This window comes from Medicago sativa, chromosome 2 (genome assembly GCF_051527215.1).
Source record: "Medicago sativa cultivar Bolivia chromosome 2, Bolivia_mono, whole genome shotgun sequence".
Classification (NCBI taxonomy): domain Eukaryota; kingdom Viridiplantae; phylum Streptophyta; class Magnoliopsida; order Fabales; family Fabaceae; genus Medicago; species Medicago sativa.
Window position 1 is genome coordinate 22,551,558 of NC_140750.1, and position 62,224 is coordinate 22,613,781.

General features: G+C 35.1%; 2 protein-coding genes and 1 long non-coding RNA gene across 3 annotated transcripts; 2 read left to right on the plus strand and 1 right to left on the minus strand.

Annotated features, from left to right (window-relative positions):
• Positions 1–423: 423 nt before the first annotated feature.
• Positions 424–1,122, plus strand: LOC146945575 (uncharacterized). The gene has a single exon (XM_085743910.1). It carries the CDS (start codon positions 445–447, stop codon positions 1,120–1,122), a length of 678 nt encoding a protein of 225 aa, XP_085600036.1. The 5' UTR covers positions 424–444.
• Positions 1,123–15,149: 14,027 nt separating this feature from the next.
• Positions 15,150–17,454, minus strand: LOC146945576 (uncharacterized). The gene is made up of 2 exons (XR_015026427.1): positions 16,433–17,454; positions 15,150–15,415 (listed from the first exon to the last, which is right to left on the minus strand). It is a non-coding gene; the product is annotated as an uncharacterized LOC146945576 (long non-coding RNA).
• Positions 17,455–27,239: 9,785 nt separating this feature from the next.
• LOC146945577 (uncharacterized) lies at positions 27,240–28,046 on the plus strand. Its single transcript, XM_085748077.1, has one exon. It carries the CDS (start codon positions 27,240–27,242, stop codon positions 28,044–28,046), a length of 807 nt encoding a protein of 268 aa, XP_085604203.1.
• The last annotated feature ends 34,178 nt before the right edge of the window (positions 28,047–62,224 follow it).

The window sequence follows — 62,224 nt, forward strand, 5'->3', positions numbered from 1 at the left end:
TTTTGTACTCTGAAACTGACATGGGCTCATTTCATTTTTTTTTTTTTTTAATCTTTGATACTTGTGAGTTAATCTATCTACAACACTTTCTACAAGAAAGTGAGCCGTGAACAATCAAGAGGTCTCACTTCATTTCAACAGAGGTGATCTTATTTTCCTTTCATGTGTCAACATATCCAACTAGAAATATGCCACGCACTCCAACTGAAAAATATGTCAACTTCACTTCCCTTATATTTGAGCATCTTAATTTCCTCTACAACATCTCTAGACCATTAATGAACCATTAAGAGTTTTCACTTAAACTAAACCAGAAGCGTATGAGGTTTAAACTTAATGAATTTTGCAAAAGTAATCCCAACCCCTCTATTAACAGTAGTCGCTTGATACGAAATAGTGTTAGGCCTCGACAGCCAACGTAAAACTTTGTCGAATCTCTATGACATGGACCAAATACGAAATAGTGTGAATGCTAGGTCGTTGCCTGGAAGCAACACGCTGTATGGCTCGAGTACAATGTCAAATGAGCAAGGGCCGCTGCATCGCCGCCTGGATGTAGTGAAAAATAAGCAAGGGTTCCCACATCTTCGTGAACGGGTGCGGGTAAAGAAGCTAGTTCATGAGAGTAGGATTCGTTTTGGAACTTGGAATATAGGTACTCTTACGGGTAAATCTATGGAAGTAGTAGACACTATGACTAGGAGGAGGATTAACTTTATGTGCCTACAAGAAACTAAGTGGGTGGGGAAAAAGGCGAGAGAATTAGATAGTTCAGGATTTAAGCTTTGGTACACGGGCGAAGTTAGATCGAGAAATGGGGTAGGCATCATTGTGGATAAGGAGTGGAAGAAAGATATTGTGGATGTTAAAAGGATAGGAGATCGGATTATAGCCTTAAAGTGTGTAGTGGAACAAGACACCTTTAACGTAATTAGCGCTTATGCACCTCAGGTAGGACTAGAAGAACACCTTAAAGTAAAGTTTTGGGAGGAGCTAGAAGGATTAATTCAGGATATTCCATTAGGAGAAAAGATTTTTCTAGGAGGGGATTTGAATGGGCATGTAGGGAGGGTTTTGAGAGGTTTCGAGGGCGTGCATGGGGGTATGGTCTCGGGGAGGTAAATGCGGAGGGAAATTCCATCTTAGATTTTTCATCGGCTTTTGATCTTACAATAGCAAATACGTGTTTTAGGAAAAGAGAGGAGCATCTCATCACTTACAAGAGTGGGGCCTCTTGTTCTCAGATCGATTTCTTTCTCATTAGGAAAACAGACAGGAAGACCTGTTTAGACTGTAAAGTTATACCGGGAGAGGGCTTAACTACCCAACATAGAGTAATGGTGATGGATGTAAGGGTTAAGAGGAGGGCAAAGAGAAGAGACCGTAGCGGGGTTCCGCGAATCAAGTGGTGGCATTTAAAGGGTGACAAACAAAGGATATTCCAACACAAGATATTAGAGGGAGGTTTCAGGCAACCACATGGAAGCGCTAATGATATGTGGGAGAGGATGGCTCATGAGATTAAGATGGTGGCAAAAGAGACATTGGGAGAATCTAGAGGTTTTGGACCTAGGGGTAAAGAATCTTGGTGGTGGAATGACAGTGTTCAGAGTAAAGTTCGGATCAAGAGAGATTGTTTTAGAGATTGGTCTAAGTGTAAAAATGCCGAAACTTGGGATAAATATAAGATAGCTAGGAAAGAGGCTAAGAAGGCGGTAAGCGAAGCGAGAACTCAAGCATTTGAAGGATTATACCAATCTTTAGGTACCAAGGAGGGGGAGAAATCTATATACAAGCTTGCGAAGGGACGAGAACGAAAGACAAGAGACCTGGACCAAGTGAAGTGTATTAAGGATGAAGAGGGTATAGTTTTGGTGCAAGAGAGAGATATTAAGGATAGATGGAAGAAGTATTTCCACAACTTATTTAATGAAGGATATGAGATCTTACCAGACTCTAACAGGTTAGACATCGGAGAGGAGGACCGAAACTATAACTATTATCGTCGGATTCAGGAGCACGAGGTGAAAGAAGCGTTGAAAAGGATGAGTAATGGCAAGGCAGTTGGGCCGGACAACATACCTATCGAAGTGTGGAAAAGTCTTGGCGATAGAGGAATTGGGTGGCTCACAAAACTTTTCAATGAGATTATGAGGACGAAGAAAATGCCGGACGAGTGGAGAAGAAGCACCTTAATTCCAATCTATAAGAACAAGGGGGATATACAAGATTGCGCGAATTATAGGGGAATTAAGCTAATGAGTCATACCATGAAGTTATGGGAAAGGGTAATTGAGCGAAGACTAAGAAAAGAGACTCACGTTACGGATAACCAATTTGGTTTTATGCCTGGGAGGTCGACTATGGAAGCGATCTACTTACTTCGACGCGTGATGGAGCGATATCGGACGGATAAAAAAGACTTGCACTTAGTTTTCATTGATTTGGAGAAGGCGTATGATAGAGTACCTAGAGAGATTTTGTGGAAAGCCCTGGAGAAGAAAGGGGTGAGGATTGCCTATATTAGAGCTATCCAAGATATGTATGAGGGGGCTTCGACTAGTGTCAGGACGCAGGATGGGGATACTGGAGATTTTCCCATAACAATAGGACTACACCAAGGGTCAACCCTAAGTCCTTATCTTTTTACTTTAGTTTTGGATGTACTGACGGAACACATCCAAGAGTTAGCACCGAGATGTATGCTTTTTGCAGATGATGTAGTCTTGCTTGGTGAGTCGAGGGAGGAGTTAAACGGGAGGCTAGAGACTTGGAGGCAAGCCTTAGAAGCGTACGGTTTCCGCCTGAGTAGAAACAAGACGGAATATATGGAATGTAACTTCAGTAAAAGGAGAAGTGGGTCTACCTTAGAGGTGAAAGTTGGAGATCATATCATACCCCAAGTTACACGGTTTAGATATCTTGGGTCCATAGTACAAAATGACGGAGAAATAGAAGCTGATGTACATCATCGTATTCAAGCTGGGTGGTTGAAATGGAGAAGAGCCTCATGTGTTTTGTGCGATAAGAAAGTACCACTTAAGCTGAAAGGAAAGTTCTATCGGACAGCAGTCAGACCGGCAATGTTGTATGGTACGGAGTGTTGGGCGGTTAAGAGCCAACACGAGAGTAAAGTAAGCGTAGCGGAGATGAGGATGTTGCGTCGGATGAGTGGTAAGACTAGACATGATAGGATTAGGAATGACATCATTTGAGAGAGAGTGGGGGTAGCACCTATAGTAGAAAAGTTGGTAGAAAATAGACTTAGATGGTTTGGACATGTAGAGAGAAGACCCGTAGATGCCGTGGTAAGAAGAGTAGATCAAATGGAGGAGAGTCAGGTTAAAAGAGGTAGAGGAAGACCTAAGAAAACTATTAGAGAAACCATTAGAAAAGATTTAGAGGTCAATGAGTTGGATCCAAATATGGTCTTTGATAGAACATTATGGCGGCATTTGATCCATGTAGCCGACCCCACTTAGTGGGATAAGGCGGTGTTGTTGTTGTTGTTGTTGCTTGATGCTCACCCAATCTAACTTCTTGATGGACAACGAGATTTCTCTATCATTCATTACCCTGATACTATCAAACAACGACCCAAGCAAATTGTTGCACTAACAAGGCTATCCTTGCTTTCCTATAATGACCTCAATATTTTCTACTTCTATATCCAAGAAAAGTCATAACATTAATTATTCGTTCTTTGACATTCACTCCACGTCGATCTTGAATACAACCTCGACCTCTTTGACGAGAGTCTTAAAGTTAGCCAGTAGACCCAGAACGAACTAATTTCCCTTCTAGTGTTGTGTGGCATCAACACAAAATGTAAGAAAATTGACCAAAAATGGGACGAGACGACAAACAAAGTGAGACAACAAAAGAAATCAGAAGATTAGACAACCAGTGACACTACCATAGAGTGCTAATAGCTTTTTGCAAATAAATTGTGCCGCGGTTCACAATTCATTAGCAAAAATCTATTACTACTCTGTCTGCAGCTATTAGGACCTACAACCGGAGCTCTGATACCAACTTTGTCACGACCCAAAAACACTTATCGTGACCGGCGCACGAACTAGAACAACCTAGTCCGGCAAGCCTATTGACAACACTTGACAAACTATAGTTTAAACAATTCTCAAATTGACTTTCACTTCAAAATTATAGTCACTGAAATTTCGACAGAGTATCCTCTGTAATTTTAACATTTCCAAGATTTTAATCCTGTTTAAGAACATGTATTCTCATTCAGAGTTTCAAATGACATATTTACATCTTTATACATCTCAGAATAAAACATTCCTAAACTCCATATAGCTGCAGATACTCTGATTCAACATATACATAAACAAAAGAGACATTCATCAAGGAAACCTACCACCAAGAGAGACACAGATGAACTTCAAGTCTACTAGCATCTTTCTACTTAGCTGCTTGGAAATCTGAAAAAAAATAAAAAATGAAAGAGTAAGCCACAAGGACTTAGTGAGAGACAACAACCACCACCAACTAGAAGGGAAACACACAGGGCACGATTATTTACTTTATCAAATCTATTGTCAATTACAAAAATAGTAACCGTCTAAAATTCTAATAATCTGCAAACATTTATACGCATGAAAATCCACACATTGTATATACTTCCAATCAAATAGGTATACTTCAACGAAAAGTCCAACATCGTAAAGACATGAAGATAACATTATAAGCCTTTAAAATAAATTGCCGAAAATTAAAATAAAAGCCTTTAAAAATATATTGCCGAAAATCATAATAAAAACCTTTAAAAATATATTGTCGAAAATCTTGATAAAAGTATTTAAAGAAAATATATAAAACTATTTAGTAAAAATAATCAAAATAGGTGAATCGAGAACTAGCTCCATCTCGTTGATAGCCCTCTCCTCCTAATGGTGGCCTTTCCATAGGGGCGGCTCCATCTAACGGATAGCTCTTTTCTCTCGACTCAAAACAAAATGTAAAACATTTTCAATTAGGGAGTTTACCTCTCATTGATAGCCCTCTCCTCCTAATGGTGGCCTTTCCATAGGGGCGGCTCCATCTAATGGAGTAACTCTCCCTAACGGAAATCAATACTAGGTGCACCTAGATCGTCATTATAACTGCAATTTTCAAAAACATACATCGAAAACCATCTTTCACAACATAGCTAAATTTTGTACCAAAAACTTCACACAATCAAATTCTCCATTTCAATTCCCCTACTTTATAAATCACAAGTAGACACAAGCCGAGTATAATTAAATTTGGTGACCTTGAACTTATATAACGATGATGAGGAAGATATTAAAAGGTTGTGTTTCCCCATTTTAGTAAATACTGACATAGAAAATAATCAAAATACCAATAATAATAATAATAATAATAATAATAATAATAATAATAATAATAATAATAATAATAATAATAATAATAATTAAAATAAGCGATAATGATCGTTATCAACTCACAGTTACGACGAATCAACAAAGTTTGCTCTCTAACCACTCCTGAAGAAGCATGTGAAGCATCCGGCGTCATATCTCTAATGATCATTTTTGGAATCTTTAATCCTCATTGATGCTTCAGCTTAATCCCCGTAATCACTTCTGCATTCGTCTTCGCAAAACAACTCATTCTTCAAAAACTTGCCAAAACCCGTAACCTGTTTTTCAGCAGGATTATCCAACTTCAAACGCACTTTCCGAGTTCATTACTAATCAGAATCACATGAAATCTATATCCGATTTGAAGGGAATTGAATGAGGAATCCAATTCTGCAATAATAATTCAATTCCAAACTACACAGCAAAAGATACGAATCAAAATAGCAGAACCTGTGCCTACCACCATTTCATGGAATTCAACCATGATTCCCACAATTCCAAACATACACTTCAGTTATAGCTCCATTCATGAACAACTTATTAACACACAGAGAGTCCATTATTATGTACTCATAGATCAGTTTGTGCTTAACCTCTCTACTTCTTGCTTCTAGCATCCATAACTTCACACAAACTTCTTAATTTCTACACACAACCCTCTTGAAACTTGCTTGATTCAACATCCAAGGGTGATGGTGTGGGTTCGGTTAAAGAGAAGAGGAAGGGAGGAATAGTTATTTCAAGCTGTAGTAAGATACTTGAGGTTACATGGAACCTAATTCTTGAATTGCATGTTGATTTGGCAAGGTTTAGGGATGATTGATGAGGATGGAGGGAGGCCGTGAGAGAAGAAGAAAGAATGGAGGGGAAAATTCTGGATAGATCAGGAATGAAAAGAATGAGAGAAAAAGGAGAATTTAACTTTAAAAAAAAATCTCAAGTCCCAAATGACCAAAATGCCCTTCAAGGGAAAAGACGTGATTGTCCTCCGTTAATTCGTAACCTTTTAATTCCTCAAGTTCGTACGATTAATATGCAAGATATTTACCGAATATCTTTGATTTTCTCAATAAATAATTAACCCTTTATAAATAATTTCGTTTTGACATGTCCAACTGATACGACAATTTATTTAAAATTCAGAGAAATATTACACCCAGGGCCGTCTTAACAAATTCATAGGCCCAATTTTAATTTTATAAGGGATGCAAAAAAAATTAAATTCTGGGCCCCCCAAAAAAAAAGTCATTTTAAAAAAATTTATTAAAAACACACTTTGGTGGGACTTGAACAAAAAAAAAGTCATTTTAAAAAAATTTATTAAAAACACACTTTGGTGGGACTTGAACAAATGACTTGCACTCAACAAAAACAAGCCATGCCACTTAAGCGCGCTAAACAAATTGTATATAAATTGCTTTTAATAGATATATAACAGTTATTTTAGTGTCTTACACATAAAAAAATATATTTTAGCCCCAAAAAAATTGAGGCCCGGTGACATAGCCCAGCCTCGACGGACTATGGGCCGGCCCTGATTACACCCATGACATCTCCCAAAAGAGTGTTGAGCAAAGCTCAACTGGAGGGTTCTCGAGCAACACCATATAACTAGATGCTCTAGCCCCAAGTTTAGCGAGGACATTTGCATTCATGTTTCCTTCACAAAATGTATGACGAGTTTGGACCATACTCCTTTGCTAAGATATGCTGAATAGTAGCAATGTCATTTCCATAAAGATGAAAATCAACATCAAGTCAAAGTCGAACCCCACAACAATGGGGAAGTATACATAATTAATTTGTGTAATTAATCTACCTAGATAATTCTATATCATTGTGTCTTATGTCATGTAATTTAAAATATATTAAATCATCACTTTTAATCTCAAAAAATACGAGGTCCAAAATTGAGTGATTTTAGAATAGGAAGGACGAATTTCATGAATATGTAAAAATAGAGGGGCCAAAGCTGCAATTAAACATTAATTTTATAAATATATTTTATTTTTCCTTTACTTTAGTTCCCTCGTAAAATAAAAGTTGATAGCTTCGAAGAGAATCAAAGTAGAAAATAATAATTTTGAAGCTTGCTCCTAATAAATCTGAAGACCATATAACAAAACAATTGCCCCTTATGAAATTTCTATTATGATTCCTTATTAATCCTCCAAACACGGAAACACCTGGGTTACTTAACGCCCTCCTATCTACATTAAGAATAATAAAACTAAGTTGGCATCTAGACAAAGATATGGCTTGCGAAGGGTTATTTAATAAACCAATGAGGAGATTGTTGCAATCTTATAAAATCTTGTTGATATACCAAATAACCCACATAGTGATGGGGTTGAGGATGCTAAATTCTGGAATCATATCATGAATCTAGTCAAAGAGAGAATCATTTTCTGCAAGACTGAATTAGGGCAAACTGTAAGTTGTCAAACTGCTCTCTACCGGTTGCAAGAGAGAAGATAATGCACCAAGTATTCAAGACACTCTCACAAGTCACGAATAGAACAAGATAGATGAAGCTGAATATCTATTTCGTTTTAGACTACCTTGGTGGGGACAAAGTGATGTGAAACATCCATAGAAAAAGTTGGGCATTAGGAATAGAGGTGGAAATAGGCTAGACAGGACCGGGTTTTTGTAAGACATAAGCCTGACCTACTTAAAAAATTATAGGCCTGACTTTGGCTTATAACCCATCATAGACTCATTTTTAAGGTTTAAAGGTAAGTTGAAGTCCATTTAAAAACCTACTTTACACTAAGGTCTAACAACACCTATAAACCTACTACTAATAGCCTAAATCTTTTGAAGCCCTAAAGCACACAAAGAGGTTACGAATGTCTAATCACACCAATATACCTGCTACTAAATAACCAAATAATATGAAGGCTTGAATTTATATATAAAAAAAAAACTTCAACAATATCAATAATGAAGGATATATTATATATAATAGGCTTAATAGGTCGGCCTGATGAGCTTAATAGGCTTTATAAAAAACTTGAGTCTAGCCTTCTTATTAAATGAGCTGGGTCGGGATGAGCTTTAAATAGGCTAGGTCATAGGCCCTTGTCGAGCAACCTAACCTATTCCGATCCCTAATTAGGAATATGCACCTTTCAAATCCAATTTTAAGAAATTTGATGGTTCTCCTCTTCATTATCCTCACAGTCTAATCGTTTGTACGAAGATTAAATGTGTTTTTATCCCAAGAAAACTTGTAATATTTTAACTTTAGTTCTTCTAAACATATTTTTTAAGTCATCAATTTGACCGAAAAAAGGGTGTTTTTATTTCTTCTCGAAGATTACAACCAAACAATATCTATATATTTTCAATAGCTACAAATACAAAAAGGGTTTGTCTAACATGTGCAAAAAAATACTATAAAAACTAAACTAAATTTTATATTTTTTTGTAAGTAACAAACATATATTCAAACAATGTCCATATGAATTTGGTTGATGTGAGTCGTGGCTGGTGGTTGTTGGACTAAGTAAGAGGGCCAAATCTATCCAGACTCCATAGTAAGAAAATCGTTATATATACTAAAAGATTTGCCATCAGACACCGAGAGAAATGATCAAAATACCTCCAATAGTAGTTAGTTAACTACCATTCACTCTAAGGAGAAAAATTAAGGCTTAATAGCAGTTTTTGCCCCCTAACTTTAACGAATTTGCAATTTTGGCCCCCTAAGAAAAGAACTACAAAACCGCCCCTAAGTTTTACAACTGTAGCAGTTTTTTCCCCCCAAGGCAAAAAAAATAAAAACAAATAACACGTGGCTAGGGCAGGAAATGAGTCGAGTCGAATCGAACTTATTTGAGCTCGACTCGGCTCGTTAATAATTGACTCGATTCGAACCTCGATTCGAGTTTGACACGAACTTTTTTTTCAGCTCAAGTTCGACTCGTTTAAAGTTCACGAACAGTTTGGTTCGGCTCATTAGGTTCAATTCGATTGTTCAAAACACATAACATTAGGAATGAAAATGAGTAAAGTCACTTGAACCACGTAACTCAAAAGTCAAAGAATTTAGCTATTATTACACATAGTAATTAACACTCTCATGCAACCACCAAATTCAGTTTTGCCTTCTTATGTCATTTGTTTATCTTATTATAGATAGATAATCATATCCTTCATTTTTCATGCATGTTCCGATGCAGGACTATTTTAGTTTTGAAATCCTTAAAAACTACACACTGTGCACTACGTTGTCTATCAATTTTAAAGTAACTCATTCCTATCCTATTATTATTTCTTATTAGTTTTTAAAGTATTATATATATATATATATATAGGGTTTTGCTAGAAGACACCTTTTATGAAGGTGTCTTTTAGCAAGTAATTCTATGAGCATTTGTTAAAAGACACCAACTAATTTTTATGAAGGTGTCTTTTAGCAAAGTTATAACTAAAAAGTGGAAATCACACCTTAAGGTGTGGATTGCTAAAAGACACATTCATGGGTGGCTTCTAGCAAAACCCATATATATATATATATATATATATATATATAATCGAGTTATCTCGTGAACCAAACGAGTGGAACTATTTATAGCTCAAGTTCAGCTCAATTAGTTGACGAACTTAATTTTCAGCTCAAGTTCGGCTCATTAGGTTCATGAACCAAGTTCGACGAATCAATTGTCGAATCGAATTACGAACTCTAATCAAGTTGGTTCGGTTCATTGCCAGCCCTACACGTGGCACCTCACTTAGGGTGCCACGTCAGCGTAGATCGAGTCAAAATTGGTCTTGGGGGCCAAAACTGCCACATGTGCAAAACTTAGGGGGCGATTTTGTAGTTTTTTTTCTTATGGGGCCAAAATCGCAACTTTAAGAAAGTTCGGGGGTTAAAACTACTATTAACCCAAAAATTAAACAACAAACTGCATTTGAGGGGTCATTTCCAGATGTGTGATAGACAGTCTTTAAAATCTAAAGAGCAATGTTCCTTGTCCCCAAAGTAATGCATTGATCTCTGGACCCTCCAAAGCAACAGCAGCAGAATGGGTCCTAAAAGGTTCATCATCAATTATATCGTCAGTCATCACTATATCATTGTTATCAATGAGATGAACTCAAGGGTTTCAATGATAAATATCAATTGTATATGGTTCAGTTTCACCATGCCACGATATGTGAATGCCAAATTCCATTTTTTATTTTTGAAAATATGTGTCAATTTGGTATTACTATCATAAAAATCTTTTTTTTTTTTTTTTAAGATTTGAAACTCTTGCACTTGAGTTCCTTATGTTTAGGAAAAAAAATATATTTTAGAAAAGTTACTTGAAATAGCTTTTCATTTTGAGGCTAAAAATGACTTTTTAAACAAAATGAATTTTTAAAAAATCTAAAACAAATACTACAAAAATAAAAAAAGTGATTTTTTTAGATCAAAAAATATTTTTTTTTTTTTTTCAAAAAAATCCAAAACAAACAGGCCCTATGTGGTAAGTACGCTTATGATATCATTTATAAAAAAAAAATGATACGTAGTGTTTATTAGAAGAAACATAGAAGGCAACCAAAAAAATGAATTAGTGAATTGGGAATAGTAACAATTTGAAAAAACTTCGTATGTCGAGTATACGACATGACTGACATGTTGGTCTCAAGGTCCATTCAATAGTCGCGATGAGGAAGAAAATAAGATAAATTAGGGGAATACAAGGATATTCATGGAGATTGGTTGAGTATATACCTCTCATTTAGAGATTGATTGAGTATTTTTTTTTTTTGAAGAGAAAAAACTTAAAGCATTTCATTAATCGATATGTGTCCGATACAATCAGGTATTACATATAATAGCCAGAAACTAGATGACAATGAGGTCGCCTTAGTTGAAGCGTGAGTTGCCTCATTTGTTTGTCTCCGTACAAACTCTACCTTAGAGTTTTCATAATAATTCCTAAAAAGAGATTGACAATTTTGAATGATATTTCCGAACTCAGTAGCATCATGTTTTGTCGATAAGAAATTATCAACAACCTTTTTCGCATCCATCTCAAAATCCATAGGACCATCATAAAATCATTGAATGTTATATCATATATTTATATTAATTTATTAAAACAAATTTATATGTTATACAAACTATGTCTTTCTAAATGGTCTTCAGATTTTAGTATTTACAATTCTAAACAAACTCATGTGCAACTCTGTATTAAATTAATAGATCTCCCACAAATGTAATTGAGACTTACAACTTTGTTTGAAATTGCTAATGGAGTGGAAACCCTTTTATCTTTAGATGATGCGACCAAGAATCACATTTTTGGCCATTTTGCAAGGATCTTGGTTGATCTTGACCTATCCAAAAGAATTTTTGATGAAATTATGATTGAACATGAAGGATTTTTCCTTTTACGTAGAAATTCATTATGAATGATTTCCTGATTATTGTCACAATTGTAATATGATGGTCATGTCATTGGTCAATGTAAGTAGTTGTATAACAATCATAATGCTTTCAAGGAGGTTGCTAAGAAACAAAAAGTTGAAAACAAAAACTTTAAGTAGTTGCATTCCAACTTGGATAAAGGGGAGGAAGGGAGGTTCACAAGGGTAAGACATTACCTCATGATGATACTATGCAACACCTTATCCCTCAGCAGACTAGACAACACGAGGTTGCAAAAATTAAATCTTAGTCAGTTTTGTAACATTTGACTAATGATATTGTGCAAAGCAAAATTGATGTTGATGAGGACCCACTTATTATTAATATAATAAGATCCAAAGATATGACACCTACTAGGCATGTTGGAGATGCTATTAAGTTTGTGGAAGAGGTGTCTTCTATTGCTATTGAAACTCAGTCTGTGTAGGTGCAAGACAGACACCTCAGTTCATGATTCTGATATTGCTGAGAAATATAACGGGGACCAACGTAAAAATCTTCTTCCTGACATGTGTATCGCTGGCCCATGGTGTGATGTGGTGACAAATATGGATTACTATCAAGATCACACTCTTAGTGAATATGAGCAGGAATTGAGAATACATGGTTTCATAGTTGTGACAAACTCTAACATGTCAAACTTTAGTGCAAATGTTACTTACGACATGCAAGTTTCAAGGCTTATTCCTACCGTGACCCAACAAACTATGGATTTTCTGAGTGATTCTTGAGCTAACACGTGTGAGAAAGAAGAGATTGTTGATATGACAAGAAACACAAATCAACCATTTCAACCGGTGGTCTCAAAAAAGAAGAACAACATGAAGTGAGCATATGGTTCATCTTGCTAGTTTATTGGCGTGACTTGTATCCCTTGCTTTTTATGCATCATCGTTGTTTTACTTTTTTTTTTTTCTTTCTATATTTGTTTTTTCTTAAGGGTTTTTTTGGTTCCCCCTCTCTCTTTATGCTTTTTCGTTTCTTTTAATATTTGATCAAGGTTCTGCAACAAGAAACCCATTTGCATCCCTTCTTTTGCTAAAAAAATGTTAAACAAATTTTTCTTACAATGAGTATCGGTATCATATCTTAGAATTTACAGATAAATTATTATATCTAATTTTCTCGATTGTTATGTATATCAGCATGATTGAATTATCTTATTCTGTAGTTTGAGATTTAATCTGTTGTGCTACTAGCATGTAGGATAAAAGGAGAAATTTTTTCATCACTCAGCTCTAAAAATTAGTTATGTGTTTAATAAAATATAAATAATTTAAAAATAGAAAAAAATAATAGTGTAAACTATAAATATAAAAATTCAATTAGTAAGACATAAAAAGATATTATTTTTATAAAATTATATGTAGTTTTGTTACTTTTTTCCGTTGTCTTTTTAAAACTTTTAATATACTATGATATATTCATCAAAAAAAAGACTATATAAACATATTTAAATAAAACAGAAAATTAAATTGATTACAAAATTATTTTAATTTATAATCCATTAAAATATTTTAAAAACTATATGTATTTTTTATTTAATTTTAATTTCTAAATAAAGAAATTAATTTTAAAATGTATATATAAAATTTAGAGAAAAATATATTAAAATATACACTTCTCTCCCCTATATAAAATATACATTAGAAAAAATTACGTTCTCTTTATTTACCAAAAAATAAATAAAAATAAGTAATTTTTATTTATTATGAGTCTAGCGACAAAACTTAAATAAAAAAGAATTTACACTCCTCTATTGAGAAACAATTTTTATTTTTTAAGTTTTTAGTGACAAAAGTGTAACACAAAATATGCAGAGAAGAAGAGTATTATAGATCCATTTTAATATACTAAATTCTCTATTTTTAATCATAATGTCATTAACATATAGTTTTAGACCTATTATAAATATGAAACAATGAAAAAAATGATTGAACAAATTACTTAAGCTTGTTAAAATGGATTTTTTTTTGAAGAAGCTAAAAAACAATAAGTCACAAACAAGCATAAGGTGAATACCTCTAGAGTAACTGAGAGAGAAAGTTAGAGAGAGAGGCTGTGGGGGGTGTGGGCCCATGGGGACAATAATGAGATATGTTTCAAAAGGAAAAGGACCGGCAGGGAGTGGTCCGTTGGAGACAGGGCGGAGGATTGCTTTCCACCACCTTGACAGCACTACTATTCCTTTCTTTTTCACAAATTTTCCAGAGGAAGCCAAGACCTCTGATCTTAGGAAGCTATTCGCAGGTTTTGGTCTTGTGGAGGAAGTCTTTGTGCCAAAGAAATTAGACAAATGGGGGAAGAAGTTTAGGTTCGTTAAGTTCAAGGGAGTGGAAGATGAGGAGGAGCTGGCGGAGTGTTTGCAAGAGGTTTGGCTTTGGAATTCAAGATTGAAGGTTAACAGAGCTAGGTTCCAAAGGGAGGAGCAGAAGAAGAAGGTGGAGGTATTGAGGCCAGTTAAGGTGGTCAAGGGAGGAGGAGCTCCTTTAGCCCCAGGTGTAACTTAGAAGGATGCTGCAGTCATTCCTTGTGTGGAAGTACAACCATCTGTGGAGCTGCTGGATTCTCTGAAGTGGGGATTTGTGGGAGAGCTTCATAATTTTATGGATGCCACGGAGGTGAGACAGAGATTGGTGATGGAAGGCGTACATAGAGTCAAGGTCACAGGAATGGGAGATAGAATGATGCTTCTACACATTCATGGGGCTGTTGACATTGAATCAGTGATCATTAACCATAAACAGTGGTGGAACTTAATGTTTAAGAAGGTGGTGAAGTGGTCTCCTCAACTTGTAGTGGATTCAAGGACTGTGTGGGTGAAGGTGTTTGGTATTCCACTCCATGTGTGGGAAGAAACTTTATTCAAGAAGCTTGGGTCTTTGTTTGGGGTGTTTGTTGATTTTGATGAAGACACCATTAGTAGAAAGAGGTTGAACTAATTTCCCTTCTAGTGTTGTGTGGCATCAACACAAAATGTAAGAAAATTGACCAAAAATGGGACGAGACGACAAACAAAGTGAGACAACAAAAGAAATCAGAAGATTAGACAACCAGTGACACTACCATAGAGTGCTAATAGCTTTTTGCAAATAAATTGTGCCGCGGTTCACAATTCATTAGCAAAAATCTATTACTACTCTGTCTGCAGCTATTAGGACCTACAACCGGAGCTCTGATACCAACTTTGTCACGACCCAAAAACACTTATCGTGACCGGCGCACGAACTAGAACAACCTAGTCCGGCAAGCCTATTGACAACACTTGACAAACTATAGTTTAAACAATTCTCAAATTGACTTTCACTTCAAAATTATAGTCACTGAAATTTCGACAGAGTATCCTCTGTAATTTTAACATTTCCAAGATTTTAATCCTGTTTAAGAACATGTATTCTCATTCAGAGTTTCAAATGACATATTTACATCTTTATACATCTCAGAATAAAACATTCCTAAACTCCATATAGCTGCAGATACTCTGATTCAACATATACATAAACAAAAGAGACATTCATCAAGGAAACCTACCACCAAGAGAGACACAGATGAACTTCAAGTCTACTAGCATCTTTCTACTTAGCTGCTTGGAAATCTGAAAAAAAATAAAAAATGAAAGAGTAAGCCACAAGGACTTAGTGAGAGACAACAACCACCACCAACTAGAAGGGAAACACACAGGGCACGATTATTTACTTTATCAAATCTATTGTCAATTACAAAAATAGTAACCGTCTAAAATTCTAATAATCTGCAAACATTTATACGCATGAAAATCCACACATTGTATATACTTCCAATCAAATAGGTATACTTCAACGAAAAGTCCAACATCGTAAAGACATGAAGATAACATTATAAGCCTTTAAAATAAATTGCCGAAAATTAAAATAAAAGCCTTTAAAAATATATTGCCGAAAATCATAATAAAAACCTTTAAAAATATATTGTCGAAAATCTTGATAAAAGTATTTAAAGAAAATATATAAAACTATTTAGTAAAAATAATCAAAATAGGTGAATCGAGAACTAGCTCCATCTCGTTGATAGCCCTCTCCTCCTAATGGTGGCCTTTCCATAGGGGCGGCTCCATCTAACGGATAGCTCTTTTCTCTCGACTCAAAACAAAATGTAAAACATTTTCAATTAGGGAGTTTACCTCTCATTGATAGCCCTCTCCTCCTAATGGTGGCCTTTCCATAGGGGCGGCTCCATCTAATGGAGTAACTCTCCCTAACGGAAATCAATACTAGGTGCACCTAGATCGTCATTATAACTGCAATTTTCAAAAACATACATCGAAAACCATCTTTCACAACATAGCTAAATTTTGTACCAAAAACTTCACACAATCAAATTCTCCATTTCAATTCCCCTACTTTATAAATCACAAGTAGACACAAGCCGAGTATAATTAAATTTGGTGACCTTGAACTTATATAACGATGATGAGGAAGATATTAAAAGGTTGTGTTTCCCCATTTTAGTAAATACTGACATAGAAAATAATCAAAATACCAATAATAATAATAATAATAATAATAATAATAATAATAATAATAATAATAATAATAATAATTAAAATAAGCGATAATGATCGTTATCAACTCACAGTTACGACGAATCAACAAAGTTTGCTCTCTAACCACTCCTGAAGAAGCATGTGAAGCATCCGGCGTCATATCTCTAATGATCATTTTTGGAATCTTTAATCCTCATTGATGCTTCAGCTTAATCCCCGTAATCACTTCTGCATTCGTCTTCGCAAAACAACTCATTCTTCAAAAACTTGCCAAAACCCGTAACCTGTTTTTCAGCAGGATTATCCAACTTCAAACGCACTTTCCGAGTTCATTACTAATCAGAATCACATGAAATCTATATCCGATTTGAAGGGAATTGAATGAGGAATCCAATTCTGCAATAATAATTCAATTCCAAACTACACAGCAAAAGATACGAATCAAAATAGCAGAACCTGTGCCTACCACCATTTCATGGAATTCAACCATGATTCCCACAATTCCAAACATACACTTCAGTTATAGCTCCATTCATGAACAACTTATTAACACACAGAGAGTCCATTATTATGTACTCATAGATCAGTTTGTGCTTAACCTCTCTACTTCTTGCTTCTAGCATCCATAACTTCACACAAACTTCTTAATTTCTACACACAACCCTCTTGAAACTTGCTTGATTCAACATCCAAGGGTGATGGTGTGGGTTCGGTTAAAGAGAAGAGGAAGGGAGGAATAGTTATTTCAAGCTGTAGTAAGATACTTGAGGTTACATGGAACCTAATTCTTGAATTGCATGTTGATTTGGCAAGGTTTAGGGATGATTGATGAGGATGGAGGGAGGCCGTGAGAGAAGAAGAAAGAATGGAGGGGAAAATTCTGGATAGATCAGGAATGAAAAGAATGAGAGAAAAAGGAGAATTTAACTTTAAAAAAAAATCTCAAGTCCCAAATGACCAAAATGCCCTTCAAGGGAAAAGACGTGATTGTCCTCCGTTAATTCGTAACCTTTTAATTCCTCAAGTTCGTACGATTAATATGCAAGATATTTACCGAATATCTTTGATTTTCTCAATAAATAATTAACCCTTTATAAATAATTTCGTTTTGACATGTCCAACTGATACGACAATTTATTTAAAATTCAGAGAAATATTACACCCAGGGCCGTCTTAACAAATTCATAGGCCCAATTTTAATTTTATAAGGGATGCAAAAAAAATTAAATTCTGGGCCCCCCAAAAAAAAAGTCATTTTAAAAAAATTTATTAAAAACACACTTTGGTGGGACTTGAACAAAAAAAAAGTCATTTTAAAAAAATTTATTAAAAACACACTTTGGTGACACTTTGGTGGGACTTGAACAAATGACTTGCACTCAACAAAAACAAGCCATGCCACTTAAGCGCGCTAAACAAATTGTATATAAATTGCTTTTAATAGATATATAACAGTTATTTTAGTGTCTTACACATAAAAAAATATATTTTAGCCCCAAAAAAATTGAGGCCCGGTGACATAGCCCAGCCTCGACGGACTATGGGCCGGCCCTGATTACACCCATGACATCTCCCAAAAGAGTGTTGAGCAAAGCTCAACTGGAGGGTTCTCGAGCAACACCATATAACTAGATGCTCTAGCCCCAAGTTTAGCGAGGACATTTGCATTCATGTTTCCTTCACAAAATGTATGACGAGTTTGGACCATACTCCTTTGCTAAGATATGCTGAATAGTAGCAATGTCATTTCCATAAAGATGAAAATCAACATCAAGTCAAAGTCGAACCCCACAACAATGGGGAAGTATACATAATTAATTTGTGTAATTAATCTACCTAGATAATTCTATATCATTGTGTCTTATGTCATGTAATTTAAAATATATTAAATCATCACTTTTAATCTCAAAAAATACGAGGTCCAAAATTGAGTGATTTTAGAATAGGAAGGACGAATTTCATGAATATGTAAAAATAGAGGGGCCAAAGCTGCAATTAAACATTAATTTTATAAATATATTTTATTTTTCCTTTACTTTAGTTCCCTCGTAAAATAAAAGTTGATAGCTTCGAAGAGAATCAAAGTAGAAAATAATAATTTTGAAGCTTGCTCCTAATAAATCTGAAGACCATATAACAAAACAATTGCCCCTTATGAAATTTCTATTATGATTCCTTATTAATCCTCCAAACACGGAAACACCTGGGTTACTTAACGCCCTCCTATCTACATTAAGAATAATAAAACTAAGTTGGCATCTAGACAAAGATATGGCTTGCGAAGGGTTATTTAATAAACCAATGAGGAGATTGTTGCAATCTTATAAAATCTTGTTGATATACCAAATAACCCACATAGTGATGGGGTTGAGGATGCTAAATTCTGGAATCATATCATGAATCTAGTCAAAGAGAGAATCATTTTCTGCAAGACTGAATTAGGGCAAACTGTAAGTTGTCAAACTGCTCTCTACCGGTTGCAAGAGAGAAGATAATGCACCAAGTATTCAAGACACTCTCACAAGTCACGAATAGAACAAGATAGATGAAGCTGAATATCTATTTCGTTTTAGACTACCTTGGTGGGGACAAAGTGATGTGAAACATCCATAGAAAAAGTTGGGCATTAGGAATAGAGGTGGAAATAGGCTAGACAGGACCGGGTTTTTGTAAGACATAAGCCTGACCTACTTAAAAAATTATAGGCCTGACTTTGGCTTATAACCCATCATAGACTCATTTTTAAGGTTTAAAGGTAAGTTGAAGTCCATTTAAAAACCTACTTTACACTAAGGTCTAACAACACCTATAAACCTACTACTAATAGCCTAAATCTTTTGAAGCCCTAAAGCACACAAAGAGGTTACGAATGTCTAATCACACCAATATACCTGCTACTAAATAACCAAATAATATGAAGGCTTGAATTTATATATAAAAAAAAAACTTCAACAATATCAATAATGAAGGATATATTATATATAATAGGCTTAATAGGTCGGCCTGATGAGCTTAATAGGCTTTATAAAAAACTTGAGTCTAGCCTTCTTATTAAATGAGCTGGGTCGGGATGAGCTTTAAATAGGCTAGGTCATAGGCCCTTGTCGAGCAACCTAACCTATTCCGATCCCTAATTAGGAATATGCACCTTTCAAATCCAATTTTAAGAAATTTGATGGTTCTCCTCTTCATTATCCTCACAGTCTAATCGTTTGTACGAAGATTAAATGTGTTTTTATCCCAAGAAAACTTGTAATATTTTAACTTTAGTTCTTCTAAACATATTTTTTAAGTCATCAATTTGACCGAAAAAAGGGTGTTTTTATTTCTTCTCGAAGATTACAACCAAACAATATCTATATATTTTCAATAGCTACAAATACAAAAAGGGTTTGTCTAACATGTGCAAAAAAATACTATAAAAACTAAACTAAATTTTATATTTTTTTGTAAGTAACAAACATATATTCAAACAATGTCCATATGAATTTGGTTGATGTGAGTCGTGGCTGGTGGTTGTTGGACTAAGTAAGAGGGCCAAATCTATCCAGACTCCATAGTAAGAAAATCGTTATATATACTAAAAGATTTGCCATCAGACACCGAGAGAAATGATCAAAATACCTCCAATAGTAGTTAGTTAACTACCATTCACTCTAAGGAGAAAAATTAAGGCTTAATAGCAGTTTTTGCCCCCTAACTTTAACGAATTTGCAATTTTGGCCCCCTAAGAAAAGAACTACAAAACCGCCCCTAAGTTTTACAACTGTAGCAGTTTTTTCCCCCCAAGGCAAAAAAAAATAAAAACAAATAACACGTGGCTAGGGCAGGAAATGAGTCGAGTCGAATCGAACTTATTTGAGCTCGACTCGGCTCGTTAATAATTGACTCGATTCGAACCTCGATTCGAGTTTGACACGAACTTTTTTTTCAGCTCAAGTTCGACTCGTTTAAAGTTCACGAACAGTTTGGTTCGGCTCATTAGGTTCAATTCGATTGTTCAAAACACATAACATTAGGAATGAAAATGAGTAAAGTCACTTGAACCACGTAACTCAAAAGTCAAAGAATTTAGCTATTATTACACATAGTAATTAACACTCTCATGCAACCACCAAATTCAGTTTTGCCTTCTTATGTCATTTGTTTATCTTATTATAGATAGATAATCATATCCTTCATTTTTCATGCATGTTCCGATGCAGGACTATTTTAGTTTTGAAATCCTTAAAAACTACACACTGTGCACTACGTTGTCTATCAATTTTAAAGTAACTCATTCCTATCCTATTATTATTTCTTATTAGTTTTTAAAGTATTATATATATATATATATATATATATATATATATATATATATATATATATATATATATAGGGTTTTGCTAGAAGACACCTTTTATGAAGGTGTCTTTTAGCAAGTAATTCTATGAGCATTTGTTAAAAGACACCAACTAATTTTTATGAAGGTGTCTTTTAGCAAAGTTATAACTAAAAAGTGGAAATCACACCTTAAGGTGTGGATTGCTAAAAGACACATTCATGGGTGGCTTCTAGCAAAACCCATATATATATATATATATATATATATAATCGAGTTATCTCGTGAACCAAACGAGTGGAACTATTTATAGCTCAAGTTCAGCTCAATTAGTTGACGAACTTAATTTTCAGCTCAAGTTCGGCTCATTAGGTTCATGAACCAAGTTCGACGAATCAATTGTCGAATCGAATTACGAACTCTAATCAAGTTGGTTCGGTTCATTGCCAGCCCTACACGTGGCACCTCACTTAGGGTGCCACGTCAGCGTAGATCGAGTCAAAATTGGTCTTGGGGGCCAAAACTGCCACATGTGCAAAACTTAGGGGGCGATTTTGTAGTTTTTTTTCTTATGGGGCCAAAATCGCAACTTTAAGAAAGTTCGGGGGTTAAAACTACTATTAACCCAAAAATTAAACAACAAACTGCATTTGAGGGGTCATTTCCAGATGTGTGATAGACAGTCTTTAAAATCTAAAGAGCAATGTTCCTTGTCCCCAAAGTAATGCATTGATCTCTGGACCCTCCAAAGCAACAGCAGCAGAATGGGTCCTAAAAGGTTCATCATCAATTATATCGTCAGTCATCACTATATCATTGTTATCAATGAGATGAACTCAAGGGTTTCAATGATAAATATCAATTGTATATGGTTCAGTTTCACCATGCCACGATATGTGAATGCCAAATTCCATTTTTTATTTTTGAAAATATGTGTCAATTTGGTATTACTATCATAAAAATCTTTTTTTTTTTTTTTTTTTAAGATTTGAAACTCTTGCACTTGAGTTCCTTATGTTTAGGAAAAAAAATATATTTTAGAAAAGTTACTTGAAATAGCTTTTCATTTTGAGGCTAAAAATGACTTTTTAAACAAAATGAATTTTTAAAAAATCTAAAACAAATACTACAAAAATAAAAAAAGTGATTTTTTTAGATCAAAAAATATTTTTTTTTTTTTTCAAAAAAATCCAAAACAAACAGGCCCTATGTGGTAAGTACGCTTATGATATCATTTATAAAAAAAAAATGATACGTAGTGTTTATTAGAAGAAACATAGAAGGCAACCAAAAAAATGAATTAGTGAATTGGGAATAGTAACAATTTGAAAAAACTTCGTATGTCGAGTATACGACATGACTGACATGTTGGTCTCAAGGTCCATTCAATAGTCGCGATGAGGAAGAAAATAAGATAAATTAGGGGAATACAAGGATATTCATGGAGATTGGTTGAGTATATACCTCTCATTTAGAGATTGATTGAGTATTTTTTTTTTTTGAAGAGAAAAAACTTAAAGCATTTCATTAATCGATATGTGTCCGATACAATCAGGTATTACATATAATAGCCAGAAACTAGATGACAATGAGGTCGCCTTAGTTGAAGCGTGAGTTGCCTCATTTGTTTGTCTCCGTACAAACTCTACCTTAGAGTTTTCATAATAATTCCTAAAAAGAGATTGACAATTTTGAATGATATTTCCGAACTCAGTAGCATCATGTTTTGTCGATAAGAAATTATCAACAACCTTTTTCGCATCCATCTCAAAATCCATAGGACCATCATAAAATCATTGAATGTTATATCATATATTTATATTAATTTATTAAAACAAATTTATATGTTATACAAACTATGTCTTTCTAAATGGTCTTCAGATTTTAGTATTTACAATTCTAAACAAACTCATGTGCAACTCTGTATTAAATTAATAGATCTCCCACAAATGTAATTGAGACTTACAACTTTGTTTGAAATTGCTAATGGAGTGGAAACCCTTTTATCTTTAGATGATGCGACCAAGAATCACATTTTTGGCCATTTTGCAAGGATCTTGGTTGATCTTGACCTATCCAAAAGAATTTTTGATGAAATTATGATTGAACATGAAGGATTTTTCCTTTTACGTAGAAATTCATTATGAATGATTTCCTGATTATTGTCACAATTGTAATATGATGGTCATGTCATTGGTCAATGTAAGTAGTTGTATAACAATCATAATGCTTTCAAGGAGGTTGCTAAGAAACAAAAAGTTGAAAACAAAAACTTTAAGTAGTTGCATTCCAACTTGGATAAAGGGGAGGAAGGGAGGTTCACAAGGGTAAGACATTACCTCATGATGATACTATGCAACACCTTATCCCTCAGCAGACTAGACAACACGAGGTTGCAAAAATTAAATCTTAGTCAGTTTTGTAACATTTGACTAATGATATTGTGCAAAGCAAAATTGATGTTGATGAGGACCCACTTATTATTAATATAATAAGATCCAAAGATATGACACCTACTAGGCATGTTGGAGATGCTATTAAGTTTGTGGAAGAGGTGTCTTCTATTGCTATTGAAACTCAGTCTGTGTAGGTGCAAGACAGACACCTCAGTTCATGATTCTGATATTGCTGAGAAATATAACGGGGACCAACGTAAAAATCTTCTTCCTGACATGTGTATCGCTGGCCCATGGTGTGATGTGGTGACAAATATGGATTACTATCAAGATCACACTCTTAGTGAATATGAGCAGGAATTGAGAATACATGGTTTCATAGTTGTGACAAACTCTAACATGTCAAACTTTAGTGCAAATGTTACTTACGACATGCAAGTTTCAAGGCTTATTCCTACCGTGACCCAACAAACTATGGATTTTCTGAGTGATTCTTGAGCTAACACGTGTGAGAAAGAAGAGATTGTTGATATGACAAGAAACACAAATCAACCATTTCAACCGGTGGTCTCAAAAAAGAAGAACAACATGAAGTGAGCATATGGTTCATCTTGCTAGTTTATTGGCGTGACTTGTATCCCTTGCTTTTTATGCATCATCGTTGTTTTACTTTTTTTTTTTCTTTCTATATTTGTTTTTTCTTAAGGGTTTTTTTGGTTCCCCCTCTCTCTTTATGCTTTTTCGTTTCTTTTAATATTTGATCAAGGTTCTGCAACAAGAAACCCATTTGCATCCCTTCTTTTGCTAAAAAAATGTTAAACAAATTTTTCTTACAATGAGTATCGGTATCATATCTTAGAATTTACAGATAAATTATTATATCTAATTTTCTCGATTGTTATGTATATCAGCATGATTGAATTATCTTATTCTGTAGTTTGAGATTTAATCTGTTGTGCTACTAGCATGTAGGATAAAAGGAGAAATTTTTTCATCACTCAGCTCTAAAAATTAGTTATGTGTTTAATAAAATATAAATAATTTAAAAATAGAAAAAAATAATAGTGTAAACTATAAATATAAAAATTCAATTAGTAAGACATAAAAAGATATTATTTTTATAAAATTATATGTAGTTTTGTTACTTTTTTCCGTTGTCTTTTTAAAACTTTTAATATACTATGATATATTCATCAAAAAAAAGACTATATAAACATATTTAAATAAAACAGAAAATTAAATTGATTACAAAATTATTTTAATTTATAATCCATTAAAATATTTTAAAAACTATATGTATTTTTTATTTAATTTTAATTTCTAAATAAAGAAATTAATTTTAAAATGTATATATAAAATTTAGAGAAAAATATATTAAAATATACACTTCTCTCCCCTATATAAAATATACATTAGAAAAAATTACGTTCTCTTTATTTACCAAAAAATAAATAAAAATAAGTAATTTTTATTTATTATGAGTCTAGCGACAAAACTTAAATAAAAAAGAATTTACACTCCTCTATTGAGAAACAATTTTTATTTTTTAAGTTTTTAGTGACAAAAGTGTAACACAAAATATGCAGAGAAGAAGAGTATTATAGATCCATTTTAATATACTAAATTCTCTATTTTTAATCATAATGTCATTAACATATAGTTTTAGACCTATTATAAATATGAAACAATGAAAAAAATGATTGAACAAATTACTTAAGCTTGTTAAAATGGATTTTTTTTTGAAGAAGCTAAAAAACAATAAGTCACAAACAAGCATAAGGTGAATACCTCTAGAGTAACTGAGAGAGAAAGTTAGAGAGAGAGGCTGTGGGGGGTGTGGGCCCATGGGGACAATAATGAGATATGTTTCAAAAGGAAAAGGACCGGCAGGGAGTGGTCCGTTGGAGACAGGGCGGAGGATTGCTTTCCACCACCTTGACAGCACTACTATTCCTTTCTTTTTCACAAATTTTCCAGAGGAAGCCAAGACCTCTGATCTTAGGAAGCTATTCGCAGGTTTTGGTCTTGTGGAGGAAGTCTTTGTGCCAAAGAAATTAGACAAATGGGGGAAGAAGTTTAGGTTCGTTAAGTTCAAGGGAGTGGAAGATGAGGAGGAGCTGGCGGAGTGTTTGCAAGAGGTTTGGCTTTGGAATTCAAGATTGAAGGTTAACAGAGCTAGGTTCCAAAGGGAGGAGCAGAAGAAGAAGGTGGAGGTATTGAGGCCAGTTAAGGTGGTCAAGGGAGGAGGAGCTCCTTTAGCCCCAGGTGTAACTTAGAAGGATGCTGCAGTCATTCCTTGTGTGGAAGTACAACCATCTGTGGAGCTGCTGGATTCTCTGAAGTGGGGATTTGTGGGAGAGCTTCATAATTTTATGGATGCCACGGAGGTGAGACAGAGATTGGTGATGGAAGGCGTACATAGAGTCAAGGTCACAGGAATGGGAGATAGAATGATGCTTCTACACATTCATGGGGCTGTTGACATTGAATCAGTGATCATTAACCATAAACAGTGGTGGAACTTAATGTTTAAGAAGGTGGTGAAGTGGTCTCCTCAACTTGTAGTGGATTCAAGGACTGTGTGGGTGAAGGTGTTTGGTATTCCACTCCATGTGTGGGAAGAAACTTTATTCAAGAAGCTTGGGTCTTTGTTTGGGGTGTTTGTTGATTTTGATGAAGACACCATTAGTAGAAAGAGGTTGAATTTTGCCAAGATCCAAGTTTCTACAACTAGGAAAGGTTTAATTGATGATGTGGTGAATATCAAGGTGATGGGGGCTGTTTTCAGTTTGTGGGTGGTGGAGGGTTGCGGTGGCCGTCGGTGTGTGCGGTGGAGGCAGGTGATGATGTGTCTTCTAAGGCATCACGTGATGGGGAGTTTGTTGAAGGAGGGGGGACCCACTTTCAGCAGAGGAAGACAGTCCTAGATTGGTGAAATCTGCACATCTAGGAGCATCTTTAGGCCAGGCTTTTGTTGAGTCTCTCTTGGGGGCAGAGGAATATAAGCATGTTCAGAAGGATACTTTTAAGGGAGATCAGTACCTAGGATCTCCTAAAGGGAAGGTTTTTTTGAATGATCCTATAACAACTAGTCAAGTGGCAATCATGGGACAGGGTGAGGAGGAAAGAAGACAGGAGGTTGATAGGTGTTTAAGAGAGGAAGGGGGATTTGGTGAGACTAGCTCGGCGAGTAGGCAGGAGGGTGCCCCACACGCGCCTGTGTAGTTGGTGGGTGGGGGTGTAGGTTCGCACGCGCCTGTTGTTGTGGAGGGAACAGATGGGAAAGTGGGCCAGGCTGTTGACTTGTGTGAAGACACCTGTAGTAAAAGTGGACCCTTGGTGGTAGCTGGGTCGGGTTCTCCATTTGGGCCTAATGGTGGCCAAGCCCATTTATCACAATCAAAAAAACGTGGCTCCTTAAACAAAAAGGGGGTGCAGCTAAAGTTTCAGGATCTTTCTTTTTCGGTTTCATCTACTCAAAGGGACGATTCATCTGTTCCAGACTCTTTTCCACTGACTCAAAGAGGTGATGGAGGTGCTTCGGAGAAGCCAATTGCGAGAGAGGAGGAGGTGAGAAAAATCAATCAACATATTAGATTCTTTTCGGAAGGATCGGATAATTCGGAATTTAGTGACTCCATTGAAGACTTTGAGGGGGATGAGCAGAGGATTTTAAAAGGAAGACATAAAGCGAGAAAGAAGAAGATAGCAGACTCAATGGCTAAAAAGAAGTTGGGTGCGGTTTTAGATGGGCAGCTAGAGGGTGGACAGTCGCTTAGTAAAGCGGAAAAGCGAAGATATAATATTTGTTCAACACATAGAAGGACTGTGTCACAGCCTTTATGTAGGGAGGATGATTGGAGTGACGAGGATCGTTTTGTCGGAGGTTTGGTAGAGGTGGAGGGCCGGCGAGTTCTCTAGATGCCCAAGGACCAATAGGCTCGGGTATTGGTCATTTTTTCGGGGATAATGATGAACTTTTTGTGGAGTCTCATGATCAAATTGGTGTTGGTAGAGGGAAGCAATTGAAAGTTCTAGCGGCTAAGAGAGTTTTGAAGGTACAATAAGAGGCGGGTGTCTCCTTTGCTTCGAAGGAGGAGGGTATTATTGACAAGCTTGTTGAATTGGAAGAGGTTGCCGAGAAGTGTAGACTCAAGAAGGAGGAGGGTAGGTCGTGTCCATGATTGTGACGACCTTCAATGTTAGGGGTTTAGGGGGGAGTATTAAGAAGAATAAATTACGTGATCTTGTTAGGCATAATAATGTTAATTTTTTGGCGGTTCAAGAGACTAAGTTAGAGGTGGTTACGCCCCCCATATTCTACTCTTTATGGGGGGATGAAGATTGTGATTGGGTGTTTAGGCCATCAGAAGGTAATAGTGGAGGTATCCTTTCTATTTGGAGGAAATCTTGTGCCACTTTGATAGATACTTTTCAAGGGGAAGGATATGTTGGTGTTTGTTTGGAATGGGGAGTGGAGAAAGTTAGGTGTGTCCTCATAAATGTGTATTCCAAATGTGATTTGCCGGTTAAAAAAAGATTATGGGAGAACCTTGTTAGGGAACGTGAGAATAGAGGAGGAGGAGGAGGGGCGTGGTGTGTTGTCGGAGATTTTAATGTGGTAAGAAGACGCGATGAGAGGAGAGGTGTGAATGAGGAAGCTTCGACGGCCCAAGTCTTGGAGATGTTTTTGTTTAATAATTTTCTTTGTGAGATGGAGTTGGAGGATTTAAATATTTTGGGTCGCCGTTTCATGTGGTACCATTCGAATGGGAAATCGATGAGTCGCTTAGATAGAATGCTCATCTCGGAAGAATGGGCTCATGTGTGGGGTGAGAATGCTCTTTGGGTGTTGCCTAGGGATGTATCCGACCATTGTCCTTTGGTGTTGAAAAATGGAGGATGGAGTTGGGGGCCTACACCGTTTCGATTTAATAATTTTTGGTTAAATCATAGTGGGTTCAAAGGGGTGGTGGAGGAGGCTTAGAGGAATCAAGATATATCCGGGTGGATGAGTTTTGTGTTAAAAGAGAAATTGAAGGGTCTTAAAGTAAAAATTAAAGAGTGGAATAAGGTGGAGTATGGAGGTATGGAGGAAAGAGTGGAAAGTTTGGTGGATATCATAAAAAGTCTTGGTGAGAAAGGAGAGGAGGGTGTGTTGAGTGAGGTGGAAGTGACTCTCCGTAAAGCTAAGTTTGAAGAACTATGGAGACTTCTAAAGGCGAAGGATGCAATAATTGCTCAAAGGTCGAAATCACGTTGGCTTAAGGAGGGTGATGCGAATTCCAAGTTTTTTCATAAGTGTCTTAAATTGCGCAAGAGTAGGAATTCCATTAAGGCCCTTAAAGAGGATGATGGTTGGGTGGTGCCACCTTTTGAAGTTCGCTCGAAGGTGGTGAATTACTTCACTAATCACTTTGCGGATCATAGATGGGAGAGGCCAAAGTTGGATGGTGTGAACTTCTCGATGCTAACGGAGGGTGATAATGATTTTTTTTGTGGCACCTTTCTCGCCTTTGGAAATTGAGGCGGTGGTAAAAGAGAGTGATGGAAGTAAAAGTCCGGGTCCGGATGGTTTTAATTTTGCTTTTGTTAAAGAATTTTGGTACTTGATGAAAGATGAAGTTAGAATTATGTTTGACCAATTCTATGCTAATGAAGTGTTGCCTAAGTGTATGTTGGCGTTTTTTGTAACTCTCATTCCGAAAGTTTCTTCCCCAATGGAGTTAAAGGATTTTAGGCCTATATCCTTGCTTGGGAGTCTTTATAAGCTTCTAGCTAAGGTGTTGGCGAGGAGGCTTGCGGGAGTTATGAATTCGATTATTTCGCCGTCCCAATCGGCATTCCTTAAAGGCCGGCATTTGGTGGATGGTGTTTTGGTGGTGAATGAGTTGGTGGGTTTTGCTAAGAAGGCTAAGAAGGCTTCTTGGAGTATATGATGCGTAGAGTGGGATTATGTGACAAATGGGTAGCATGGATGAAGGCATGTGTCTTTGGAGGGAGTATGTCGGTGCTTGTAAATGGTAGCCTAATAGAGGAAATTTGTATCAACTGGGGCCTTAAACAAGGAGATCCGCTTGCTCCATTTCTCTTTTTGCTAGTTGCGGAAGGATTTAGTGGGCTTATGAGGAATGCGGTGGACCGAAGTTTATTTGAAGGTTTCCAAGTTGGTCGGAATGGGTTCGTGATTTCCCACCTTCAATATGCCGACGATACACTTTGTATCGGGAAACCAACAGTGGAAAATCTTTGGGCCTCGAAATCCCTTCTTAGAGGCTTTGAGATGGCATCAGGATTGAAGATTAACTTTTATAAGAGTTCTTTGATAGGAGTGAATGTGGATTTAGGGTTTATGGACATGGCATGTAGCTTCTTGAACTGTAGTAAAGGGAGTGTCCCTTTTAAGTACTTGGGTCTTCCGGTTGGTGCAAATTCGAGGAGTATGTCAACTTGGGTGCCTATGATCGAGACTATTAGTGGGAGATTGAATAATTGGGGACATAAATATATTAGTTTTGGAGGAAGAATCGTTCTAATTAACTCGGTTCTAAATTCAATTCCCATTTTTTATATGTCCTTGATGAAAATGCCAGTGCTTGTTTGGAGGAGGATTGTGCGGATCCAAAGAGAATTTTTATAGGGAGGCGTGGGCGGTGGGAGGAAGATTAGTTGGGTGAAATGGAAGTCGGTATGTAAACAAAAGAGAGACGGAGGAGCCGGGGTTAAGGATATTCGGGTGATGAATGTGAGTTTATTGGGAAAATGGCGGTCGAGGTTGCTAGATGGGAATCCCGCCTTGTGGAAAAATGTGATAGAGGAAAAGTATGGAAATTGCGTCGGTAGATTGGTTGAGGAGGGTACGGTTCGGCCGACCATCTCTTCACTTTGCTGGAAGGAGTTGGTTAATATTGATAATTTTGGAGGCCCAAATTGGTTTAATTCGGAAGTGGAGCGGAAAGTGGGGAATGGATTGAATTCAAGCCTTTGGAATGACACTTGGAAAGGGGGTCGATGTTTCCGTGACAAATATCCAAGACTTTTTTTGATCTCAATGCAAAAGGAGGCGAAGGTGGGGGAAGTAGGAGTGGTTTCGGGTCAAGACATTGATTGGGTTTTCTCTTGGAGAAGGCATCTTTTCATGTGGGAGGAGGAGGTTCTTTTAAGTCTCAAGGAGGACTTGGAAGATACAAGGTTGTCCACCCGAGAAGATGTGTGGCGGTGGAAATTGGAAGATACGGGTGTTTTTTCGGTGAAATCGGCTTATGCAAAATTGGAGGATTTAGTTTTACAAGACGAAGTGTGGACGGAGGAGGAAAAGGGGGTCTTCGTTAACTTGTGGAAGTGTCCGGTGTTGGAACAAAATGTGTTTAACAATGAACCTTAAAGGGTTTTGATGATAACAAGGTATTAAAAATTGTAAATTGGACTAGCTAATATTTGTTCAAGTGTACAGGACCATAATTATAAAGTTACATCATCATTGGTTCTGAATGAGCAAATAAAGAGCTATGGAAACAACAAAAATTTGAAGCTTGGACGCTCCTGAAGGCAACTTGCTAATGAAGAGAAAAAGCGCTCCTGAAGTCAAGCTGCTCCTGAAGAAATAGCGCTCCTGAAGTAAGCTGCTCCTGAAGAATAGTGCTTCTGAAGACAAGAGGTCCAAAAGCCACATCATCAGAAGCTGCGTCATCAGAAGCTGCAGAAGTCATATCATCAGAAGCTGCATCATCAGAAGCTGCCTCATCAGAAGCCATTTCACCAGAAGCTGAATATCAACTGGATTTGCAAAGAATCAAGAATTGAAGAATTATCAATGCAAAAGCTGTCTATTGGATTCGAAAACACAAACAAAGGATTAGTGGAGTTTGCAACGGTCATTTCAAAGGTGTTTGAAGGCGTGTGTTTGCAATTTGGACGAAAGCGTTGACATTGTACTTTGTACGAATTGTACAACCACGTTCTCCACTACTCTGTTTTGTGTCCGCGCTACAGGACAAGAAAACAGCTCCAGAATACGGTTTCGCCTGCATAGATGTTCCTTTGGATAAGAAATGGATTTCAAATTTGTTCTTCATAGGACAACAGCCAAATCAGGCAAAAGATTATTGGTGAAAGATCAAGCTTCAACAACGACTCTTTGGTGTGCTGGCAATTTCACAACGTCTCTTTCACACCACTATATAAAGGAGTGAAGACCTAGAGAATTGGTAATGCATGAACTCTGAACGAAAGACTCACAAAGATTTTCACAAGTACCAAACCTCTGCTGAAATTGTTCTGCATTCACTTAGAATTTCTGTGTCTCAAAGTCATATCTTAGAAATTCTTAAGTCCATTGAGTCTGTATCTGATTTGTATTGTGAGCACCTCTGATTGTATATCAAGTGTTCAACCTTAAACAATTTTCTGTGTAATTTTGTTTAGTTAGGAAGTCTCTTGCAGTTGTGCTTGAGCAGGAAGTCTCTTGATTGTGTTCTTGAGCAAAGGGAGTCTCTTGCTTGTGTGCTTGAGCATTGGAAGTCTCTTGCTTGTGTGCTTGAGCATTGGAAGTCTCTTGCTTGTGTGCTTGAGCATTTGTAATCAGATATTACTCATAGTGAAATCTCCTTGGAAGTGCAAGGGGGACTGGACTACTTCCGGATTGTGGAAGGAACCAGTATAATTGCTTTGTGTCGTTCTTCTTCTCTCTCTCTCTGTTTTATTCCGCTGCATTTAGATTCTGATTATCACTTCAGAAGCTGTCTCGCTTAGCTTCTGATCAGTGTGTTCAGTTTTTAGGAGAAACGAAGAATTTTTCTAAAACACAATTCAACCCCCCTTCTTGTGTTTTTCTCACCTTCAATTGGTATCTAGAGCCTTGGTCTGTTGTGTATCACTTAACCGTGCAACAGTCAAAGATCTGAGAAAAACATGTCTACTCCTACTCCTACTGGTCCTGGTGATACTAGCTATAAACATGTCTCACATGATTATAGTGATAGTAAGAAAACCAGTATTGGAAAAGTTCCAAAGTTCAATGGAGATGCTGAAGAGTTCTCTTGGTGGAAGACCAACTTTTACAGTTACATCATGAGCCTAGATGAAGAATTATGGGATATTCTGGAAGATGGTGTTGGTGATTTAGTCCTTGATGAAGAAGGAGCTGCTGTGGATAGAAAGAAACATACTCCAGAACTGAGGAAACTTTACAAGAAGCATCATATTATCAGAGGAGCTCTTGTCACTGCCATACCCAAAGCAGAATACATGAAGATGAGTGACAAATCCACTGCTAAAGCTATGTTTGCTTCTCTCTGTTCAAATTATGAAGGGAGCAAGAAGGTCAAAGAAGCAAAGGCTCTCCTGCTTGTACATCAGTATGAGTTATTCAAAATGAAGGATGATGAAACTATTGAGGAGATGTACTCAAGGTTTCAAACCTTAGTTTCTGGTCTACAGATTCTAAAGAAGAGCTATGTTGCTTCTGATCATGTAAGCAAGATACTCAGAAGCTTACCTGCCAGATGGAGACCAAAAGTGACTGCCATTGAGGAAGCTAAAGATTTAAACACTTTAAGTGTCGAAGATCTTGTTAGTTCTCTCAAAGTTCATGAGTTAAGTCTTAATGAACATGAGTCTACTAAGAAGAGTAAATCAATAGCTCTTCCATCCAAAGGCAAGTCATCAAAAGCTCTCAAAGTGGTTGAATCTGAAGAGGAAGAACAGTCAAGTTCAGACTCTGAACCAGATGCTGCAGAAATGGCCATGCTCTCAAACAGACTTCAATATCTGGCCAAGAAGAACAGAAAGTTTCTCTCCAGAAGGGGTAACTCCAGAAGCTCAAGGAAAGAAGATCAGAAGGGATGCTTCAACTGTAAGAAGCCAGGTCACTTCATTGCTGAATGCCCTGATCTTCAAAGAGAAAAGTCAAAGGACAAGTCAAAGAGGTCTACATTCAAACCAAGCAAATTCAAGAAGCAGATTAAGCAGAGTTTAATGGCAACCTGGGATGATTTGGGTAGTGAATCTGGATCTGATAAAGAGGAAGCTGATGAAGATGCAAAGGTAGCTGTTGGGTTGGTAGCAACAGCAACTTCAGAAGCTGGGTCAGATTCAGACTCAGAAGATGAAAACGAGGTATATTCCAAAATTCCCAGAGATGAACTTGTTGAGTCACTTAAAGAACTTCTTACACATTTTGAAGTAAGAACCAATGAGTTGAAGGATTTAAAAGAAAAATATGCTGATTTGGTACAACAGCAAAAATCAACTTTATTGGATCTGAAAGCTTCTGAACAAGGACTTAGGGGCTTTGACTTCATGTGTAAAACATATGAAGATCAGCTCAGGTTCTTATGTCAGAAGCTACAAGAAAAGTGTAATGAAAAACCTTTAAGTAACCATGAAATTGCTCTTGAAGATTTTATTATATCTGGCATTGACAGAAGCAGAGTGGCTTCTATGATTTATAGCATTTACAAGAACAATGGCAGAGGAATTGGTTTTCCAGAAGTGAAACTGGAGAAAACCAATCTAAAGTCTTGTTGTGAATGCATCAAGGAAGGTCTGAAAACATTCTTTGTACCAGAAGGGGCTGAGTTGGAAACTGTTGTTCAATCAGAACCTGAAGCTTCTAGTTCTAAGGCTAAGATTATTTCAAAGCCAAAGAACTCTAAGTCAAAGGCTATGATCAAATCTGATTCCAAGACTTCAAAGGTTAGGATCCTGAAAAGATCAGAACCTATTCCTCAGAGTCTGGTGAAACCAAAATCTGGGGTTCTGAAGTCTAAGTTTCAGAAGAAGACAGTTACTGCTTCTGAAGTACCAAAACCTAAGGTGATGGTTAATCAGAAGCAACCCAACTCACAGCACAAGGTACAAGAAGTGAAGAGTAAAGCCTTAAGTACTAACCTTCCAGGACCCATAGAACAATGGGTACCTAAAACTAAAAATGTCAATGATGCAGGTATGTCTAAGAGCAGTGCCAAAGCAAAGATCATGGTACCTAGACAGCGGTTGCTCAAGACACATGACAGGAGACAAGTCCATGTTCCTCAGTCTAACAATGAAAGAGGGAGGAAATGTGAAATTTGGAGGCAACCAGTCAGGCAGGATCATAGGTACAGGAACTATTGGTAATTCCTCTACCTCAATTAATAATGTATGGTTGGTAGATGGTCTTGAACATAACCTTTTGAGCATTAGTCAATTTTGTGATAATGGTTATGATGTGCTTTTTGAAAGACCCAACTGTACAGTAATCAACAAGGAAGACAAATCCATTGTGTTCAAAGGAAAGAGAGTTGACAATGTCTATAAAATCAATTTTTCTGAACTGGCTGATCAGAAGGTGGTTTGCCTACTATCAGTGAATGATAAGAAATGGATGTGGCACAGAAGGTTGGGACATGCTAACTGGAGGTTAATCTCTAAGCTTAGTAAGTTACAACTTGTGAAAGGGCTACCAGACATTGACTATCATTCAGATGCACTCTGTGGTGCATGTCAGAGAGGGAAAATTGTGAAATCATCTTTTAAATCCAAAGACATTGTTTCAACCTCAAGACCGTTAGAATTACTCCATATTGATTTATTTGGACCAGTAAGTACTGCATCCTTATATGGAAGTAGATATGGATTAGTCATTGTTGATGATTACAGCAGATGGACTTGGGTGAAATTCATAAAGAGTAAAGATGTTGCGTGTGATGTATTCAGTAGCTTCTGCACTCAAATTCAATCTGAAAAAGAATCAAAAATTTTGAAAGTCAGAAGTGATCATGGTGGAGAATTTGAAAATGAGCCATTTGAAGCTTTTTGTGAAAAACATGGAATTTTCCATGAATTCTCTTCTCCTAGAACACCACAACAAAATGGGGTTGTAGAGAGAAAGAATAGAACTTTACAAGAAATGGCCAGAACCATGATTCATGAAAACAATTTACCAAAACATTTTTGGGCAGAAGCAGTGAATACAGCATGCTATGTTCAAAACAGGATCTATATTAGACCTATTTTGGAGAAAACAGCATATGAACTCTTTAAAGGAAGAAAACCCAATATCTCTTACTTTCATCAATTTGGATGTACATGTTACATTCTGAACAACAAGCTCTACCTAAAGAAATTTGATGCAAAGGCCCAAAGAGGAATCTTTTTAGGTTACTCTGAAAGGTCAAAGGCATACAGAGTGTATAATTCAGAGACACTCTGTGTTGAAGAATCTATGCACGTTAAATTTGATGACAAGGAGCTTAAAGATAAAACTTCAAAGCAAGGTGAAAGTTTTGCAGAGATACAGGTTCCTGAAGCTACTCCAGAACCTGATCAGATAGCTGAATCTGAAGATAGTCCAGAAGCTGAACCCACATCAGAAGCGCAAGATGAAACTGCTTCTGATGAAGCACAAGATGACTCACATCAAGAAGATCCTCCCAGAAACACATTCAAACACAAGTCTTCACATCCTGAGGAGCTAATCATTGGAAACAAAGATAGTCCAAGAAGAACAAGATCACATTTCAGACAAGAAGAGTCAATGATTGGACTAATCTCAATGATTGAACCTACAACAGTTGATGAAGCACTTTCAGAGGATGGATGGATCCTAGCTATGCAAGAAGAGTTGAATCAATTTCAAAGAAATGATGTGTGGGATCTGGTACCCAAACCTCAGCACAAGAACATTATTGGAACAAAATGGGTATTCAGAAACAAGCTGAATGAGCAAGGTGAAGTAACAAGAAACAAAGCCAGGCTTGTTGCACAAGGGTATAGTCAACAAGAAGGCATTGATTACACTGAAACGTTTGCTCCAGTTGCTCCAGTTACACTGAAACGTTTAATTATGGCATAATATTATATCAAATGGATGTCAAGAGTGCATTTCTAAATGGTGTCATAGAAGAAGAAGTGTATGTCAAGCAACCTCCTGGATTTGAGGATATTAAATATCCTGACCATGTTTTTAAACTGAAGAAATCACTATATGGCTTGAAACAAGCTCCCAGAGCTTGGTATGATAGACTAAGTAATTTCTTAATCAAAAATGATTTTAAAAGAGGACAGGTCGATACTACACTCTTCAGAAGGACCCTTGAGAAAGATATTCTTGTTGTGCAAATATATGTTGATGATATAATATTTGGTTCTACTAATGCATCTCTTTGCAAGGAATTTTCTGAGTTAATGCAGGATGAATTTGAAATGAGCATGATGGGAGAGCTGAAGTTCTTCCTGGGCATTCAAATCAATCAATGCAAAGATGGAGTCTATGTTCATCAATCAAAGTACACAAAGGAGCTTCTGAAGAAGTTCAAACTTGTAGATTGTAAAGTGATGAACACTCCAATGCACCCTACGTGCAACTTGAGCAAAGAAGATGAAGGAGCTAAAGTAGATCAGAAGCTGTATAGAGGTATGATTGGTTCTTTGTTATACCTCACTGCATCTAGGCCAGATATTTTATTCAGTGTATGCTTGTGTGCAAGATTCCAATCAGATCCTAGAGAATCTCATATGACTGCTGTCAAGAGAATCTTCAGGTATTTGAAAGGAACAACTAATCTTGGACTCCTTTATAGGAAATCCTTAGATTATAAGCTAATTGGATTCTGTGATGCTGATTATGCTGGTGATAGGATTGAAAGAAAGTCAACCAGTGGCAATTGTCAATTTCTGGGTGATAATCTTATATCCTGGGCTAGCAAAAGACAAACAACTATTGCTATGTCTACAGCAGAAGCAGAATACATTTCAGCTGCAAGTTGTTGTACACAACTACTTTGGATGAAACATCAGTTGGAAGATTATCAGATAACTGCTAACAGTATTCCCATTTATTGTGATAATACTGCTGCTATTTGTTTGTCTAAAAATCCAATTTTGCATTCAAGAGCTAAGCACATTGAAATCAAACACCATTTTATCAGAGATTATGTTCAAAAAGGAATTTTAGATATACAATTCATTGATACTGAAAATCAATGGGCTGATATATTTACTAAGCCTTTAACTGTTGAAAGATTTGATTTTATAAAGAAAAATTTGAACATGCACTTTGTATCTGATTAAATGCTTGCTTGCTCCTGAATAGGATTTTAGGTTCTGAAGTTAGTTCAGAAGCAGTAGTCCATCAGAAGCTCTTTATTGAGGTTCTGAGGAAAACTCGCTTCTGATGATGACGTCAGCATCTGAAGTCCAGAAGCTGGATTTGTTGCTTCTGAATAGTTGAATTAGTGGAAACGTTGGAAGTTACCTTCTAAAAAGTAACTTCTGACCCACTAACTTGGTAGTTACTCTGTGAACTTCTTACGTGGCCTGTATGTGTTGGTGTATAACTAAAAGGGCAATGATGATTTAATAGCTTTGAAAGTACTTTTCACGCGCCCCCAATTTTGTCATTAATGTTATGTTTGTTTGTCTCTTTTGAATTGCAATCGTTTTACTTTTAACACTTTGTCAATTCACACACTACTCACTCACAACAAACACATTTGCTCTCAAACCTCTTGCGAAGTAAGCGCATTCTCTCAACCTTAGAACCCTAAAATCTTCATCTTCTTCAAGTCTTCGTCAATCATCAAATGGCATCATCAAGCTCAAAAGTTTCAGAATCTACATCAAACAAGCAAAGCGTATCAGAATCTGGGTCCATCTACAAAGAGAAGACTATGGATATTCCATGGGAATCCTTAATAGTTCAAGTAGAGTCACCGGTGGATTTTGCTTCACTCAAGAAGTATGAAGTAAACATGGAAGGTTTGATAGAAACTCAGATGATGTCTGAGTATTTCAAGATGCTAAATGGGCCAACATATGTGAACTTGGTCAAGGACTTTTGGTTAAAAGCTGAAGTGTACAATGAAAAGCCTGCAAAAGTCGTAAGCAAACAAGCGGGGTCAAAGAAAGGGAAAATGGTCATGGATATGAATCCTACATCATTTGATAGCTTAGAAATAAGGTCTGAAGTGATGGGCATTCCTATAACCATCACTGAGGACGTTATAGCTAAAGCTTGTAGGATGCATGCAGAGGGAAGATTCCAAGAAATAGTCAGGAAGGAAGATGTCCTGCTAAAAGGTTACTACAACTCTCTTCTGGGTGGGAAGAAAGATGCCAAGCCTTCAGAGATGGAGATTCACAACAGAATGTTGGTGAAATTCAGTAATGATTGCTTCTTTCAAAGAGCAGGAGGGTCTGACCAACCCAACAACCAACAGAAGCTAGCAATTTATTTCATGACCAATCTTGAAAAGATAAACTTCCCCAGATATGTAATGGATCATCTCTGCTGGGCCATAAACGAAAGCACTACAAGAGGAAGAAAACAAGTACCCTATGGAAGATTGCTGTCTGAAATCTTTCATCAAGGAAGGGTGCTGGAGTTCTTAAAAAGGACAAGGAGTGCTTCTGATAAATGTTTCGAAGTCTCTACTGCTGAAAGGACTATCAGTAGCAGGAGCTTATGCTCTATGAAGTTCATCAAAGAAGCCCCTAAAGATGAAAAGTGGTTAGAGATGACAACTGCTGAAACTGAGATAATCAGGGACTTTCCTCCCATCTTTAAGGAAAGTGACTCTGATTTCCTAGTTCAATCAGTAGCTGAGTACGTCTTGGAGGAAGATGCGAGGTCTCAGGAGGAAGCTGCTCTTGCTAAAGGGAAAGGCAAGAAGGCCAAGACAGTTGCTGCGTCAGAAGCTGCTGTTTCTGATGCACCTGAAGGGAAAAGGGCCAGAACTAGTTCTGAATCAGAAGCTGCTCCTACTAAAGGAAAGAAGGCCAGAACTAGTACTGAGTCAGAAGCTGCTAAACCTGTTTCTATCAAGGAAAAAGGAAAGATGCAGAAGGTTGGTGCTGCTTCTATTCCACAGAAGAGGAGAAAAGGTAAGGCAGACTTGGTAATCACTCAAGAGCAGCTGGATGAAGCTCTTGAAGAAATAGAGAAAGAGGAGGCTGATCCCAAGCTGAAGAAGAAGAAGGCTCCCCTTCAACTTGTGAGTCCTATGGTTGAGATGACTCGAATAAGGAAAAGGATGGCAGATGAACGTGCTTCTGAACTTATTTCAGACAACAAGTATCTAAAAGCACAATACACTCATCAAAGAGATGAAAAGCTCAAGGCCTTGGGTATGGAAGATTGTGATAGGTACTTCAAAGAGAAATTGGCTGAAGTAAGAGCCATTGCTGGTAAGCCTTCTGAAGACAATGAGGAAGACGATATGATGCTCATTTTTGAAAATGCTCCAGAAGAGGGAACTTCAGAAGCAGTTCCTCAATCTGCTGGTCCACAGAAGATCTCTTCTGAAGCTGGCCCTGCAGATCAGGCAATCCAGATTCCAGTCACCTCTATCCCCATTTCACCCTCTTCACCATCAGCACCTGAATCATTAGAAGACACTTCTGTCTTAGACAATCTTGCTCTCCACTACTCAGGTGAGTTACCCATAGACAAATCTACCTCAGAAAAGGCCTCTGAAACAACTCCAGAAGCAGCTGCTTCTGAAAATGTTGTTTCAGAAAACCCCCATCAACAAACACCTGAACCACAAAAACCCACAACACCCCCCACAATCACCAATAGCTACTATTGACCCCCAACTCAACACTCAAACATCATCTTCACCACAACAACCATCAACTGAAACTGAATTTCAACCTTTACCTGAACACTCCCCTGAACCAACTCCCATGGATGTTGACATCTCTCTAGTCAATGTTCAAGCCTCAACCTCCACCACACACATTGATTCTGACCAGCCTTCATCTTCAAACACACAAACACACTTTACCATTCCAGTTCCTAACCCTGTTCAAGATTTGGAAATCAATGATTCTGATCTTGAAATCCTTGAACAACCACCCACAGACATCCTGGAATCTGGATATATTAATTCTGAGCTTCTGACAATTCTGAGTCAATTGCATAATCTGGTGGATCAAAGAGGGACAATTGATCTCACAGGTGCATATGAAGACTCCTGGGCATCTCTTCAGAACCGGGCAACTGAGCTAATTGAAAGCATAAGGGCTAAGTGCATCAGAAGCAAGGAAGCTACTGTCAGGAAGTTAATGGAGCATCTGAATCAGAGTCTCAGAGTAAGAAGTTCTACACTGCTCCTGGCAAACCAGCCTTTCTTCTTTGAAACGGATTACTTGACCAGAGAAGCAAGGTTGTGTAAGCTTCTGAAGAAACAGATGGCACAGCAGCAGCAAGAAGCTAGAGAAAGGGAACAAGCTCTTCTTCAGAGGCAACAACAACTTGAAGAACTGTTGAAGAAGAAGATTGAAGAAATGGAAGAGATGAAGAAACAACAACAAACCAACCCTTAGTTGCACACCCTTGTGTTTTTCTTTGTTTGTTGTCTGTTTTAAAATTTCTTAGTCCTTGCTTCTGAAACCACCTTGTCTTATTTCTCTTGCTTCTGAATGCTTACTGATTCTGACTGTTTAGCTGCTTCTGACAATTGAATATACATGTTCATATATTTTGCTCTGATTTATTTAGTTCATTGCTTAGTATACTCTCTCATGTTTGAGTTTTTCTCATATCTCTTTGTCTTTTATGCCTATATATTTCAATTTTTTTTGATAATGACAAAAGGGGGAGTATATGTGACAAGTATTTAAAGGCTCTGAGCCCCATTAATGGCATTTGAAATTTTTGAAAACCTTCTATCATTTTTTTTTACCTTATTGGTATAAGCTATGAACGAACGAAGGAGTATCAAAATTCAAGTAAAATTAATTGAACCATTCTTCTTATCTATAAGTTAATTCTTTCAATGATTCAATTTTGTTTTTAAGCTCTGATAATATTATTGCGCGAAAAATGAATTTAATTAACCTGGATAGAACTTAGGGGGAGCTTACAAACCTCACCTTAAAGACTATCAGACTCAGGGGGAGTTTGAGCTTACAAACCTCAGATTCTGAGCTTACAAACCTCAGAACCCCAAAGTCAACTTGTTAATTAGATTAACAACAATTGATCAATTTTAAATACTTTTGTTTGTCATCATCAAAAAGGGGGAGATTGTTGGAACAAAATGTGTTTAACAATGAACCTTAAAGGGTTTTGATGATAACAAGGTATTAAAAATTGTAAATTGGACTAGCTAATATTTGTTCAAGTGTACAGGACCATAATTATAAAGTTACATCATCATTGGTTCTGAATGAGCAAATAAAGAGCTATGGAAACAACAAAAATTTGAAGCTTGGACGCTCCTGAAGGCAACTTGCTACTGAAGAGAAAAAGCGCTCCTGAAGTCAAGCTGCTCCTGAAGAAATAGCGCTCCTGAAGTAAGCTGCTCCTGAAGAATAGTGCTTCTGAAGACAAGAGGTCCAGAAGCCACATCATCAGAAGCTGCGTCATCAGAAGCTGCAGAAGTCATATCATCAGAAGCTGCATCATCAGAAGCTGCCTCATCAGAAGCCATTTCACCAGAAGCTGAATATCAACTGGATTTGCAAAGAATCAAGAATTGAAGAATTATCAATGCAAAAGCTGTCTATTGGATTCGAAAACACAAACAAAGGATTAGTGGAGTTTGCAACGGTCATTTCAAAGGTGTTTGAAGGCGTGTGTTTGCAATTTGGACGAAAGCGTTGACATTGTACTTTGTACGAATTGTACAACCACGTTCTCCACTACTCTGTTTTGTGTCCGCGCTACAGGACAAGAAAACAGCTCCAGAATACGGTTTCGCCTGCATAGATGTTCCTTTGGATAAGGAATGGATTTCAAATTTGTTCTTCATAGGACAACAGCCAAATCAGGCAAAAGATTATTGGTGAAAGATCAAGCTTCAACAACGACTCTTTGGTGTGCTGGCAATTTCACAACGTCTCTTTCACACCACTATATAAAGGAGTGAAGACCTAGAGAATTGGTAATGCATGAACTCTGAACGAAAGACTCACAAAGATTTTCACAAGTACCAAACCTCTGCTGAAATTGTTCTGCATTCACTTAGAATTTCTGTGTCTCAAAGTCATATCTTAGAAATTCTTAAGTCCATTGAGTCTGTATCTGATTTGTATTGTGAGCACCTCTGATTGTATATCAAGTGTTCAACCTTAAACAATTTTCTGTGTAATTTTGTTTAGTTAGGAAGTCTCTTGCAGTTGTGCTTGAGCAGGAAGTCTCTTGATTGTGTTCTTGAGCAAAGGAAGTCTCTTGCTTGTGTGCTTGAGCATTGGAAGTCTCTTGCTTGTGTGCTTGAGCATTGGAAGTCTCTTGCTTGTGTGCTTGAGCATTTGTAATCAGATATTACTCATAGTGAAATCTCCTTGGAAGTGCAAGGGGGACTGGACTACTTCCGGATTGTGGAAGGAACCAGTATAATTGCTTTGTGTCGTTCTTCTTCTCTCTCTCTCTGTTTTATTCCGCTGCATTTAGATTCTGATTATCACTTCAGAAGCTGTCTCGCTTAGCTTCTGATCAGTGTGTTCAGTTTTTAGGAGAAACGAAGAATTTTTCTAAAACACAATTCAACCCCCCTTCTTGTGTTTTTCTCACCTTCATCCGGCACCTTCTAAAGTGGTGGCCTTCTCTTGGAGAACTCTTCTAAACCGTATTCCTACCAAATCCAACCTTGTTTTGAGAAATGTTATTGGGCCGGAGGATTTGCATATGTGTGCTTTGTGTGGTAGAGTGGAGGAATCAACCATTCACCTTTTCCTTCATTGTGATGTGGCTAGTTCGGTTTGGTTATATTTGATGAGATGGATAAAAAATGTTTTTCCTATTCCTCCAAACCTCTTTGTTAATTTTGAAGGTTGGAGTGTAGGGACTAGTAACAAAAATGTTAAAAAGGGGTTTAGGTTGATTTGGCTTTCTACTATTTGGGTGTTATGGAAAGTTCGGAACGATAAAATTTTTAAAGGAACAAATTCTGAGATTGATGAGATAGTTGAGGTTATTAAGGTCTTGTCTTGGAGATGGATGTTGAGTAGGATGACTATGTCGGGGTGCCTTTTTTATGAGTGGAGTTGGAACCCACATTGGTGTCTGGCTAGGTAACTCCGGTCTGTTTGGAGCGGTTTGCATGCTGCAGGTTTGCTATTGTCTTGCTGTTGGCCTCTCTTTTGCTGCTACCTGTGCAGATTGCGTTGGCATGTTTAGGTGTTTTTTTGGTGGTGTTATGTGCTTGCTTCTGGCGTTTCTTTCTCATCAGCTGGGCGGCCTCTGCTGTTTTTGGTTTGGAGGGTTTTTATTGCTGGTTTTGTCCCGTGGCAGCAGGTTTGGGTGTTGTTTCGGGATCCTTTTGGGGTTGTTCCCGTGATTGTTTTTGAGGCGGGAGTATGCATTTGGCGCTTCGGCTGGTGTGTATACTTTGGCCTCATTAACTAGCTTGCATTGGTGGTTTTTAGGCCTTTTTAGGTGTTGTTTTTTTGGGGTGGTTTTTTAAGGGGTTTTTGTTCGAGCCACGTTATTACGGCAACCGATTTCCCCTTGTACTGTTTTATTTTTTTTCCACCCGAGCTTATTAGTGCTCCTTGCACGGGCTTGTTGGTTAATAATATTTTGCCATTTCAAAAAAAAAGCATAAGGTGAGCCTAAAAGGAACCGAATCAAACATTTCAAGAAGTACAAATGAGTAGCAAAAAACAACCACAACCTTACATGGTGACATAACCAATAACAACTGACGGATTAGACCATCAAGAATGAAAATATAAAAAATTATTAAGTTTGTGCAACTTGAGCCACCACCAAAAAAATGATTTTGATCCGATCAAGGTTCTGCTCAAAATTCAAACATTTATTGCAAAAAGTACGGGTATTACGTACGCACCTTCCACAAAATCCAAATAGATGCCAACCATAGCACCTAAAAACATATTCATATGTCTTTCTGGAACAAATGACCACCACCAAATTGCAAAGCATGCAAGCTAATTATATCATGCGGAAAAACACATGAGATCCCCTGCCAACGCATAACTGAAGGCCAAATGCTACCAAAGATTCACATTCTACAAAAATATGATTAATATATTCCTCCCTCCCACACCATCCTAAACACAACATTGAATCAGACGAAATAACTCCAAAATACGCCAAACTATCTTTTGTCAGAATCCTCTTGTTGAGAGTTCTCCAAACTAATAATGAAACTTTTAAGGGCACAATTTTATTTCAAATAATGTATGAAAATGAATCATCCTGAAGCTTATCATCGTAAGTGAGAAAATGATACACTTCTTTTCTAAATAGCCATCCTCTGAAGCCGTAGCTCCAAATTCATTTGTCATTATCAGTTACCTGTAAAACAAAAAATTTCAGCAAAGACACATAATCAATTACAAGCTCTACCTCCCAGACAAAGAGCCTCCTCCTCCTCCACCTCCACCTCCATCCACCCCCACTATAACATGGATATTTAAAAATGAATTTTTAATTCTAAATAATTAAATTAATGATAAAATATTAAAATTTAACATCGTTAACATTGAAAGTCATAATGAAATGAATTATTTTATTAAATTAATGGTTGCTAACGGTTAATACATATCGTGGAAAATATACATATTTATGTTAAATAGATTAAAGAGAAGTACATGTTCGACAATTAAAGGAGAATAGAGTTTCAAGCATCTCTTAAAGTTAGAGGAGAGAAGTATAATTTATTCCATGTATATTTTATCATAAAAAGAGAGTGTATATGTAAAAGTATATTTTTTTTTCTCACTGATGGAATAGCCCACTATCATGATATTAAAGTGTACGAGATTATCTTTGTAAAAAGTTTTGAGTACTCCTTGCACCCCTGTTGATACATTTGCTTATAAAGAAAAGGATATATGAGTGTCATTCAAACTTTTCAGTAAAAAAAAGTGAATACCAAGAATGTATTAGTTAAAAAGGAAAGTATTTCAATTATTATGTAATTTAATTAGTTATAATTAATAAATTGATATTTTGTGACATTTTTACCTCTAAATTTGATATATTATTTTTGTTGCTTATATCTGAAATGTTAGAGAGTACATGTGTAATATCCCGCCTGTCAGTATCGGAATATTACCAGTCGATCGTGTCAGAGGATTAATGTTTATGGAAAATAAGTATGATGGAAATGTTTAATATGAATGTCAGGCAGTCATGGGTTAAGTGCCAGAGACGTGCAAACACGTGTAAGACGAAGGGTATTTAAGTAATTTCACGCAGGAGGGGTATTTAAGTGATTTTGGCCCAAATTTCTTCATTATCAATTGCTCTTTCTCTCTCTAGGTTTCCTTGAGGATTTTTCTCCTCCTTCTCTCTCTATCTCACGCCATCTCCTTCTTCTTCTTCTCTTCCTCAAATCTTCTCTAAACTTCTCCCAAATCAAGAAATATGTTGCACAAGATCACCTCAAGATATTATAGTGCTTGGAAGCTTGGGTTGGGATGTTATTACTACTTCTCCTATTCACCAAGATAATCTCAAAAGTTAGGGTTTTGTTTAAGTTGGAAGCGGAAGTTTGAACTTGTGCAAGAGATGGTTCCTTTATGATCAAAGAGGATGATTTGAAGATGAATTGATGAGTTAAGGCTTTAGAGATTGATGAAGCAAGATGCTAGGGTTTGGAAATTGCTTGAGCTTGGAACTTGAAGCAACCACAAGACATTGGTTAGGTGAGTTCCTAGTTAGTCCTATACCATGGGATCATGTGATTATGCTTGTGAGAAGATTTTATATTTCTAGGGTTTATATACATAGATATGATTCACCCCTTTTTGTGCCAAGCTTATTGTACTTGCAAATACTCGTAATATGACTATTTTATAAGTTTTATATGATTACTAGAGTCACACCATGCCTTGGGTCACTTGGTTTTGAAGTTTTTGCATCAAAAACATGTTTTGTGCAGGTGCTGTTCTGCATCAACTCTCCACGGCGAGCAAGGAGCTCGCAAGGCGAGTAAGATTGTCGAACTGGGGGTGTTGCTCGCCCCCTAGCTCGCCATTGCGAGTTGGAACTCGCCGCTGCGAGTAAACTCACTCGCGAGGCGAGTGAACAGAGCTTATGCTATGTTTGCTCGTCTTATTCTTTTTGGTGTCTTTTGGTTCAGTTTTCGTTCATGCATTCTTTTACATTGGTAACCCCATTATAACAAGACCCCAAGGCATGAGTTTTGAAATGATTTCATGATTATTGAAGCAAGTATTTGTTTGTATAGTAAAGCATGGCATGCGAGAGTTATAACAAGATCGTTTGGGTAGCAAGTAATACTTCAAGTAAGGGAATGAACTAGAGCCTCGACTAGTTGTCGAGAACTAGAAAGTTAAGCAAGAATTTATGTAGGACAAGACGCGAAGTATATTCTCTTCGCATATGACCTAGAATGATAAAGCAATATGTTAAGCCATGGATTGATTAGTTAGTCTCTCCATTATGATTTGTTAAGTACAAGAATGAACACTTATCGCTAATCGGATCGATTAAGGTTCCGAGGTAAGCTTTAAGCATGAATAGGTTTAACTTAAATAACGATAAGATTATGACAAGTATAAGTAGGTGGCATGTCTCTTGTTATCCACATCAGGGGGATACAAGGGGTTCTCTTTATGAGAACGATTCAAGCCGTAAGGGACCCGCATGTCACCGAAACCGCAAGACTATGTAATAACCACATGGCGGTGTTCGTGTCTCTTGTTATCCACGCCAGGGGGATACGGGAGGTTCTCGACCTAAGGGGAACGGTTCAAGCCGCAAGGGACCCGCACGACACCGAGGGAGTCCGATGTACGTACATCGGTCATGTATGGGATTGTTCTCGGGGTTACTCCACCCGGGGCTCTCCGTAAAATGAACCAAGATAAGAATGTTTGTTCAACGCTAACATAATGAATAATGAACTTAGATGCGAATATATGTATGACATGATTATGTTTATGACCACGTATGAACTCATGTATGATTATGTTAGGTACAAGTACAAGATAAGTAAAGAATGTGATGCCGATGACGTTCTTAGGTTTTCCCTAATCGTCCGGCTTAGGATTGTGTCATGAACATGTTACATGAAGCCCTCGATGCGTTTACCGTATCTTGGCATAGTGGTCATAGGTTCCCTTGACCGCCATGACACATATGATGATAGTAAGCCTATAACAAGTAAGATGTTTTTATGACGGTCCTAGTATGCACAACCGTCTAGGTATGCAAGACTCCACACACGTATAATCAACCGTCAGGTTGTATTGTAGACACGTGGTAACCGTAAGTTCCCCTGAGGTTACCTATAGCCTAGGGTTAGGTGGAACTCACTGAGACATTATGTCTCATCCCAATCCTTATTTGTTTCAGATAAACAGGTCGGACGTCAAGATAGTTACCGGATGGATATCTCATCAAGTGCTCGTTCGTACACGCTGAGGAATGGATATGGATTTCAAGAATGCATTTGTTATTATTTTAGACAAGAAGGTGTTGTATCGTTTCATACGAACATGTATTGATGTATAATATTCATTCGAAGTTTTATTTGTTGTAAATTTTGAATGTATCCAATACTAAATTAACGCACTTGCTAGACTTTCTAGATACGTCTAGTATGGGTGTTACATGAAATTACACTCATAGATTAGGTCAACCGATATAAACCTATATTTGAGCCTATTTTAAGTCCATGCATGACCAAACATTTTTTTGAAGAGACAAGGCTAAGAGTTTAAAAAAAAAAACTACTTAGCTAAAAACCAAGTCTGACCATAGCAGAATAAGTAAATACAAATAATTTATTTTTAGAATTATGCTTATCATATTAGATTTTTTACTGTGTTAAACATTTTTTTTTAAATATTTTTGTTATTTCCTAGGAAAAAATATTATTACGAGTAATATGCAGACTCGAGCTTTGAATTTTTTTAATCCGGTTAGACTTAAGTTAATGTCTATCTCAACCTACCCTATATATTTCAACCCTAATTATGACAAGTAACTAACACATTCTCATCACCCTAATTATGACAAATAAACAAGTCTAAGAAAGAAATTGTAATTTCTCCAACAAATAAAGGTGCATGCATGTTGTCTCCATATGTTTAACTCAGTTGGTAGGAACAATGCAGCAACTAGATTACTTGAAAAATAATAATTTACATGCATGTTAAGTGTTTCTTTTAAAATAAAAGAAGTGTATGTTATTTAAACCCAACTTGGAGTGGGGAGAACAATTTATTTATTATTTTATCATTCAATTTTATAACATTTTTATGAATTTAATTTGTATATTCATCAACATTATAAAATAAATGTCTAACGAGATCACACTATTAAGTATCAGTGAAGGTTGTTGGAAATTTAGGTCTTAATAAAAACAGATTTCATAAAACATGTTCAACAATTATGAATCAAACAGCGGAAGCAAACAAAGCATTGAACATGATTATGATCGGATCTACGACATGTTTGATTTACAAAGATATTAAGAATTAGGGTATTAGCAATACCTGAGAAAGCTTTCATGGAAACCCTCTCAACAGCAACGGTAAAGAGAGGAGGTGATCTGAAACAAACAGCAAGGGTTAGCGGCGGCTGATTTGGTTCTTCCTCAACCGGTACCTTTATGCCTCAAGTTCTCTTCAGATGGGGAGAAGAGAGAGTTTTCCGTGTACGGTGTATTGGGGACCATAGCCTCTTTTATATTGGATGACCATTAGGGTTTCCCATTATTCCGTTAATGGGCCATCCGGACATCCACTCATTGAGTCCATATCAACTAATTAAATATTTAATTAATTATCCAATTAGAAATCTAATAGCCTTATTACTTAATTTGATCACTAATCAACTAAGGATCACAATTGATAAAATAGCTAATATAATTATTGTTACGATATTTGCCCACATAATATTATTGGAATATAATAAATAATAAAATATTCCAACAATCTCCCACTTGGGCTACATATCTTAATAATTATATCATAATTCTTTAGGCGCGCATCCGAATGCTATTTATCTTTAGATTTCAACTTTACAATCTGGTCCACCTCATACATTAATAATGGGACCACCGCGGCTGTCGTCACTAACATATAACGTGACGGAACCCCGACGACCACCATACCAATGCACTTGATGACATAGATCGATATGGATGAGTGGCATGGAAATTTCATGTAATGTGATCTCTAAATCATGCCTATTTCCAACTGATCCAACTGAAAACTTTAGTGAGATCAAAACTGAAATTTACAAATTTAATATTTGCACAAAATGATACAGTAATGGTTATAATAAACATAACCTCATGAACTTTACTTCTGCAGAAAATCATAGCATAAAGTCTGTATCAATACCAAAACAAAAGTATAGAACATAAAATAAAAGAGACTCCCACTGATCCAAGACATCCTTAATGACAACAACCATATGAAAGACCTTATGTGTCATGTCTTTGAATAGCGGATCAGCTAGCATAAAGTTTGTCTCTACTTGTTCTATCATTCAACAACAATAATCTATAAGGTAATGAACCTTCTAAACTTTGTTATCAAATAAATATACGACTGAATTATGTCACTATATAACTTGAGTGGTCTTTCAATGCCTTTAACGATATGCAACCAAGTGACATAAATACTTACAGTCATTTCCTGAGTTAGGATGTATGTCATATACTGACATCCAAAAGTCAGAGTCTGACACAAAAATGATCTCCAAATTGTAAGATCTCTGATGTGAGCATAAGCTCTTTTGTTCTCATTAATAATCCTTAAGGTTGCTTCTCAACAATTCAAACTTTGAATTGCTCAAGTATCTGCCAAACAATCTGATTATATATGCTATTTCCAAATGCATATAAATAAGATCATACATAAAAATCCTATAGACAAAGCGTATAAAAATACTTAATTTTCTGAATTTATAAATTTTTTAATGGGCAATATTTGAGACTGAAAGTCTCTCTCAGTGATTGTCACCTATAATTTATTATGTCAATTTATTTTCGACTTTATTGATATAAACCTTTTGTGACATCTGAAGGATACTTTGAGAGTAATCTCTAAGTATCTAAAACTTAATACAAAAGAAGTGTCCCCAAGATCTTTCATCGCTAAACTTTTATTAGAGATATTCTTGGTTTCACATAACTAATATATCAATGTTGACTAAACAAAATATAATTGACACATTAAACTTGAACTATAAATTTACTCCCACTGAGCTTAATAAAACCACAATTCTCCATAATGTTATCTCAAAACCAAATGAGACAATTACTTTCTGAGAATTTGTGGTAACACTAAAGAGACAAATTTCTTAACTTATAAGTGGATTTCATGACTTTGCAAACCATCTATTTTGTATCAATTGACACAAAAGTTTGATTCAGTTGCACCATATTGCATCATTAATGTCACCATTAAGAAACACTATATGGAAATCCATCTTGTGCAGCTCCAAAATTATAGTAAGCAAACTAGTATCATGACTGTCCTAATAGAGTTATTCAATTAAACTAAATAGAATTTCTCTTTTCAGTCAATTCTTAATAACACTAGAATCCCTAGTTGTTGAGGGTGTTGAGTTTGATCTATATGAAATAGTTTCTTAACTTGATTGAGAGGAAGAACAATAATGTCCTCATGAGGATCCAAATATACTATAATAATAATAGTAACTATATGAATTAATTTAGAACTAATTCTTCCTCATTTAATTTTGTTTTACTACCATATCTCTCCCCCAAACTCAATATCCTCAAGAAAACTTAACAATTTATGTCTCAAAATTTTCTTAATTTGTGGGACTAAAACTTAAAGTATTTAAAACCTTAAACAATATAGAATGTCACAAGTCATAACTGAATTGACTCGAATAATTGAACTTAAAAGACACATTGAATCATCATAAGATAAAAAAATAAAAATATATTGATTCATTCAAAGAGAAATTAAGACAAAAATCAATCCAAGTAATGATTCACTAAATTGTCTTTTAAATACAAAAAATAATCCATTAATGACAATCCAAAAATATTTCAAAAAATGATTAAAGCAATCTTTATCGACTTTGCCCATTCTAAATTGATATATCTTTCAACATCATTGGACATAAGTTAGTCAAGACTACTTTCCTTTATTTGCCATTGTCTTTTGAGGTATTTTCCGAATGAGCACTATTTTATTTTCTCTTGCTTCAACTTTTCCTTATTTGCACACTTTATGAATTGATCATTTAAATGATCATTTCTAACTGGAACAGTTATAAACTTAATTGTGCAAAGAGAATACTAAATACTGAATTTTCGAACAAGTCATATAATAGTCGAAATTATAGTGTCTTAGCAAGATTAAATGGTTACATAATGTGCTCCTAACATTTTATTTGCCTAATAACCTTAGTAAAATACCCACTCTCCAATGAGAGCTTGTCTTTCTCTATATTGCTTTAAAAGCACTTTAAGCAAAGAAAATATGACAACAAATTTGTCATCTTAAATAACACCTCTAATACATATGATATTTTAGCTTTATGATCTCACTTGACCTATGACATTTGGTGTATACTCACTTGTCAAACTTAATTCTCACATTAGTTGCTGAATTTGTGAGAGAATGTGAGTTTCACCAACCTTATTTAAGGTCTAGATCCAAGAACAATGTTAATGCTCTTCTTTAAATCCTATATTAGAATTTAACTCAAATTAGCAGATACATAAACTATATTAGTTTAAAGAGAACAAGAGTAGCAAAATGTACTCACCAAAATACCTAGTGCATCATCAATATCAAGTCTTTAAACGATAATATCAATTGCTACCGGTATTTTACAATATTGATCAAACAATGACAATTTACTTTGACAAAGAATAAATTCTTATAATTGTCATATGTTTATCATAATGTATGTGAATGTAAACTCTTAAATATTTAAATAAGTTTACACTAACACAACATCATCACACATGTCAGCAAAATATTAAAGAAATGTGCTTCTTTATTTGTAAATAAAAGATCTTAACAAGATACCAAGCGCACCATTAAAACACAATCTTTGGATTGCTAAGAATTAACTGCAAGCGGTACTCTCAATGTAATGATCAAACATTGGTGATAAGTCCTGTCAAATAATAGTCACCTTTGGGCATCCTATTATCCACATGGATAATTACGTTATAATCACCACATGTTTACCATCACAGGTATGTAATTATCCGGCCAAGTTGTGTCTTCCTTGGGGCCGACGACAACTCGCATGAATAATTACACACTACATCTTTTGTAAGCTTAATTGAAATCAATTTACACAACAGAGGTTACTTGGGCACCATTATTGTTTCAACTGACTCAACTAATTTTACTAGACAATTTTAATATATATTAAACGGGGAGATAAATCCTGTCAAATAATAGTCACCTTCGGGTATACTATTATTCACATGGAAAATTACTTTATAATCACCACACATTTACTACCATATGTATGTAACTATCCGGTCAAGTTGTGCCTTCCTTGGGGCCGACGACAACTCACATGGATAATTTCATACTACGCCATTTGTAAGTTCAGTTGAATCAAATCTACGCAACAGAGGTTACTTTGGCAACATGTTGTTTCAACCAAAACAACCGCAATTACTAGACATTTCACAACAAATTAAATGGGAATGGTCTTAAATTTACAAGGCACTACCGACATAATGTAGGCTGAATTAGTCCATTATGTTGCTAAGTAACCATAAGGTCACTCGACAACCCTTAAGTGTGAAGACAAATTCATGAATTTCAAAGAAGATGAAAGTCACAAATTGCACCAATGTGTGTATGACAATACTTAAGTGTGAAGACAATCTCACGAATTTGAAAGAAGATGCAAGTCACAAATCACACCAATGTGTGTATGACAATACAATTATATATATATCGCATAAAAGCAACAACAAACATAGCATGAAATATATTCAAAATGCATGATAAGACAAAATATTATTGTAGAAAACTTAATAACAATAAACTCTAACATCATAACCATGCTATAAGAAAAATATTCAATTTCAAACCAAAAGAAAATTGAATCTTATATACACCAAAATATTCATGCCACAATTGATTCACATACCAAATAATTCTTTAAATAAAAGGGTTAATATGTGTTTACCCCCCTGTAATTTGGGCGAGTTCCGGTTTTCCCCCCTGTAATAAATTTTGTTAAAATTCAGCCCCTGTAATTTGAAGATTCCGTCGAAAACCCCCCTGGTCAAACCTGGCACACGCCAGGTGCTGATGTGGCGTGCCACGTCACCTTTTTCTGCTGACGTGGCACGCTGACTGTATAATTATTTTATTTTTTATTTTTTTATATTGTACACGTGGCATTTTTTATTTTTTTATTAAAAAATATTTTTTTAATTAAAAAAATAATATTTTTTAAAAAAAAATTTAATTTTTTTTTAAAAAAAACGAAAAAAATTCTTAAAAAATAAAAAAAATGAAAAAAATTCTGAAAAAAATAAAAAAAATACCGAAAAAATTAATAAAAATGAATACAAAAATCTGGTAAATTTTAAAAATAAAAAATAAAATCTGGAAAAATAAAAAAAAAATGAAAACATTCGGGAAAAAAATAATAAATTTCGAAAAATTCATATTTCCAGATTTTTTTCAATAACGGAAAAATGAAAAAAATTCTTTTTTTTACGGAAAGTACTTGTCTTTCAACCGTATAACATGATTTATATACCGGAGTCAATCAATATACATTGTATCCTGTTATTAGGACATGATTTTTATAAATATGATTAATCTTGAAAATTTTGAAAATGATCAATCTTGAAATTTTTGAAAAAAGATTAATTAGCTCTTTGGGACTGGTTGTTTCTTTTCAAAAATGTCCTCAATTTTCAATACAAATAAAACATGTAACACATCGTAAATATTAAAAAAAATTCCAGATTGTTTTTATTTTTCGAAAAAGAAGTTTTTCAAATTTTCTCAACAAAAAAATCTTGAAAATATTTTTATTTTTAAAAATCTGTGTACAAATTTATTTAAAAATTTAGGAAAATTCAGATTTTTTTTCAATTTTTTTTTACGATGTCTTACAAATTTGAGAATATTTTCTAATATTTAAAAATTGAGGATAAAAACAATCTGGAAATTATTTGTATTGAAAATTGAGGACATTTTTGAAAAGTACTTTCTAAAAAAAAAGAATTTATTTCATTTTTCCAGTATTGAAAAAAATATGGAAATATGAATTTTTCGAAATTTATTAATTTTTTCCCTAATGTTTTCATTTTTTTTTAATTTTTCCAGATTTTATTTTTTATTTTTAAAATTTACCAGATTTTTGTATTCATTTTTATTAATTTTTTCGGTATTTTTTATTTTTTTCAGAATTTTTTTCATTTTTTTTATTTTTTAAGAATTTTTTTCGTTTTTTTAAAAAAAAATTAAATTTTTTTTAAAAAAATAATATTTTTTTAATTAAAAATAATATTTTTTTAATTAAAAAAATATAAAAATGCCACGTGTACAATATAAAAAAATAAAAAATAAAATAATTATACAGTCAGCGTGCCACGTCATCAGAAAAAGGTGACGTGGCACGCCACATCAGCACCTGGCGTGTGCCAGGTTTGACCAGGGGGGTTTTTGACGGAATCTTCAAATTACAGGGGCTGAATTTTAACAAAATTTATTACAGGGGGGAAAACCGGAACTCGCCCAAATTACAGGGGGGTAAACACATATTAACCCTAAATAAAATAATGAATAATTCTAGACTCAATTATTTCCTAAATAAGGAAACAAACTTTATATGTTTATAAATAAACAAACAAAACTAAAATTAGTATTTTCCAAATTAAAGAATTCAATCCTTACCTTTTGTACTACCATATTATACCACAATATTTTGAGATTCATAATTAAAAACGACAAATCTTCCACAAGTATATATAATAACCAAATATATATAACAAATTTATTTGTTAATTTCTCAAAATAAACTGTTAAGTACAAAATCTATGTGAATCAAAACCAATTTTAAATAGAAATCAAATGGAAGGCTCTAAACAGCAGAACATGGGTAAATTATAGAAAGAATTCTCACCTATATGAAATTTCCAAACACCAACCAATATCCTGCTTTTGAAAACTTTATGTAAACCAAATACTCAATGTACAAATTAAAGGTCAAACCAAACCAAACAAAATTTGCTTATGAGCCTTTTTTTTTTCAATTAAAATTCAAACCACCAAAAAATTAAGATTTATATCTAAATTAAATCTTCATAACAATTCAATTTGGTCAAACTAAGCAATCACTGTATATCAATTTTCTCAATACAAAGATGGCCGATGCTGAAGGAGCCACAAGCGTATAACATGCTTACCCAATTAAAATCGAATAAAGCTCATACCGGAGCTAAATTAAACCCAAATATTGACATAAAATTGATAAAAAATAAATTAAAATCAATATGTATCATGACCGAAAAAATTTATTCATGACACAATAATCCAAGAGATTGTCATATTCATATGCAATTATACGCAGTAAACCAAAAGTGATTATATCTCCCAAATTGAAAATCGATATCATGGATCTTGTAAACTAAACAAACTCTCATGCCCAAACAATTTTAAAGGAACAAGAAGGGAGCACTATTTTAAAATTGACGGACATGCAATACTGATATATAAATGAGCAAATATATGATCACATCTCAATATATATGTATGCACCATGAAAATTAGCAAAAATTCAATATGCCTATCGATGCACAAATTCATGTATATAAAGCATCGATGAATAAAAAAAACAAATAGGCATCAATGAAGGCATTACGGCAAAAAAAAAAAAATTTTGACACCGATTTACATAAAAATAAACATGCAGGAATCATTGATTGGAATTCGATTCACATGAATCGAGTCATATGGAATAGGCAATTCACAAACAGGCATCGATGGAAAAACAATGAAAAATTGGAAAACTTATACATGCATCGATGACAATGGCAGATGATAATACTTCATCTAAATTGGAATCGATGAACAAATATAATAAAGTAAATTCATCGAAGAATATATTAACATAAAATCCCAATAAATCAAACATGAAGACCGCTCTGATACCACTTGTTGGAAATTTAGGTCTTAATAAAAACAGATTTCATAAAACATGTTCAACAATTATGAATCAAACAACGGAAGCAAACAAAGCATTGAACATGATTATGATCGGATCTACGACATGTTTGATTTACCAAGATATTAAGAATTAGGGTATTAGAAATACCTGATAAAGCTTTCATGGAAACTCTCTCAACAGCAACGGTAAAGAGAGGAGGTGATCTGAAACAAACAGCAAGGGTTAGCGGCGGCTGATTTGGTTCTTCCTCAACCGGTACCTTTATGCCTCAAGTTCTCTTCAGATGGGGAGAAGAGAGAGTTTGTCATGTACGGTGTATTGGGGACCATAGCCTCTTTTATATTGGATGACCATTAGGGTTTCCCATTATTCCGTTAATGGGTCATCCGGACATCCACTCATTGAGTCCATATCAACTAATTAAATATTTAATTAATTATCCAATTAGAAATCTAATAACCTTATTACTTAATTTGATCACTAATCAACTAAAGCTCACAATTGATAAAATAGCTAATATAATTATTGTTACGATATTTGCCCACATAATATTATTGGAATATAATAAATAATAAAATATTCCAACAAAGGTATTTTAGAAAATATTATCATGTCATACCTAATTATGATCAGATAAATGTATATTCATCAACATAATCAATGCATGTATAAAGTAAACTCACTTTTTGTACTATATAAGTAATAGCAATTGTCCTCTCAAAAAAAAAAGTAATAGCAATTGTTTATCTGATAAATACGTCCAAAAATTACCACCAAACTTAGAATAAAATGGAAAATTTTCTTTTCAGCATCGGATTCTTTTCATAATAATTCACTTTTTTTTGTCACATTCTTCTGTGACTGGCCAGATTAATCTAAATCACAAAACCTCAAAAAAAGTTATATATTATTTATTTTATTTTTGAATATATAAATATGACCCTCCCCTCCCATTAGTTTAAAGAATGTTCTCCACCTGAAACTCTGCCATATGCAATTTTACAAATGTCAGCTGCATTAAGACGAATTTGGAAAATGAAAATGAGACACACACACCACACAAACACACCTCCCAAAATTATAGTAGTAGACAGCAAACACTACAATTGGGTGTTTTGAGTCATTCAATAAATACAATATTTCTGATTTTAGCATCTCGATGAAATTTAATTTATAGAATTAAAAATAAGTGTACAAAGTTCCAGTATTTGTGATTATATATGTGTCTTCTTTACTGAAAATTGATAATAAAAAATAGAAGGGATGAGGCACGGACCATGCATATTACTGTTTTGGATAGATACAAATGAAGGAGTATTTTGATCATATGACCAGCTTAGATACCGAGGTAGAACAAATAATATGAGACAAACACAACCCTAAGTTTATATATTAACCCTCTTTATGTCTAATGTGATGATACTACTATTCCTTACAATAAATTAATTAGAAGAGACAGATTTGTTATTATTTTGCATTGTCCAAGTTCATAACCGGGGCACTCTTAAGTCTTATATTTGAACCTAGTCTCGTGTGATATCAAGAATTGTGATTATGATCTTTTAATATTAAAAGCTATTGTGCTTGGATTTTTTACTTTAAAGATAAATTCATTAACGAAAGTCCGACAATAAATCAAAAATCAAGACTACGAAAATATAAAGTGAAATCTTTTCGATCCATATGCAATCTAAATTATGAAGAACATATTTAGCTAAATAATGAGCAGTTTGGTGGGTTGGCTTCACACCTGACATGCAAAAACTTAAACTACAAAAACAAACATTAAAACTAATACAATTTCCAATAAAAAAGTAGACATAGGTGAGAGATTGTGCTTGAATTAGTTTAACATGAACTAACGTAATCTTCTATTTTGTAATGCTTAGATTTTTTTTTTTAATGGAATAATGCTCGGATTAATTAGGTATCAATATATTTGACGTATAATTTCAATTATATGAGCTCATTATATTATGTTTATTGGGATTGTTATTGAAAATTATTTTATTTTATTTTATTGGATTGACGTGGACCTTGTGTGGGCTTAAGTGCATCAGAGTGACCTATTTCTAACTAGTCTATATATGTTTTTTTTTTTTTGACAAGTCATGTTGTTGCTCCATTGATTTGAGACTTCACACAAACTTTCTTATTCAAATTATATTTTTAAGCAAATTTAATTATAAGAATAATATTGTGTTGTTGTGATTCAAAAAGATAAGAATTTATATATGTATATATATATATATATATATATATATATATATATATATATATATCATATTGTTGGTATTATTGAAAAAATAAGTATAGTTTATTAAAATATGAAAAAATACAAAATATCTATTAATACTTTAATTTTAATCAAAATCAAAATTTTATAAAAACAATTTATATGCATTAACACAGTGCAAAGAGAGAACCAACGGGCACGGAGTACCCGTCCGAACGCTAGTAGTGATAATCTTCTTTCCGCGCGCACACACTTAAGGAAGGATTGAAGAAGATCAAAATAGGAAGTTGTCATCTTCTCTCTGTGTTTTTCTGTGCTAGCTGAATTGAATGGGTTAGAAGGAAAGACCAACGTTTAGCATAGAAGCTCAAAACCTCATTTGGATCATTTTTTTTAAGAACTCAAACGAGTGAAATTGAATCTGAGATTTTGAGATGAGCAAACTCTAACATCTTAAGCCAGTACAATCAAGCCAACCCAAATAGGTTTCATTTGGATCATGATTAACCTCTCTTTTCTTATCAACCATAGTTTTTAAATCAATTTTTTCAATCATTGGAGTACACATATGAACATATATATATATGAAAAAGAACTGAAGTTTCATGGTGAGTAGAAGTTACTAGTTATATACTCATAAGTTAGTTCTATAATCATACATTAATTAAAATATTCATAATATACTATTGTTAGCATAATTTTTTCTTGTAAAAAAATAATTAATTTTTAAAATCCAGAATATTTCCATTGTAAAATAAAAATTTACTGAAATGCATGTGAATTCTCCGTGGTAATTTTAATCAAATTGATATTCATCATCATCATTTAATATATAAATGAATTTTTAGGCTATGCTACGATATGATAATCAAATGTAAAAATTTAACGTATTTTTTCAGAAACAATTAATGTATGTATCAAAAAACGGTTGAAATCAATTTTATAGATATTATTATGAAATTTTTAAAGGATTTGCATTTAAATGGTAATAAACTTCTTTTTTACAGTTTAAATAGTATAAACTAATAATTATTATATTAGTTTGAATTGAATGATTGAGTGTATGCCCTATAATGCATGATAAACTTCCGAGTGGAATGTAAACTTTTGACGGCAATGAATGAGTATCATGTAATTTTGACTATGATGATTGATTAGACAGTACAGGCCATATATTCTGAAGAGCTTTGCTTTTGATAGATTCATTTGAACCTAGTTTACTGTATATTGGTAAACAAGAAACTGTGCCCGCTTCTTTTTTTATTGAAAATTGTTGTATACATATGAGAAGGCTGAAAAACACAGGTAAAAGACGCAAATGTCTTTGCAGCAGTTAATTGTCGAGGAATTAAAAACACGGCTACAGTCAACTGCCGAGGAAAACTTCAACTGTCGAGGAAACTGAAAATCCAAAATTCATGAATATGGTGATTCTTTCTTCTTTCTTCTTCCAGAGTTCGACGATTGAAAATCCAGAATTCATGAAAATGAGTTATGTGCTGTCATACATGAATAAGAAGAAAATAAGTTAAATAGTGTCGTGACAATTACATTCAATAATTGGGGTAAAATCCCAGCAATTATATGTACCCTATCGATGATAATCGTTGTGGTGTTCACTTTTGTTTTTTCTATTTATGCAAAAAGAAAAACGTTGAGTTATGAGAAAAAAGGTGCATCTTTTAGCAACCATTTTTTCATTGAAAATAACATAGCTTTAACCTTTGTTCAGAAAAATTTTGTCTTCTCACTGTTTAAGTTGATATATATTTCATTGTAGTTTGTATTTTCATTCAGCTCCATTGAACCTCCTGGTTGGAGGGATGGTCAGAATCACCATATTCATGAATTTGGATTTTCATGTCAAAGATAGAGGAAAGAACCCACCATATTCATGAATTCTGGATTTTCAATTTCTTCGGCAGTTAACTGTCGAAGTTTTTCTCAGCAGTTAACTGCAGCCGTATTTTTAATTCCTCGGCAGTTAACTGGCACAGGGGCATTTACGTCTTTTACTTGTGTTTTTCAGCCTTCTCATATGTATATACATCAATTTTCTTTTTTATTTTCTATATTCAACTTTGTTTCAAAGGCCAATCATTGCAAATTTGCAATGCTGCTCATGTATTTCTCCCTTTGTTCCTTAAAATATCATCGGATTTCACTTGGATCATGTTAACTTTTTCATTAATATTTATTTTTAAAAAAAATAATATTTGTATAATTATTTTGTAACAAATTTCTTTCATATTTATACTATATTTTTACTTACTAGTATTTGGACCCGTGCGATGCACGGAAAGTTGATTATCTCATTAACTAATAAATATGGTAGTTGATCATGAAATGAAATAATAGTTGTTGTTGAGCATGAGTTAATGCTTCCAAAAGACGACGACAACAACAACAATCAAACGTTATCCCACTAAGTGGGTTTGACTACATGTATCGAAATATGATTATCATCTGTTTGATCTATTCTTCTTACTATAAAATCTACATGTTTTATCTCTACATGTCCAAACCACCTAAACCCATTTTCCCCAACATTTATACTATAGGTGCTACCCCAACTATCTCTACAATGTTGCTATTTCTAATATTATCCCATCTAATCTTACCACACATTCAACGCAACATTCTCATCCCCGCACACTTACTTTATTCTCGTGTTGGTTCTTAACCGCCCAATACTTTGTTCACAAAACATTGTTGTTCTGACAACAGACTGATATTATTTCACTTCAACTTAAACGGCACATTTGTATCACAAAAAATATCTGAGGATCTTCTCCATTTCAACCATCCAACTTGAATACAATGATTTACATATGCTTTTATTTCTCCGTCATTTTGTACTATGAACCCAAGATTTTTTTATTGAAAGAATGAACTTAAGATGTTTAAACCATGTAACTTGTATGATATGATCTCCAACTTTCACCTTTATGGTTGAACTACTTCGTCTTTTGCTGAAATTATATTACATATACTATGTCTTACTTCTACTCAAACGAAAGTCTTACACTTCTAAGACTTGTCTCTAAGTCTCCAACATCTCATTCAATTCCTCCCTCGACTCTCCAATTAAGACTACATCATCTACAAAACCATACATCTTGGTAAAAGCTATTGGATGTGTTTTGTAAGTACATCCAAAACTAATGTAAAATGATAAGGGATTAGGGTTGGCCCTTGGTCCAGTCCTTGTTATGAAAAAAATTATTGATAGGGATTCTGGTTGACCATTGGTCCAAACCTTGTTACGAAAAAAATCAGTGATAATGCTACCAAAAGACAAATAATAACACCCCCGAAGTAATTTAGACTTCGACAACATTTTTTGCTCTAAAAAGTTGTCTAAGAGCTTAAAAACTTTTATAAATAAGATATGCAAACATTTTCTATAAATATAAAGAAACAACAAAAAATTAAGAAGAAAATGTGCATCAACTTTTTTGACTCAAAAAAGTTGTCTAAGAGACTTAAAAACTTTTATAAATAAGATAAGATACGCGATCATTTTTAAAAAATATAAAGAAACAGCAAAAAATCAGGACGGAAATGTGCAACGACTTTTTGGCTCGATCATTTTATGAAAATATAAAGAAACAACAAAAAATTAGGAAGAAAATGTGCAACAACTTTTTTGGCTCGGCTCCAAAAAAGTTGTCTAAGAGACTTAAGAACTTTAATAAATAAGATAAGATACGCGATTATTTTCTAAAATATAGAAAAACATCAAAAAATTAGGAAGGAACTGTGGAACATTGTGTAGGAGAGTTAAGAACTTTTATAAATAAGATAAGACACGCGATTATTTTCTAAAAATATAGAACAACATCAA

What these genes read in the sequence shown, in the direction of transcription:
- LOC146945575 (XM_085743910.1), top strand. Translation starts at nt 445, where the DNA reads ATGGACCAAATACGAAATAGTGTGAATGCTAGGTCGTTGCCTGGAAGC.
- LOC146945577 (XM_085748077.1), top strand. Translation starts at nt 27,240, where the DNA reads ATGATTGTGACGACCTTCAATGTTAGGGGTTTAGGGGGGAGTATTAAG.